Source organism: Canis lupus, chromosome 16 (genome assembly GCF_048164855.1).
Source record: "Canis lupus baileyi chromosome 16, mCanLup2.hap1, whole genome shotgun sequence".
Taxonomy (NCBI): domain Eukaryota; kingdom Metazoa; phylum Chordata; class Mammalia; order Carnivora; family Canidae; genus Canis; species Canis lupus.
The window spans coordinates 57,260,856-57,325,047 of record NC_132853.1 but is presented as its reverse complement, the minus strand read 5'-3'; the positions used below and the strand labels follow the sequence as shown (position 1 = coordinate 57,325,047).

At 51.5% G+C, this 64,192-nt stretch overlaps 4 long non-coding RNA genes and 1 other non-coding gene across 6 annotated transcripts; 2 read left to right on the top strand and 3 right to left on the bottom strand.

Annotated features, from left to right (window-relative positions):
* Positions 1-18,266: 18,266 nt before the first annotated feature.
* On the top strand, positions 18,267-26,503 carry LOC140607215 (uncharacterized). The gene is made up of 4 exons (XR_012009336.1): positions 18,267-18,417; positions 19,852-21,527; positions 21,623-21,658; positions 26,207-26,503. It is a non-coding gene; the product is annotated as an uncharacterized lncRNA (long non-coding RNA).
* LOC140607214 (uncharacterized) lies at positions 24,739-33,063 on the bottom strand. Its single transcript, XR_012009335.1, has 3 exons — positions 32,903-33,063; positions 28,762-29,675; positions 24,739-27,882 (listed from the first exon to the last, which is right to left on the bottom strand). It is a non-coding gene; the product is annotated as an uncharacterized lncRNA (long non-coding RNA).
* LOC140607650 (small Cajal body-specific RNA 16) lies at positions 32,675-32,867 on the bottom strand. The gene has a single exon (XR_012009609.1).
* Positions 33,064-41,980: 8,917 nt separating the features above from the next.
* On the top strand, positions 41,981-46,146 carry LOC140607213 (uncharacterized). The gene is made up of 2 exons (XR_012009334.1): positions 41,981-42,142; positions 44,636-46,146. It is a non-coding gene; the product is annotated as an uncharacterized lncRNA (long non-coding RNA).
* LOC140607212 (uncharacterized) lies at positions 42,531-58,699 on the bottom strand. Of its 2 annotated transcripts, XR_012009333.1 has the most exons (6): positions 58,494-58,699; positions 57,794-57,981; positions 57,564-57,669; positions 56,957-57,102; positions 55,918-56,002; positions 42,531-44,269 (listed from the first exon to the last, which is right to left on the bottom strand). It is a non-coding gene; the product is annotated as an uncharacterized lncRNA (long non-coding RNA). The 2 variants fall into 2 exon arrangements; XR_012009332.1 differs by lacking the exon at positions 57,564-57,669 and having other exon boundaries at positions 58,494-58,687.
* Positions 58,700-64,192: the final 5,493 nt, after the last annotated feature.

Here is a 64,192-nt window from a genome sequence, read left to right as displayed (position 1 = left end):
CTTGGGCCATCTGGCAAAGTTTCCAGCCTAGAAAAGTATGGAAAATGTAGCTTACTCCACAGGCACAATTTCCTAATTGAGCTCTGGCGGCTGTCCAGTGGCCTTGAGCTAATACCATTGCATCATTTCCAACCTGGGAAAACTCGAGGCCAAGAAGCCAGATCTGCAAAAGTTATCATCTGACCTTACACATTTCTAAAATACCTCATTTCCATCTGGAGAGGCAAAGCTCCCCTTTCCCTAATTAGTTCCGCTGCCAAAAAGTCTGCCCTCTTCCAGGGCCTTCTTCTTAATGCTGTTGGCAGAACTCGCTTGCAAAAACACAAAAGCAAACTCACACCTTGGCTCTGAGTCTACATCGACGACAGAAATAAATGTAAGCATCAAGGCCTGCCATCTGAGATCTTCTATAAATCTTGTCCCCAGCTTTCCTTTGTCCAGAATGATTCTATTTCCACCTCCACTCTGTCTGTTCATTTATTCATCCCTTTGTTAACTCGGCAAACATTTATTCAGCTCCTTAATTTATTCAGACACCATATTAAGCACAGCAGTGTGGGAAGATACATGATATAAAAGCAGATTTTCCTCCCAGGTGCTCAGCCTACCGCATAGGGCTGACATGCAAACAGTCAAGATGTAGCTTCTAAGTTCTGCAGCCCCCCCGAAAGCCTTCCCTGTCTCCTGTTCTTTCTTGAGATGCCTATGAACGGGGCACTTCCAAGTAAGGCATGCCGCCTTCAATGGGATTGTAAAAGAATCAGGTCTAGGAAAAAAAAAAAAGAAGAACTGGGTCTGTATCTCATCAAATTGCAAGTTGCTTGGGTCCTAGGACCATATCCACTCATTATCTTCTACCTGTCGTGGCACCTGCCATTTTCCAGAACCCTATTAAATAATGGATGGGTTGAAGTCGTGACCCTTACCCTAGGCCTTTATTCTGAGTGCATTGAACACATCTCTCCATCCCATGGACCGAGTGGGAGCATCCTTGGGGGTGGTGCTCTCCCACCCTGTCCTGTCCTCTGTGTCACCGAGTAGGACAGCAGGCCTGGCATAAGAGAATTGCTTTCCTGTGCCCTGGGAAACACAGCCCTCATCCGATGAGATTTAGGACAACAAAGGATGACCTGAGGCCTTTCAGCTTCCGGCTCAGAGGAATAAAAATAGCCAACCCAATCATACTTCTTTTTGGTTTGTTTGTTTCACAAAATATAGTCCTCGCTTCTCCGACCCTGATGCAGCTGTGTGGCACTTCTCTCCGAGGCTACATCGGGACTTCGCAAGTCAGCAATTGCTCCCAGGCTGCTCCTCTGCGGGTCACACCAGCCGGAGGTGGGGTTGGCCTGGCAGGAGCAATGAGGTGCCAAGAAGGCACAGACCAAAGGTCACACAACAGGGGGACACCGAGTGAGGGATAAGAAGCAGAGCATCCTAAATAGGATCAATGAAGCATTTTCCCCAAAGCTAAGGAAGGAAGAGAAAGGCCTGCTCCACTTTCAGTCCTGTGGGCAGAGAGGGGAAGAGACAGAGGGCCCAGACCTCCCCCTCTCTCTGCCATATATAAAAGACAGGGCCACCTCAGACCCCGAAATATCCCGTCCCTCCAAAGGCTTTTGACCACGGCAGTTGGGGAGGGTGTTTCTGCTCAATTCCACAGCCAGGCATCTTGCTGCTGTGCCTCCAGAATGTTCTGTTACCTCCCGCTGAGACCCACACATCTGCTCATTTCACACCTCGCTGAAAATCCCATCTCTCAGCCCTTCCCACCTTGGCAGTGCCTGATTGAACCATCTCCATAGCCCAGAGCAGCTTTTAAGATCTTTCTCTTCCAAAGGATAAAAAAAAATTTTTTTAATTGGATGTTGATGGGATTTGCTGTCCGAAAACGTTATCTCCTAGGGTTGTAAAAGCTTAGATAAGAAAATGTTTGTAAAAACTTTGTAAATGGGGGATCCCTGGGTGGCGCAGCGGTTTGGCGCCTGCCTTTGGCCCAGGGCGTGATCCTGGAGACCCGGGATCGAATCCCACATCGGGCTCCCGGTGCATGGAGCCTGCTTTTCCCTCTGCCTGTGTCTCTGCCTCTCTCTCTCTCTCTCTGTGACTATCATAAATAAATAAAAAAAAAAAAAAAAAAAAAAAAAACTTTGTAAATGGTTAGGCTCTATGTAAATGCTTCCCGTAGCCAGGCATCTCACAGCTCTGCCTCCGGAATGTTCTGGAACCATAGATTATTATTACCCTGCTCACTCCTTTGGTTGTTACTAGGATCATCCTGTTTATTTAGAGGATGGATGAACTTCCCCGTCTGGAATTTCCCCTGCTGAGCCTCCCAGGCATCCCCAAAAGACCAGTCCTCGCGTGAACAGCTGCTAGCACAGACCTTACCTCTTTTCTTGGTAAACCAAGAAACCAAAATCTTAAAAAATAATAATAATAAAATAAAATAAACCGCTACTGTGTGAACTCGCAATCATCCCTCAAAGGGACCCTGCCTCCCAGCCCTGCCTTGCATGGTGGCCTCTGTCAGCTACTGTGCTCTTGCAGAGGCAGGCCTGTCGCTGCCTCCAGGACACTGGGGGGTGTCTAGCGCTCCCCAGAAACCATGCAGGTGACACAAGTCCAAGAGCCCGTGTACCTTCCTCCAGAGCCCCAGGGACGCAGGGTAGACCTTTGACCTTTACACAGCAGGGACAGGGGACTTACCACCAGGCTCAGGAAGCCCCTGCAGCCTGAGGACAAAGACATCAGTGTCCTTGGTGACGGAGGCTGGCCTCTGGGTCTCGGCTGGCCTCGTCTGAAGGTTAGGCATGTGCACCTTGATCACAGGCAGGCACACAAAGGATCCTCTGGGGACCAGCCTCTTGGCAGCTCGGGAGAGTCTTCCAGGAGTCGCTGTGATGCCGGCAACCTGAGTTTATTCCACACTCAGGGAAGCCAAGGCACAAGGAGGCCAGGTTGTTTGATCCCTACAGAGAATTCGGGAGCCAGCTGACCGTGCCTCTCCCCCCATATGACATCTTTTTTTTTTTTTTTCAAAGATTTTATTTATTTATTCATGAGAAATGCAGAGAGAGAGAGGCAGAGACACAGGCAGAGGGAGAAGCAGGCTCCCTGCGGGGAGTCCGATGCGGAACTTGATCCCAGGACCCCGGGATCACGCCCTGAGCCGAAGGCAGACGCTCAACCACCGAGCCAGCCAGGTGCCCCCTGCATCTTCCTCCTTCTTCTGGTCTACCAGTTTCGAGATTGGTAAGGCCAGGTGTCATGATGAAAAGCGGATCAGCCATAAGCACAGAGGCGTGGGGTCCACCTGGAGGTGCGTGAGCCCCTGATGGATGTAGGGGCCTGTACATCCTCAGACATTCTGCTGAGCAAGCTAACCAAAGAACATCTCCAGCCTTCAAGTATTTCCATTTGGGCCGCAAGTAGCACTTCAAATTGTCTTGACCTATAAATTCTTTAAATAACAAGTGGCGAGATCCCGTATGACTTTTTAATGTTCCATTTATCCTTCCATCTGTTTTTCTGAGATTTACAATCAGGGAGCTCCTGAGTGCCTAGCCCATGACACGGAGGAAAGAAAACTTCACTGCTTTGCACACGAGGGATTATGTTCACGCTCTAGAAGGCTCTGTGAAGTTAAAGGTACCCTTGACTTGGTAAAAATAAGTAAGTTTCTTTCTTTCCTTTTTTTTTTTTTTAGTGATCTCTACCCCAAGAATAAGTAGATTTAAAGAAAAGGAAAAGTAGGGTGCCTGGCTGGCTCAGTCAGAAGAGCATGCGATTCTTGATCTCGGGGTTGTGAGTTTAAGCCCCATATTGGGTGTAGAGATTACTTTTAAAAAAACTTTTTTTTTAACTTAAATAGAAAAATTTTAAAAATAAATCCACTTACGTCCTGGCAGCAATTTGAATCTCAATACAAAGTAATGCTTATTCTCTGTTAGAAGACTTTGAACCGGGATCCCTGGGTGGCGCAGCGGTTTAGCACTTGCCTTTGGCCCAGGGCGCGATCCTGGAGATCCGGGATCGAATCCCACGTCGGGCTCCCGGTGCATGGAGCCTGCTTCTCCCTCTGCCTGTGTCTCTGCCTCTCTCTCTCACTGTGTGCCTATCATAAATAAATAAAAATTAAAAAAAAAAAAAAAGAAGACTTTGAACCTATTCTCTTAACTTCTGCATCTCTGGCTTTAAACATCGGGCAACTATGCAAGTTGAAAGGAAACAATGATTCTCCTGCAGCTGTTTCAGACTCAGTTGGAAAAAAAAAAAAAAAAAAAGAGGCCCTGAGGAAGTCTGTGGACTCCAGAAAACCCAAAGGGCCTCTGAGTGGTTTCTCTTACCCCCGCCCTCAGATCTGCAGCACTGGGATCCGGGGAACTTTCAAGACCACTTAATTCATCTTGGCCCAGCATTTGACATTTAAGAAGGCCGCGTCAAATAATGTCTGCAGAATGCTTAGCACACTTCACGGCTAACAACAAAACTTGATTTTGAGCCTTGACAGCCTGAGTAAGGGACCTTCCTAGCCGAGATGGGATCCCTGGTCAGTGGTCTGGGTCACGTGACCCAAGTGATGGACACACCTACAGAACTTTGGGCCTCATGACGTCCAGGTGGGTCCTGCTCAGTTCCTGATGTCCCCAGAGATAAAACAATATCGTGCAGCAGAAACAGCACAGGGTTTTTGTTGCTGCTTAGGCCATGATTATCATCCGTTAGGAGCAGCAAGGTTTCATGCACAGAGTGGACACAGCAACACGGTTCCCACCAAAGCCCTCAGCGGTGGGGCCAGCCACATGAGGGTAGTTTTAAATTTTTAAACATGTATGTAGGGGGGCCTGGGTGGCTCAGGGCGTGATCCCGGATTCCTGGGATTGAGTCCCACATCAGGCTCCCCGCAGGGAGCCTGCTGCTCCTTCTGCCTGTGTCTCTGCCTCTCTCTGTGTGTCTCTCATGAATAAATAAAATAAACAAAGATAAAATAAAAAGTTATGTAATTTTTTAAAATATTTATTTATTTGAGAGAGAGAAAGAGAGAGAGAGAGAGCACACAAGCAGAGGGAGCAGCAGGCAGCAGGAGAGGGAGAAGCAGCTTCTCTGCTGAGCAGGGAGCCAAATGCGGGGCTTCAACCCAGGACCCTGGGATCATGACCTAAGCTGAAAGCAGACACTTAAGCAATTGAGCCACCCAGGCACCCTGTAATTTTTTATTTTTATTTTTTATTTTTTTAAAGACTTTATTTATTCATGAGAGACAGAGGGAGAGAGGCAGAGGGAGAAGCAGGCTCTACACAGGGAACCTGATGTGGGACTTGATCCCAGGACTCCAGGATCATGTCCTGGGCCAAAGGCAGGCACTAAACCGCTGAGCCACCCAAGCTTCCCTGTAATTTTTTAAATTATAAAATAATATCTGCCATAGTAGACTGTCTACATGGCATCCATGTTCCCATGTCTTCACTCCTAAAGCCTGACTTTTTCAGGCATTTGCCCTTGTCCATATTACAGGGTCCCAGGGGAAGCTGAGTGCTGCCCAAGGCCCAGCAGGTAGATCAGTGAGGCTAAGGCATCCCTCCCCCCAGGGACTGATTCAGAAATGAGCGTTTCACCCAGTTCTGACCAATGAGACCTGCAGGGGAGTCAGCCAGGGGGTCCTGGAGAGGTCCCTGCACTCTGAAAAAGGAGACACCTAAACAGAAGTCCCCTATTTCTGTGTGTGGACACTGTCGTGCCTGGTCTCATTCCTGGGATGGCTGCAGCTGTTGCTGGGTCCACGAAGGGAGCCAGCATTTGCTGGGGAGGATGCTGAGGCCCCAGAGAGGAGAGGAGGAGGAAGCAGAGGGAGGCTTTCGTGACTTGCCCTTGCCGTGTGCAGGGCCCTCCTGCTGGACACCCAGTCCTGAGAATCCATCCGCCTCCTCATGGGGCAATCCAGTTTGATGAAAGGTTTTCTGTTCCCTGTGGCTAAAAGCAACCTGAGCACATGCTCATTTTAGAAACAGGTTTAAATGCAGAAACACATAATGAAGAAAATAAAAATCACCTATCATCCCACCATGCCAATAATAACCACAATTCATGTCTTGGTGCCTTCCCACCACTCTTTGGCAGTGCTCATTTTGCTGTATAATTACATAAGCAATACACTTGCTTCCTGTAGAAAATTCAAATGGTGTAATTGCCTTATGGGGAAAGGAAAAAGCTGCTAGAAACCCTTCCCTCCCCACTGGCCCCGGTGGTCGGCCCTTGGCAGTGTTTTCTGACGCATGCTCTGCTCCCAACTGATCAACACCGGCCCAGCCCGTGAAGCCCATGCACACGTAAACTGTAGTGTGCCTCTGACAGAGAAGGGGAAGCCAAGAGGAGGAAACAGAAGGGGACGGGAGCTTCCACTCCCTTCTGCAAGCAGGCCTGGCCTGGGCACAGTAGCAGAGGGAAGAGATCCTGGGCTTTGAGCAAAAGGATCTGGGTTCAAGTTCCCAAGTCGCAGTCAAAGGCAGTGTGGCCTTGGGCAGGCCCCTTAACCATCCCGAGACTGTGTGCTCCTCTGTCGAACAGGAATAATAATGCCAACAGATCTGTTGCAAGGGTTGGAGATAATGCACATGGTATGGCCATTATTCAAAATATTTGTCAATTTCCTTTATCTCTTTCTCGACTCTTCTATCATATGCTGAACATCCTCCTCCCCGCCCTCTGCTGTCCTTGCTCCGTCTGTGGCAGCCAGGGCTTCTTGGGTGCAGACAGCAGAATCCACTGCAGCTGGTTCAAGCCGAAGGGGTTCCCCAAGGGGCAGGGAGCTCACAGAACTGTTGAGACGGTGGGGGATGCAGGCACTGGGCAGACTTCCAGAAACAACCGACTCCCCTGAGAAGAACCGAAGGACCAGCTCACCCGGCGGCACCTCCCCAGGAGGAGGAAGCTACCAAGTCAGGATGTTGCTGCCTCGGCCTCCGTCTCCAGAACCGGGCTCGCCCTGCCAACAATCCGCGCCAGCAAGGCGATGCCCTGTCCCCCGCCTCCACTAAGTCAGTCTGGATCAGTCTCCCGCAGGAGCACGCAATTAGGTGAATCTAAATCACCCAGCTCAGCCCCGGCAGGTGTTACCTTTCTCCATTGGAAAGGGGATACCTACAATCTGGAAATCCGAGTACAATCAGAGTGTGGAGAGAAGGTTCAAAACCTTTGGGGCAGCCTCAGATTACAGTGGGGAGTAGATCAAGGGTACACGCTTGGAAGTCATGCACCTATGTCCCCGTCCATCGGAGACGGCACTGCGCCACGCTCCAGTTAGGCCCTAGCTGGGCTCGGATGCGAGAGGCAAGGCAAGGAGATCCATCAGGCACGTGTTTGATGGGTCCTTCACACTTCATGCTTTTAAGAACATGTTTGGGACAGGGTTCAGGACCTACTACCCCCAAATACGGCACCTTGGCACATTAAATGTTGCAGACTGGAGGAATTTGAGAAAATAGCGGGAGCAGGAAGTCCACTCCGACCTTCCCTCTGACACAGGTCATAAAATCCTGCCATGAGAGGTGCCCTCCACCCGGAGCAAAGGAGCATCCTTATCTCCGATGACAGGGGGGATGCTGGGAAGAATCCCAACCAACAGGCCTCGCTGAGCTTACCCCAGTTTACCACCGCTTACCTCAGATTCCTTGACCTATCGCATTCGACCATGACTGTCCATTCAGCATCAAACTCTGCACAAAAATGCTCAGGTCTGGGGGGCCCCAGCTGGTTGGGTCAGTGGAGCCTGTGACTCTCAATCTTGGGGTCGTGGGGTTCGGGGGGTAGAGATTACTTAAAAATAAAATCTTAAGAAATGGCCACTCACATCTGTTTCTTCAAGTCTTTGTTTCCTTATGACAGCTCTCACGAAACAGAAGACTTCTATTAAATAGGGACGCCTGGGTGGCTCAGTAGTTGAGCATCTGTCTGCCTTTGGCTCAGGGCGTGATCCCGGGGTCCTGGGATCGAGTCCTGCATCAGACTCCCTGCAGGGAGCCTGCTTCTCCCTCTGCCTGTGTCTCTGCCCGCCCCCTCTCTGTCTCTCATGAATAAATAAATAAAATCTTTTTTTAAAAAATAAGAGACTTCCATTAAATCATCATGTATGTTTTTCTCCTTTCATGTCTTTGCAGTTTAATTTTCAGACCTCACCAGGAACCCTAAGGGAGGCTGGGAAAACTTCCTCCTCCCTTGGCTTGTCCACCCTAATCTCCAGTCGATGAACTCCCGGGCAGTGTAACAAATGAGCCAAAATTGCTTGCAGTGAGATAAAAGGAAATGCTGTCAGTAAGGGGCAAACGTAGCCCGAGGGTCACCGAGGCCTGGGACAGGTCCCCACAGTCGCATTCCTGAAACTGTTCCTGTTTTCCTAAGCTGTTGTCTCTTCTCCGGCACGGGATCAGAACGCGTCTGTACAGGCTCGAGTGTGTCTGATAACCCAGCCCTCGCATAGGAGCGAGGTGGCCCCGCAGGTGTGACCTTAGGCTGGCTTAAGTCACCCAGGGGTCACACACCCAACAGCAGTATCAACTGTTACTGCGGAAGGACCCTTCAGGACAAGCCACACTGGCCTTCTTCTTATGGATGAAGATGTTATTAATCACCTACACTCACAGATGGTATTTTGCACTCACTCAGGATGAATGATTTCATCAAATACTCCTTCATTCTCCAGGTGGATAAAAGAAAGGTTGCTTCTTGTCCTGCCAGAGGGCTGGCATCCCTGGTAACAACCCAGTCCGCCCTCCCACAGGGTGTACAGGCTGTGCCGTGAGCTTTTCCTCCAGCTGATGCAATGATGTGAGCCTCATCGTTTCGACCCTTGAAAGAAGCAGCTGTTCAGGGCACCTGTGTGGCTCAGTCGGTTGAGCATCCGACTCTTGATTTTGGCTCAAGTCATGATCCCGGGGTCCTGGGATCGAGCCCCGCATCAGGCTCCCTACCCGGCAGGGAGTCTACTTCTCCCTCTGCCCTTCCCCCAGTCTTACACACACACACACACACACACACACACACACACACACTGTCTCTCTCTCTCAAAATAAATAAATAAATAAATAATCTAAAAAAAAAAAAAAAAGGAAGAAGCTGTTTGTTCCAGGGTAGAACAGAAGCCTGCAATTCACCCGTGACCCCTAAGGAGAAGTGACCAAGTGATCTAGACTCTACTCTCCTTCCCCTATGGCTGCAGGCAGAGGCTCATTTTCCTGGGTGTTAATCCAGCTGGTGGGACTCTGTTTAGGAAGACAGCACAGCCAGCGCTGCCTGCAGCTTTCGTTGAAGGGGGTGGGATGGTTACTGGAAGGTACTAGTTATTTCTTTCCTGTCCTCAACCCCCTGGGATTACCTTGCCAGTCAAAGCCTGTGCTTCGCTGCGTGCTGTGACAGAGGCAATGCTGATGGCAGGAAGCGGGGACCGCAGCTTCTGGGCCCACTGCCTGCACGCATGCCTGCACACACATCAGAACAATCGGGTGAAAGGGCTTCCGGCGCTGCGCAATTATAACCTTGACTCGGGATAGATGACCTTCTCTGGCTGGGGCCAGGTTTCTCCTAAGGTTAAATGCCATTCCTGGAATAGCAGCTGGAAATGCCCTGTCCTCTGTTACCTTTGGACTTAGTGGCGCCTGGGACTGTCTTACATAACAGAAAAATGACCATTGTCACTTGGAATGTGCAGGGATTAAAGGACAGCCTGACATGGGTGGAGATGAATGAGCCTCATTCACAGTCCTTCTCTTCTTTATCCCTTTTAATTAGGGTGACGGACGTCCCAGTTGGCGTGAGACAGTCTCAGTGTGTGCCTGTTGACTCAAGGTGATTATTCACAACACCCCCCATTACTGAGAAGTGACCTGGTTGGACAGCAAATTTTAAGATCATCGATTTGTAATTGTTGAGGAAAAAGAGGGAGACAAGGCCTCCTGGTAGGGATGGACGCCCTTGAGAGCCTGCCTGGGTAAGAGGTGTTAGGTTGAAGAAAGAAGCAGCTTTTCCAAACCTTTCATGGCTCTGAGCAGCCAAATACCCCCAGCTCCTGAGATCTTGGGGAGACCTACCCAAGCCAGGTAGACCTGTTGGCCTTCTCAGTATGCCCAGATTGGAAAAAGAAAATCACATTATTCCCGCCATCCAGTTGACCTTGTGTCTGACCAAGACGAAATGCTGGTCTTGCTCCCTGGCCTCCAAGCCTCGGGCCTTCTGGTCGTAGATTCTAGAGGACATCAGTGCCAAGCTGAGGCAGCAGCTGCTCCTCTGACCACGCTGGTCCTGTCGAGGCCCATTCCACCATTCTATGCAGACTGTCACCTAGAGAGATGGGAATAAGAGGGAGGGCCCTGGCAGGGGTCTTCCAGGAGTCTCAAAGATCTCACACCTCCAACCTTAAGCATTTGCCTCCAGCTCCACGATAATGAAGGCCCGTCTAACCCCTCAGCCCTAGGATGTTTCTTCCAGCAGGAGATGGCCAAGGCCAACAGGGGGATGGGTTTTCCTGAGCAGTCACTGGGGACAGGCCAACTCTATGGAGAAAATTCTCATCCAGGGCTTGATCTGTGAAGTTACTCTATAATTCAGCAGCTCCGTCTAAAAGCTGTAGAACACATCCATCACCATTAGGCTGTCAAAACATTCATTCAGCCGATGAGAATAGCTTATTAGCACTTTTAAAAATACCAATCTTTTGCAAAGATGGTTGGGTTTCTGCATGTACCCAAAAAGAGTCTTGGTGCACAGATTAGTTCACTAGCATTTACTGCAAAGAAGAGAGAGGGAGGCTGGGAACAGTGGGGTAGGTGGCACTCAACAGACCCAGAGATCGCCAGTTATGGCATGAAGAGGATGCTTACCGTTTAATTTCATAAAGATGGGGTGTTGGCCCGAAATCACAGTCCCAAAACTCCCCCTTCCTGCCGCCTGGCCCCAACCCACACCCACACCGGCCATGAAGAAGGGTGAATTCTACAGCCGAGGACCAGGTATCTTGCCCGGTAGCCCCTTGGAGGACTGGGAGGAGCTTGTGGAAAGTCCATGGAGTTCCACGGTCATTCAAACATGCTGGCACTGATAAAAATGTCTCCTTGAATTCCAAACGAAAGCCCTTAACATAGCAAATTGATGCTTGTGTCAGTTCTCAGACTTGTAAAGCCCAACACAAAAACAGCGACAGAGGGCACCAGGGTGGCTCAGCGGCTGAGCATCTGCCTTCGGCTCAGGTCGTGATCCTGGGGCCCTGGGATCGAGTCCCGCATCGGGCTCCCTGCATGGAGCCAGCTTCTCCCTCTTCCTGTGTCTCTGCCTCTCTCTCTCTGTGTCCCTCATGAATAAATAAATAAAACCTGTTTAAAACAAACAAACAAACAAACAAACAAACAGGGGATCCCTGGATGGTCCAGAGGTTTAGCGCCACCTTTGGCCCGGGGTGTGATCCTGGAGCCCCGGGATCGAGTCCCACTTTGGGCTCCCTGCATGGAGCCTGCTTTTCCCTCTGCCTGTGTCTCTGCCTCTGTGTGTGTGTGTGTCTCTCATGAATAAATAAGTAAAATCTTTAAAAAAAAAAAAAAACAGCGATAGAAATGCCTGATTTCGGTGTCACTGTGCCCCACGAGCCACGTCCATCATGCCGCTGCTGGGGCACATGCACACCTTTCTCCTTGTCACCTGCTCTGGAACTTGGAGCCTCTCCGGCCTGGAAGGGCTGTGGTCCGGGCATCTGCTCTGCGAAATCCCACCCCATCCCTCACGCTTCGGTTCCCCCACAAAACACCCAGATGCAAAGGTCAGAATCAATTCCTCCTTCCTCTGGATTCTGGGTTGGGGTTTCGCTCCTACTGTTAGTCAAGCTCACAGCCCCAAATGGGCTCTTTGGCATCTTTACAGCCACGTCCATTTCTGTACGATTTCTAAAGACCTAAGAGTCAAACTCTTTGCTTTCTTTCTTTTAGTTTTCCCTGCTGCACAAACTGACTTCAAAGCAGGCCTTGGTGGAGAGGAGTTTTACATAGAAGCGTTCCTGCTCTACTCTGCCAAGGACTCTCAGATACTTGGAAAGCATCTCCCACGACCTCTCCCAGTGCTAATTTTGTTCCTTTTCATTTAGGAAACAGTGACTTGTTTTCTGGGTTCTGAAAAGCTAGGAGAACACGCTGCTTTGGTTGCAACAATTTGCAGCGTGGTCAGAGCTCACGGCTCCCTCCCGGGGAGGTGGGCAGCATCACCGAGAGGCTGGGGCCACCGAGTGAAGTCCCGGGGGGCCATTCCCACCCATACACCGTGCACAGAGCCAGGGACAAGGGCCTGGTTCCAAGAAGGGTCTGCAGCAGGCGGGGTCCTTGGTGAAAACCCCCTAGCCCAAACTCAGCTGCCAGGCAGACCCAGAGGACTCGGGGCTTTAGGCAGATGCTACAACCACCTTAACGCTCTGCCTGACGTTCCCCAGGCGAAAAACCCACACTTGCATTTAGCAGTTTATTGGTCACTGGTGGACCTCAGGCCCAGGAAAGAGGTGGAAGGGGACAGTTTCCTGGAATGGATGATTTGAGACAAAACAAGACAGCTCTGAAGTTAGGAACCGAGAAGAGCTTTGATCCCGCGGTTTGTGGCTGTGGGCCTCCAGAAAGTGGGAGCCCACTGGGACTTAATGGTTGAAGTTTGAGCCCGACTCCCGAGATAGGAGGGGTGGCTGGAGGGGACGCAGTGGCTCCCGGGACCTCTACGATAAGGTCTTCTCACAGATATCCAGGTGGGTCACACAGTATTGTAAAAAAAAAAAAAAAGGTCCCAAATTTAAAAATCTTTTAAAAGGGGGGGAGGGGGCAGCCCGGGTGGCTCAGTGGTTTAGCTGCTCCTTCGGCCCAGGGCGTGATCCTAGAGTCTCAGGATCAAGTCCCATGTTGGGCTCCCTGCATGGGGCCTGCTCCCCCCTCTGCCTGTGTCTCTGCCTCTCTCTCCCTCTGTGTGTGTGTCTCTCATGAATAAATAAACAAAATCTTAAAGAAAAAAAAAGGTCCCACTTGGGGTGCCTGAGGGCTTCGCCGATGAGGCATCTGCCTTCAGTTCAGGTCATGATCTTGGGGTCCTGGGATTGAATCCCGAGTCAGCTCCCTGCTTAGCGGGGAGCCTGCTTCTCCCTCTCCCTCTGCCCCTAAACCCTGCTTGGGTCTCTCTCTCTCTCTCTCTTTTTCAAGCACTATCTCTCTCTCTCAAATAAACAAAATCTTTAAAAAAAAATGGAGATCAGCTTGGACTATCCAGGTGAATCAATGTATTCATGAGGATACTGTCTACAAGGTCCTTGACTTCAGCTCAGTGAGACCCGAGTCACACTTCTGACTTTAGGAACTGTGAGAAAATACATTTGTGTTGTTTCAGGCCACGGAGCTTATGATAAGTTGTTACAGCAGCCACAGGAAATGAATACAAGGCCCTTCTAGGTCTTCTTTGCACATACTTTTTTTTAAAAGATTTTATTTATTTATTCACGAGACACACAGAGAGAAAGGCAGAGACACGGGCAGAGGGAGAAGCAGGCTCCATGCAGGGAGCCCGACGTGGGACTCGATCCCAGGACCCCCAGGAACATGCCTTGTGCCAAAGGCAGACGCTCAACCACTGAGCCACCCAGGCGTCCTGTACATAATATTTTTACATAATCTTTTATTGAAGCATACCGTTCAAACAAAGTCACAGATCCTCAGCCAACAGGTGCGTATCACGAAGAGATGCACCCACGTGGCCACAGCCCCAGTGGAAAGCTCCTCCATGACCATGACCTGGAAGCCCCTCACCCTCTTCCCGGTCACACGTGTCCCCGTGGGAACCTCTTCTACACCACCGCCTCGTGTTCCTGTCTGTGACCTTCACAGATGAAATCACACCACCGGTACACAGTATGCTTTCTTCTTTTATGGAGCTATAATTCACACCTAGCAAAGAACACAAATTCTAGGCGTGTTTTCACATTTGCACACACTGATTAACTGCCCTGAGAAGGGAAGGATAAGGACCAGGTCCCCCAAGCTCCCTCCCTCCCCAGAATAACCGGTTTTCTGACCTCCGGCAGCGCAGAATGACTTTTGCTGGATTTGGGACTCTTTGTAGGCGGAATCACACAGTACACTGAAACCTTTTTCCTCACTCATCAAAACACCAGGAGCCCGGGCAGCCCGGGTGGCCCAGCAGTTTAGCGCCGCCTTCAGCCCAGGGCATGATCCTGGAGTCCTGGGATCAAGTCCTGCGTCGAGCTCCCTGCATGGAGCCTGCCTCTCCCTCTGCCTGTGTCTGCCTCTCTCTGTCTCTGTCTCTCTCTCTGTATCTCTCATGAATAAATAAATAAAATCTTTAAAAAATTTAAAAACCTTTTAAAAAAATACCAGGAGCCCCTTTCCACTGTACAGCCCTGCCACAATTGGTGTACTCGACTGCCCCTTTCTGTCTCTGGTTGCTTCCAATTTCTGGTTAATTTGAAGAATGAAGTATCTGCGACGCATCAGGCTTCTGTGACTCGGCCTCCCAGGGGTCAAAATCTAGCCATGCACAAGGCCAGGTCCTCACACTTGGTTATCACACACACCAACACCCACCCACCCCCCGCCCAGGCAAGTCGCTGTTGCAGCCACTTCCAGAACTGTTGGAAAGGAGACTGTCCCCTCAGCTGAAGCAATTGTTTTCTTAGTCCCACAACACAGGCCACTGCCTCTCCCTGCAGCCCGGCAACCGAGGAGGCATTTCCCCTCCGAGCTCAGGCAGCCAGTCCCATGACTCGAGGGGGAAGTCACCGTCCAGGGCTTCGTGTTCTAAGACAGGAACTTTTCTCATGTGTCCCTTGGAAGACAAAGACTGTTCCTGAATGCAAACCAAGTAAACAAGACCGCACCTCTATTCTGGGCCCTGGGACGACGGTGAGAACCTAAGCAGTTCGCCTGCGGTGGGTCCCAACTATTGTGTTTGCACGGAAAGTACGGAATTGGGAAGCGCAGGGGAGCCCGGCGGCGTCCAAGGAAAATGTTTGCACGCTGGCACATCGTGCTGAAGTATGACGCCACTTTCAACAAATGTGCCTCTTAGGAGATGAGCATGTTATGCCTTCGGTGACTGTAGCAGACGATCGTCCGCGACACCTTAGTGAAACCGAGGGCTGGAAGTGAGTAGATGCTGAGCATGTGCTGGTTTTATTCCCCGTAGTACAGGTGCAGCAGTAGACGCTTCCAGCACCAGACTCCGAACGCCGCAGAGAGGAAATGGAGAGAAAGTACAGAACAACCAGTCTCAGCTCACTGTCCTCACTTTTGAGGAAACCATCAAAACTTGGTCAAACAGGGATCCCTGGGTGGCGCAGCGGTTTAGCGCCTGCCTTTGGCCCAGGGCGCGATCCTGGAGACCCGGGATCGAATCCCACATCGGGCTCCCGGTGCATGGAGCCTGCTTCTCCCTCTGCCTGTGTCTCTGCCTCTCTCTCTCACTGTGTGCCTATCATAAAAAATTAAAAAAAAAAAAAGAAAATTAAAAAAAAATTGGTCAAACACCCTTTGCTATCGTGTCACACAATTTTTTTCTTGGGATGACCGCAATTCTAACGGAACTGAGATGAAAATTCATTTGGGATAGGAGATGCCACGCACGCACACGAAAATCTCCAACACTGGGGGCCCCGCTTCACGTCCCGAGGGGAAGAGCAAGGGCCACCTGGCTACCGGGCCACCCTCCCCATCTGTCCCTGAGACACACAGGGGACCCAGCTGCGGGCCTCAGGGTCGTGCTGACACCTCAGCTGGGCAGCTGGGGACTCAGGCCGAGGGTGCCGAGTGGCTGGGCCGTGGCGGGCTGCATCACCACCAGGTCCCTCCACCCGCTTCCCCGCTGGCCTGGAGGGCTGCAGAAGTGGGAGCACGTATGGAAGGGCGTGGGGAGGGGGGGCTGAAAACAATGACATAAGTCCCAACCCCAAATTGCCTCCGTCAGAAGCTGCGGGATGGAAGCCATCAGCACAGGCCCTCTGCCACAGGGTGATCCGGGTTGCTGGCAGAGCTCCCGCACTCCGATAGGGCAAAGCTCCAAAACCACCGGACCATTCGCTCCTGTAGAACCCTTAAACTTCTAGAACCTCGGGGCACCTGGAGGGCTCACTTGGTTCAGCGTCTGACACTTGGCTGTCCCTCAGGTCATGATCTCAGGGTCACAGGCCGGAGCCCTGTGTTGGGCTCTGCACTCAGTGGAGAGCCTGCTTGGGATTCTCTCTCTCTCCCTCTGCCCCTCCCCACTTTCTCACTCTCTCTGAAATAAACGAATCTTAAAAAAAAAAAAGAAAAAAAAAAACTTCTAGAACCTCAGTAAAATAAGTCCGTGTGGTGGTGTTGCCAGAAGGTGAAAAAGAGCCCCTCTCAGGGCCCTCGGTGTTGCGGGGCCCCCAAGCCGCGGAGCCCACTGTGTGTGTCACAGGAGAGCTCCTGGTCTGCTCCACAGGGTCCCCAGGTTCTCACCCCGTTTGTGTGCTCTGACTGCCGGTGTCACCCTCTCTCTCCTCCCACGTCTTCGTTAACAGAGAACGGGACACATAACAGGTATGTTGTATTTATAATACTCGTAATGACTTCTATCTTGTTAGTGTAGGAGCGGATGAATGAGCCTCATGACCGCACGTCGCCGTGGGGGCCAGGCCGGGCCGCGTCCACACCCCTGCTCACGCCAGCTGCGGGGCTCCGGCAGGGACGGCCCCTCTGCCCCCGTCGCCCCATCTCTAAGGTGGAAACAAGAACCACTCGGCCTCAGGAACCTGTTGGGAGGTGTAGTGAATGAGATGAAGGTGAAGCACCAGGCCCGGGACCCGGGTGGTAAGTGATCCTGGGGTGGAGGCTACTTTGGGCCCGACCTGTCCGCCGGAGTCTACGGCGGGGTTGGCTGTGTGAATACGACTCGTCCTCACCGCCCCAGAACCTGAAGGTGCAAGAGCCCCACCGGGAGCGCTGGTTTTCCCCTATATAGCAGGGACTCCTGGGAAATCATAGCCCACGGGGCATAGGTGAGCGCTTGTGGGTGACGCCCCAGCTCCTGCAGGGCCGTGGGCCGTGTAGACGCGAGCCGGCACTTACAGGAAGCTAGCTGCGGGGTGAGGCGAGGGCACGACAGGGGGAAGCTGGCGACTGGGGGCCGGGCGGCTTCTTGCCTGACTCTGGAGCGGACAGGACTAATTTCAACTTCCCCTGACTTGGGAGGAGGAAGTGGAGGATATCCTTGACTCCTCGCAAACTTAGATAAGAAGAAAGCCAGGGACTGGGTCCAGAATAAGAAGGGGGGGGGGTGTTTGTCTGAACTTCCTTTATCTGCCTAAACGCAGAGCCTCCCCAAAGAATTCAAGTGTCATAAATGCCTGAGAAGCCCGACTCCTGCCCGCAGAGAACAGTCCAGACCCAGGCGAGAAGTCAGCCTTGTCACAGAACTATCACACCTGCCACCTATTCTAAAGGGTCACTCACCTTTTCTAAGTCTTGCCTTCCTGCAAGTGTCCTCCCCGCCCCTCCCCTCCTCTCCTTGACATAGTAGATGAGCCCTCAATTGTAAGCTTCCTCGAGGCACCGGTTTCTGTGAACTACGCACCACCGCAGGAATACACATCTGCCTTTCTCGTACTAGTTTGTCGGTTTAATTTGCAGGCCTCCCGGAAAGCACCTAAGAGGGTAGAGGAGTTCACATCTCTTTCTACTGGTAAAGAAAAACACGTGGGACGCCTGGGTGGCTCAGTGGTTGAGCATCTGCCTTTGGCTTGGGCCATGATCCCGGGGTCCTGGGATGGGGTCCCACGTCCAGCTCCCCACATGGAGCCTGCTTCTCCCTCTGCCTGTGTCTCCACCTCTCTCTGTCTCTCATGAATAAAATCTTTTTTAAAAAAAAGAAAAGAAAAAGCTTGCAGGGACACTGATTAAGGATGGCAAGGCAGGCTCCATCCAGGACCGTCACGATGGGCTGAGAGGCGTAGGGACCATTTACAGGGCCGAGCAGAGAGACTGAGCTGGACTCTGAGGGCAGCGGGGACAGGTGGGGATTTGTAGCCACGGGGAGGGGGGGGGAGGAGATGGAAAATCACTAAGAGGAAATGTCAGGGGTAGGGGGGCTTCTGGCTAAATTGAAAGAGCAGGACCCTGGCTGAAGGCAGGCCAGGGTGTCAGTCATCACCCTGGGGCAGGGGGAGGATGAGGAACTTGATCAGATATCAGCGAAGCGGGGAGGGTGTGTTCTGATGAAGCTGACTTAGCAGGGTTCTTGTTAAAACTGGATTTTACAAGGAAGTGCACAGATGGGCCTAGGAGACGGTCCAGGAGCCTGACGTTTGCTCAACCGTCCTGGACAACAAAGCTCTCCACGAAGGGAGGACACAGTGTTATTGAATAAGCATTCAACCACAAGGTGAGGAGCACCCCAGGCAACCCACTAGAAAACCGCGATCTGTGACAGCGCCAGGCGGCCGCAGCAAGGCAATGGGTCCTCAGGGAGGTTTGCAACTGGTCAGGTGACAGCGGAGGAGCCGGGCTGTCCCCTCCCAGGGCACCGAGAACACCGTCCTCCTCATATTTCAAAGAGGAGGCTCTCTGGTCCTAGGGAAGACATTCCCGGAGTTTTGAGATGCGCCAGAGCCTAATTTAGCCTCGAAGCAGAGAAGGGTCTAGAAAGGCTGAGAGCAAAGGGAGAGAGGGCGGGGAGGCTCTTCCCTTGTTTCTGTACTTTTAAACAATGGCTTCGGGCACCCAGTGGCTCAGCGGTTAAGCGTCTGCCTTCGGCTCAGGGCATGTTCCTGGGGTCCTGGGATCGAGTCCCGCATCGGGCTCCCTGCATGGAGCTGCTTCTCCCTCCACATATGTCTCTGCCTCTCTCTCTGTGTCTCTCATGAATAAATAAATAAAATCTTAAAAAAAAATAAAATAAACAATGGCTTATTTTCACAAGGTTTCAGATCCTTTTTTTTCCCATTGAGATATCATTGGCATATAATATTATATGAATGTCAGGTGTCCATGATTCAGTATTTGCATATATTACAAAATGATCACCACACCCGTCACTCCTCCCTGGTTTTCAACAGGGAGGAAAAAACCTCCAACTTTTCATTTGTGTTTTGCCCTTTCACGCAGTACAGGATTCCTGAAGCTGGACTCCGGAACACCAGGAATGTCCTGGAATTCTTTTTTTCCAGCTGCTTTTAATCACCCGTGTTCTCTGAGACCAGGGAACAAGGACCACCGACACGCACTGGGTGTGCGGCCGCCGCTGTTGGCCTGAGATTCCCAGACCTCGCTGGCGTGCCCGGCCTGCTGGAGGTGACAGAGTGACCCGGGAAGGAGAGTCTTTCTACCTCCTGTGGAAAGGAGAGTTCCCAAATGGGACACTTCTGGCGTCGGCTCTGGATTAGACATATCTAATCATATGCTGGCAGGAAGGAGGATGACTCACTGACTATGCACCTAGTTCCTTAGCCTGGAAGAGCGGGGGGCCTTTGAGGCATCACGGCCCGTTTGATCACCGCCAGGGGGAGGTTGTGGACAAGGCCCATCTACATATGTCAAATTTTTTGCAAATTGTGATAGGCTTTGCCAGCTTTTTTTTTTTTTTTTAAGATTTTAATATTTATTTCAGAGAGAGAGCGAGAGAGCACGCACACACATGTGCAGGGTGAGGGGCAGAGGATAAGCAGACTCCCCACTGAGCAGAGAGATCGACATGAGGGCTCGATCCCAGGGCCCTGAGATCATGACCTGAGCCAAAGGCAAACGCTTAACCGACTGAGCCACCCAGGTGCTCAAACTCTGCAAACTTACAAAGGTCAAATCTTGGTTTTTGCTTCAGAACCAGGTGGAAGACCTTGAACAAGTGGCTGAAGCTGAGCATCCGAGGGCCTTTGCGTCTACCTCCTGCCGATACCAAAAGCTAAGTGATGCCCACCAAAAGGCGTGGGGTGCTCGTGAAAGCATTTGGCTGTGTTCACTCCCTGAGCGGCAACTTGAAGCGCTTCCACTGGGAGGAAACGCCAACCCACAGGCCTCTGTCTGCTTTCTGTGTCCTGTGGGTCCAGCCTCTGCTCAGAGGATGTATTGACACGAGTCAAACAGCTATGAAGGGGAGCAAAATGGACCTCCAGATATGCTTCTGTGGCATATTATTTTAAACAGGTTATTTTTAAGAAACTGCAGTCATAGGAGGTGGTCTTACCCTTTAGTAGACATTTCGTTCTGAGGAAATCTCCATGTGTGCGGGCGTCTCCAGAGAGCTCTAGAAACTCATCAGGGGAGAAGGTGTGGACTTAAACCCTCACGACACCCTCACCTCATTCGTGGTGCTTCTCTTGATCACATCCCACCCCAACATCTCCATGTCTTTAACTGGAGGTGGTATTTAAAAGGTGATGGCTTTGGCCATTTGAGGGGAGAAACTCGGTTTTTCTGGCCCTGTATATAGGAGGTATGCATGTTATTAAGCTTGTTTTTCTCCCATTAATCTGTCTTGTGTCAATTTAATTATCAGCCCAGCTAAAGAAGCTCAAAGGGCAGAACGAAACCTCTTCCACCGCTGCAGCCTCACAGGGTGACCTCAGCTAACACCTTCTCTGGCCTACTCGTTCCTGGAGCCATCCCTCCGCCTTCACCCCCACGCCACACCTCCCATGAAGGAGTTTTCCTTTTTGCCAAACTCTTCTGGGGCAGATCCCTCGTCAGAGTATCCTCCCTGGTGGGGTGCTCCCATCCCTACAATCATCCTTCACAAGATGGTCTGTTTCCTAAATCTAGATTTATTATTTGACACCGGGCAGCAAAATGGCAGAGGCCTCAGTGGGGAGACCACTGACTTCGGAGTCAGGCAGCACCAGGTTCAGGTTCCTGGCCCACTGCTAGTTGGCGTCCTGCCGTGTGGCCTTTGCACCTGCTGCTCCTGCCACCTGGAATGCCCTTTCCTCTTCATTCCTGGCCTGCTGCTTCTTGTGATTCGGCTTTCAGTGCAGACACCACCAGTGAGCCTTCCCTCTCCTCCAAGCGACAGCAGGGGCCCCGACAGCACTCAGAGCAGGAACCTTACCCCAAGGCCTCTTCTGTGTTCTATGTGATGGTTCATTTTGGTTTTTGTGGGACGGGTCTTTCCTCAACTAAAAAGCCCGCTCCAGGGCTGTGGTGGTGGTCTGGTTTCTCCTGTACCCCAGTGCCTCACACGGTGCCCAAGTGTGTGACCCACACTTTTTTTTTTTTTTAATTTTTATTTATTTATGATAGTTACACAGAGAGAGAGAGAGAGGCGCAGAGACACAGGCAGAGGGAGAAGCAGGCTCCATGCACCGGGAGCCCGACGTGGGATTCGATCCCGGGTCTCCAGGATCGCGCCCTGGGCCAAAGGCAGGCGCCAAACTGCTGCGCCACCCAGGGATCCCTGACCCACACTTTTGAATGAGAAAGTGGACACTAGCCTGTGACCCCAGGCAGTCACCGGCCCTCAATGAACCCATGCCCCCCACATAAAATGAGAGGTTCAAGGAGGTAACATTTGCAAATTACTTGGCACCTACTGGATGGGTCATACATTTTGCTTACTATTCTCTCAATTATATATTTCCTTTTCTCTCACATTTTAGAGAATGTTCAAGTAAACTTCCAAAGGATCAATGAAGGTAAGGTTAGGACAAAGATTCTTTGTCGGACTCCTGGCCCATCTCCTAGGCCCGTCTGTGCACTTCCTTGTAAAACCCAGTTTTAGCAAGAACCCTGCTAAGTCAGTTTCATCAGAACTTCTCTCCCCCGCCACCCTCCCCACTCTGATGTCTGATCCGGTTCCTCATCCTCCCCCTGCCACAGAGTGATGCCTGACACCCTGGCCTGCCTTCAGCCAGGATCCTGCTAGGTCAGTTTAGCCAGAAACCCCCCTACCTGTGACATTTCCTCTTAGTGACTTTACATCTGCTGCCCTGCTCCTCTTCCCTGTTCCTGCTCCATTTAGAACTAAACCCCATTCTATACCGAGGTCTCTTTTCCTTTATTACAATTGTTCTGAATAAAATCTTTTTTTTTTTTAAGATGTATTTGAGAGAGCATGAACGGGGAGAGGGCAGAGGGAGAGGGAGAAGCAGACTCTCCACTGAGCAGTGAGCCCGATGTGGGGCTCAAGCCCAGAACCCTGAGATCATGACACGAGCTGAGGGCAGATGCTTAACTGACTGAGCCACCCGGGCGCTGCTACAATCTGTTTTTACCACTGTAATCCACCTCTGGTTTTTGACAGCTGGGAGGTTTTTAAATGATCTTTCGTGTGACTTTAGTTTCATTAGGCAAACTGTAAGGAGATGGTTATCATCGCCTCTTGCTGTACCTATCTAGGGAATAGGCCTGACTGAATCCAGTTTATATACTAGAGCGGCCTCGGTGCAAAGACTGTAAGAAATCCTCACCACTACGTGCTGTGCTGGGAAATTCTTCTGAAAGAGGGGAAACTGGCTCATGAACATGTATAGACACTGTGAGTAATCATAATTGGGCATGTGTCAGATAAATTAAACCTACACCCAGATCTACCATCAACGGGAGACGTGCCAAGCAACCCAAACTGCCCTCCTTCACTCCTCAAAGTGTGGTCCCTGAACCAGCAGCACGAGGGAACTGGTGAGAAATGCAGAGTCGCAGGCCCTGCTGCACCATAATCTGCATTTGATGCCCACCCCCCCCCCCCGGGGGTTTGGGCACAATTTGTTTGGGAAAGGTTGAACTAGGCAACACTTCCGTTTATGTTCTTAGAACCAAAATGCAACAAGATGCATTTTTTGAGCAAGTCACATATGATGTCTAGGTCAAAGATAGGGTTTAAAATACTGGTCTAAGGGTGCCTGGCTGGCTCAGTTGGTGGAGTGTGCGACTCTTGATCTTGGGGTGTGTAAGCCCTATGCTGGCTATAGAGATAACCTAAAATAAAATCTAAAAAGAAAAATCAGTCTAAACCCGTCTTGGGAAAGAGCCTTGTTTTGCCTAATTTAAATTCATAGCCTCCTTCTGGGAAGATTGGCATCCCTGACATAATTTCAAAAGAATTTCCTAGGAAACCAGTTACCTACCCACCCAGCTGTCAGACCGTTAGCCAGCATTCTTTTAGCATTTGCCCTGACAATAGTCCAACCTTCATATTTTCCTGTAAAATATAAAATTCCTAACTAGAAATGAACTTCTGAATCAGCCTTCTGGGGCCTCTCCCCTTGCACATGTGATTGTAACAAAACCATCACATTCTACTGAATTGTCTGAAAAGTCTTCTCACACACACCTAAGAAACAAACGGAATGGCTATGTCATGTGGTTGACCTTGTGTAACGTTAGGCCAGGAAGCGATGCGACAGGTGGGAACAAGTTAGAGACCGTAGAAAGTTCAGCCAAAGAAACAACAAGACAGGAATGCCTGGGTGGCTCAGGTCATGATCCCGGGTCTAGGGATCAAGTTCCACATCAGGCTCCCTGCGAGGAGCCTGCTTCTCCCTCTAAGTCTTTGCTTCTCTGTGTCTCTCACAAATAAATAAATAAATACAATCTTAAAAAAAAAAAAAAAAGAAAAAAAAAAAACCAGCAAGACAACTAGGAGAGAACAAGAAGGAAACAAAGAGGGTCTTGCAAGACTAGGTCAGGAGGCGGGGAAGCAGTTATCTGCAGGACAACACCAAATGCTGATCTGAACAGAACTCACACAGGATGATTGTACTGGATGATGGGAAGGGGAAGCAGATGGGGTCCTTGGGTGCTCAGCTCGAATCCACCAGAAAGAAGTTGACAGGCAAGGCCTAAGATGAGGAGTCAGAAGGAGTAGCACATACATGTTACTCGCAAATGGGGAGATGCAACGTGAAATGGTTGCCGAGGGCAGGCCCCTGGCAGGTGGGGTTCACTGCCAGCCTTTTAATCTTCTGAGCTTTAGAACTTGTGCATGGCTGGGGCACCTGGGTGGTGCAGTTGGTTAAGTACCTGGCCCTCAATTTCAGCTCAGGTCAGGTCACGATCTCAGGGTCGTGAGGTCAAGCCCCACGTTGGGCTCCACACTGGGCATGGAGTCTGCTTATCTGCTTAGGATTCTCTCGGTTTCCTTCTCCTTCTGCCCCTCCCCCACCTCTCGAAAAACAAAGAACTTGTGCACTGTCATTCAGGAAAAAACTAAAAATGAAAACAAACCCCAAGCAGTGCTTACAACACATCTGGAGCGACCAGATGAAGTAACACTTTTATTTCACTTAGACTTCTCAAGATCTTCTATCTCCTCCATTAACTTTCAAAGGGGTGCAGCAATTTGGAACAAAGATGGCACAGGGGTGAAGGGGATTTACGGGAGCTGTGCCCGGAACTCACAGTGATGGATGACAACCAGCTAAAAGTTTCAAACGGGGGCAGCCCCGGTGGCTCAGCGGTTTAGCGCCGCCCTCAGCCCGGGATGTGATACTGGAGACCCGGAATCGAGTCCCACGTTGGGCTTCCTGCATGGAGCCTGCTTCTCCCTCTGCCTGTGTGTCTGCCTCTCTCTCTCTCTCTGTGTCTCTCATGAATAAATAAATAAAATCTTTAAAAATAAAAAAAGTTTCAAACACAAAAGTTGGGAGTTTGACTTTAAGAACTGTGTTCCACGGAGACAGCCACAGAGACGGGAGGGATATGGTTTATGGAGCCTCTAGTGGGAGTCAGGATTAACAACCCAAGTCTGGTTTTAACAAAGAACTTGCTGTTCAAAGAGAGTCTAAGTCTTATTTTAATCCCATGCAATAATCTGAAGGTTTTGCTGATGGTGGCCACAGGTCTAAGGCAGGGTTGCGTAACCATGACACAACTGCACAGCTGCCAGGCCCAAGCCACGTGACTTTCCTGTGACTCACTTGGCTCCATGTTTAATTACGTTTGCAAGAAAAGAACTAGTTTTCTGCTGTAGCTGCATAATTGATCTGGATAAAATATCACAACGAATAATCATTTTAAACACATTATGTGCAACCACAGAACATCAAAACAGGCCTCTACCCCCTAAAGGTTATAGGAGAATGTACTTTTTGCAGTTTTCTTGGCAGTAATTTAAATGACACAGATCGACCCTTTGTTGAAAAAGACAAGTACACGGTTCCTACGAGGTGGTGACAGTCTAGGAAACGATGGGTTTCCACAAATTCCACGATGGAGCCCTGTACCTGTGCCCAGGGCCTTGCCAAGCTGAGACAGGACGTTTGGGCCGTCTCTGGCTTCATCTACAAGGTGAACGGCACGAGGGTATCCCAGGAACTTATATCCAAATGTCTCTTCCCAAGTCGGTCCCCCAGGGAACATCACGGTTACAGTTCAACAGAGCCCAGAGAGGCCTCCCGCAGTGGCCAAGGAAGGAACACACTCCCTCCTCTGCACACATCAGGGATCCTCTCAACTGGCAAATTTGTTAGCACAAGAATAGGAAATTTTTCTAATGCCAACTACTCTTTTTTTCAGGGGGGGGGGGTTCCCCTAAAACAAGAGAGAAAAATGTGAGCTACTTAACCCTACTTGGTAGGAAAAGTCAGACTTTCCTACAAGGCCCTGCAAGACCCAAGGCCCAGACCCCTCCAACTGTCTTCGGAAAGCCGCCTTGTCCACTCACCACAGGTGCTCCCTCTGCCTCGGATGGGCTTCCAGACTGTTGCGTGACTTCCTCTTACCTAGGATGAGGATCCTCTCCCTGACTACCCTATCTCAAACTGCAACTCCACCCCCCACTCCATCCTGGCCCTTTGCTCCACAGCACACACCACACTTCACTTTTCTCCCAACTTCTGGTCCCTGGTACACCAGAAGGGAAGCTCTCCGAGGGCAGTGACTGGCTCCCCATCCTGGCCTAACACAGCCTGCCCGCAGTAAGCGCTCAATTCAGCATGTTTATTTTTTTTTTTTAATTTATTTATGATAGTCACAGAGAGAGAGAGAGAGAGAGAGAGGCAGAGACACAGGCAGAGGGAGAAGCAGGCTCCATGCACCGGGAGCCCGACGTGGGACTCGATCCCAGGTCTCCAGGATCGCGCCCTGGGCCAAAAGCAGGCGCCAAACCACTGCGCCACCCAGGGATCCCAATTCAGCATGTTTAATCCATCAGAAAGCAGCCAACCAGGTTCACAAACCAGAGAACATTTAGTGTTAAAGGGATACTTCAAGATTGTAACTCTTTTTTTTTTTCAATTCAATAGTGCTTTTCAAATGGACAACGATGGATCAGCAATCTAAACCACACTGGCTCTGAACAGATCTTGTTCAGTGTTGGGAGTGTACCTCTCAACTGCAAGTATGAGCAACATACTCCGGAGAGACGCTTCTAAACCCTTAACACACCATCTGGGACCTCAAGTACTGCCGTGTGTTGCACAGGAGTCCTTACCAAAGAAAATCTTTCATGCTGACCAGAATACCTTGTCGCCCCTGGGAGTCATCCTGGATGGGAAGTTCCATTAGAACATGCACTTCTGGGCAGCCCCAGTGGCTCAGCAGTTTAGCGCCGCCTTCAGCCCAGGGCCTGATCCTGGAGACCCAGGATCGAGTCCCACATCAGGCTCCCTGCATGGAGCCTGCTTCTCCCTCTGTGTCTCTGCCTCTCTCTCTCTCTCTCCCTCATGAGTAAATAAATAAAATCTTAAAAAAAAAAAAAAAAAGAAAAAAAAGAAAAAGAAAAAGAACATGCACTTCTCCCCCAAGTGCCATGTCCCACGCCTGGGTCTGGTTCAGCTCATCCATCATGAACCCTTCCCAGGAACCACAGGCAACAGGGACCTCCTGCCTGAGTCCTAACGAAGAGCCCAACCCTGCAGATTAGCCTTCTGCATAACTTTCTGGTGAAATAAAGGCTAGGCTAAATTTTAAAAAAAACCTGAAACTGGGGACGCCTGGGTGGCTCAGTCGGTTAAGTGGTTACCCTCAGCTCAGGTCATGATCCTGGGGTCGGGGGATCGAGCCCCACGTCGGGCTCCCTGCTCAGCAGGGAGTCTGCTTCTGCTTCTCCCTCTGCCTCTCTCCTCGCTCGTGCTCTCTAATAAGTAAATAAATAAAATCTTCAAAACAAAACAAAACCGTACTGAGTTATAAAAGAGAACGGGGTGGCTCAGGACTGCGTCCTCTAGTGGACAAAGATAGAAGTTCAAAACCGTGATGTGCTGTTCCTTGTAGTTCAATTTTCATTCCGTTTTCTGCTTACAGGCCTTTTGTGTTCCACAGCAATTTTTAACATTAAAAAAATTACTTCTTACAGACTGTGCATTCCATTATCCACTGCTATTATTAACAGGCCCAGCTCTTTGAAAAGACTGGACTCCTGCCTACCTCAATTCTCTCTTACATAATCCAATCCAGAAATGCTGAAGCCCATCCATGTCACGCTGCAGCCTCTCATAAATATGTGTTCTTTGGGGAAAACAAGTACACCACTGCCACGCCTCGGCCAGCTGGAATGACACCACGAAGGAACTGGGACTGAATGACAGCTGGGGAATATTCTCAAGCCAAACGAAACATCCTCCCGAGTCTCCTCGTGGGTTCCAGGCTTCCCTTCTATCACCGACAGAGCCCAGGGCACTGCATCAGCGTGCAGGATGGATGGAGGCTGTTGTCTTGGGGTGCAGCCACAGAGAAAAGGGGCACCCACATGTGGTAGCACTTCAGCGGACTGAAAGGACAGCAGGCATCTGGAGAGGTGCAAGGCTGCCAGGGAAGACGGTGGGGTCTCAGCCCACACCACTCTGCATCAGAGCATCTCTCTTCTCATCCGTTTGTCTCTCGTTCTCGGCGGGCTCAGGCCAAGCCATGTGGACCCACGGGGGACAGCTAAGCACCCTCCTCTGTCGACACCAACGCCAAACGAGAGAGAAAGAGGCACCTGCACATCACAAATGACTGTCAACATGAAGCACATTCGTTTTGTCATTTTCCGTGCTAGAAACACGGTGTTCCTGCTCAGAGGGGCCCAGGATCTAATGCTTGTGATTCATCTACCAAACCAAAGGCTGAAGCAAACTCACTGAGCCGCAGAGTTGCTCCAGCAGACACACACTGAGGCCAGACAAGGCCCGGCCACCACCACCGTGTGCAAGTGCACATTTACACTCAAGGAAAGCACCACAAAGAACAAAGCGGGGAGTAGGCTCAAAACGGTTTATTTCAGAAACACCAACATGTCCAGTCTCCCCCAGTATACGTATCCTAACACAAGATGTTAATATGGGCAATTACTACCCTTTCTCTAAAGACAAGCATGGATAGCAGGGCAGGTGCCCACTCCAGGAGTTATGTGCTCTTGCGAGCAGCCCAAAGGGGTGAAAACACCAAGAGCCTGTAGCAAACCTGCCCCAGCTCCCACTCTGGAAGCAGGGGTGACCTTCCAGTGGCAGACGGCACTCTGGACCCCACTCTGGAATCTTGCAGCCCCAACTACCACGAGATGCTCTGGATATCCAAGAATGTACAACAGCCAGCCCATGGATCTGAAGGGCTCCTGAGCACTTCACACGATTTCCTCGGGGGTCACCGTCATCATGGTCCCCGTCTTACTAAGAAACAGGGACGTGGCCCGCCTGAGGTCACACAGCAGGCTGGCGCGGAGCTGGGATGTGGGGCTAACCCCACACCGTGGAGAACGTGGTACTCCTGCCCCTCACTGCTGATGCGAGAACTCACGTGTCCCGGGTGGCCCTGCCTCCCCAGCACATCTGCGGTCCCTCTGACTACAAGTCCGTCATAAAGGCCACCAATGGCTCACCTTGCGGGTCTGAAGCTGCATTCTGGGCTCGGTCAGGCACTCGTGAGCCAGACCCTCCTGGGAGTAGAGCTGGACAAGGAAGGGCTGGGCCAGAAGATGTTAAGTCAAGGGATCGACCAAGTACGTCCAAGACCCAGACACAAGCTGCGGGAGGAACCCGAGGGGCAGCACGACTACATCTGAAGTCAGGACAACCGCTCTATGCCACGTAACAACATACATACGTCCTGCCCTAGTTTCTCCTCTTCTCACATCAACACGTGGCCAACACTCAAAGGGCAGGAAGGCCCGGGAGAGTTCTCTGCAGTGGATGGCTCCCGAGGGGCTGGAAACACAGGAGGAAGCCGAGGTGGGCAGCGCCCGGCAGCTTCCAGAGACCAGTGCTGAGGCCAGCAGCCATTCCCTGGGGAGTTCTGTCCCAAGTGAAGTCTGCACAAGGTGACTGCCACCCTGAACTACACTAGCTGCCCCCCATCCCCCTGGGTCACCAGGAGACAACGGTCACCTCCCTCCACGGGCCCCCATTTTGAGGCGGCTTGTGCTCTAGGATGAGCAGGGCCCTGAGTGCTCCTGTGTCCTACAGAGAACCGGGAGGGGCTCTCTACGTCACTCAGTGGGACCGGTGCTGCCAACTATGTAGCTCAGAGGCAGAAGCGACATGGCACACACAGTCATGGGGATGAAAACCATAAAGTGCAGGAAAAGTCTCCTTGGGGACTGAACCCTTTTATTTACATCCACACAAAACAGGGTCTTGAGCAGGTCAGGCTTCAGAAGTTACAGGTTGAGTAAATGAAAGCAAAGAAACCTAGGAAGTTCTAAGCCCCCAACAACGACACTCCAGGTTCCCGGGATCAGGCAGCAAAGACACCAGCACGCGTTCAGCCCGCACACTGATCTCCCAGCGAACTCACCTGCAAAGAAAGTACACTGGTCAGTTCTCATCGTACCTTACCAAATCGGTTAGCGCCACGAACTGCCCTCCCAGATCCAGTAACTCCACCCAGGAGCGCACCTAGAAGGTGCCCTGCAGGGACCCGGCCCCCACCAGCTCCCCCGCCTTCCAGGTCTGCGGACTCCAGTGAGGCCTTGGCCACCCAGCCATCTCTAATCTATATGCCGCCTGGGGCCTCAGACACCTGCCAGCTCGGAAGCCACAATGAACCCAGACCCTGACAAAGCCCCTAAACCCCGCACCAGCCTGTGCATTCCCGTATTTCCTCCCCTGCTTCCAGCCGTACGGTTCCCCAGTTTGGTCCTAACTCACCAGCTGCCCACATCCTCAGGCATTTCCACCCTCTCCTGCCCTTTGCTGTATTCCACCTGCTGGGAACAGCCTTTATGTCCTCATGGGGGCCACATTCCTTTAGGTCCTACAGATGGGGATGATGTTCCCCCCCCCCGCCCCCCGTGGCTGCGCAGCACTCACGATGCCCACATCTCTAGATTCTAAGCCCCTTCCTGGCGACTGCTTTTCCTCCCCGCCCAGCCCCAGCACAGATGTTAACAGTAATGCTCTGACCGCTGCAGGCACTTCTCCATCTGTGTGCTGACTACCAACCAGGCAAGAGGATGGAGCTACTTCACAAGGGGCAGGCTGACCTCCAGCCAACAGCATAAAGGTGCTGCTACGTGTGAGCTCCTCAGAAGATAGGGGGGGTTCTCCAAAAGCAGAATCTCAGGACTCCTGGGTGGCTCAGTGGTTGAGGTCTGCCTTCAGCTCAGGCTGTGATCCGAGGGTCCTGGGATCGGATCCTGCATGAGGCTCCCCACAGGGAGCCTGCTTCTCTCTGCCTATGTCTCTACCTCTATGTCTCTTATGAATAAATAAATAAAATCTTAAAAACAAACAAACAAACAGGGCAGCCCGGGTGGCTCAGCGGTTTAGGGCCACCTTCAGCCCAGGGCCTGATCTTGGAGACCCGGAATCGAGTCCCACGTCGGGCTCCCTGCATGGAGCCTGCTTCTCCCTCTGCCTTTGTCTCTGCCTCTCTCTATCGCATGAACAAATAAATAAAATCTTTAAAAAATAAAATAAAATAAAAAATAAAAACAAAGAGACAAAGCAGAATCTCTGAGCACTTGGGTGGCCCAGGCAGTTAAGCCTGTGCCTTCGGCTCAGGTCATGACCCCAGGGTCCTGGGAGAGAGCCCTGCATCAGGCTCCTTGCTCAGCAGGGAGCCTGCTTCTCCCTCTCCCTCTGCCACTCCCTTTGCTTGTACTCTCTGTCAAATAAATAAATAGCATCTTTTTAAAAAATATTTTATTTATTTATTCATGAGACACAGAGAGAGGCAGACACAGGCGGAGGGAGAAGCAGGCTCCCTGTGGGGACCCTGATGCAGGACTTGATCCCAGGACCCCAGGATCAAGCCCTGAGCCAAAGGCAGACACTCAACCACTGAGCCACCCAAGTGTCCATCCCATAAATAAATAAAAAAAAAAAAAAAAAAAAAGGCAGACTCGTCTCAGCCTCTACCTGGGGGGGAATGAGGTGAAGAAGACGTAAGAGAGTGTCTGTGTGGTGTGATTCCAATAAAGCTGCCCCTGTGCCTGCAGCACAAGCTAGACCTGTGCTGTCTAACACGGTGGCCACTGGCCTCGGAGGAGCACTTACGATTATATTATAATGAAACATCTAGGTCCCCAGTAGCACCGGCCACACTGCCCCGCGTGGCTTGTGGCCGCTCTACGGGACAGTGCAGATAGATAGAGGCCATTTCCAACACTGCAGGAGGTTCCACCGGACAGCACCGCCCTATACATGGTGTTTTCTGGGAATTACAGTTTTGTTTTTTTTTATTATTCGTTTATGATAGTCACACACAGAGAGAAAGAGAGAGTGGCAGAGACACAGGCAGAGGGAGAAGCAGGCTCCATGCACCGGGAGCCCGACGTGGGATTCGATCCCGGGTCTCCAGGATCGCGCCCTGGGCCAAAGGCAGGCTCTAAACCACTGTGCCACCCAGGGATCCCGGAATTACAGATTTTAGCACATTGTTTTCATGTTTTGTTTTTCTTTTCTTTTCTTTTTTTTTTTAAGATTTTATTTATTGGGCAGCCCAGATGGCTCAGCAGTTTAGCGCCGCCTTCGGCCCAGGGTGTGATCCTGGAATCCCGGGATCGAGTCCCATGTCCGGCTTCCTGCATGGAGCCTGCTTCTCCCTCTGCCTGTGTCTGTCTCTCTCTGTTGCTCATGAATGAACAAATAAATAGGATATTTTTTTAAAAAGATTTTATTTATTTATTCAGGAGAGACACAGGCAGAGGGAGAAGCAGGCTCCATGCAGGGAGCCGAAGGCAGGACTCGATCCCGGGACTCCAGGATCACACACCCGGGGCCAAAGGCAGGTGCTAAACCGCTGAGCCACCCAAGGACCCCCCCCTCGCCCCCATTTTTAGGAAAGATCAAAATGCTCAGGTGAGCCACAGGCCCCGCGGGGTCTGGCCCTTCCCACCTCTTCCGCTCGGCTCCACAGCATTCCCCCAGCTTTGCAGGTTACAATGGTTTTCTCCAGGTTCCTCCGCTGCTAGCGCACCTGCTGGGCCCCCGGGCCTTTGCACATGCCGCCGGGAGACCTCCCAGAGAACCCCCCCACACACACTCATCCTTGCAGGGTCCAGCCCGAGGACCCCACCCTGACCCTCCTCCTGATGTAACTGCTAACAGGGCTGTGCTTCCCTCCACGCCTCTGACCTCCGCTTGAACTACGCCCTGTTTAGGGCAACCGTTCACCTCCTCTCCGGGCCGGGGCCGTCAGGAGCTCCCGGGGAACCAGGCCCCGCGCTGCTTTGCCCACCCCCGTGACCCCTGCCGCGCAGCACGGTGCCCCGTGCAAGTGCCAAGTACCGACGGGCGTCTACGGAGCCAGCTCTGCTCCCAGACTCTGCGGAAGCCAGACCTCCGCGCGGGTCCTGTTTGCAGTATCATACATGATCATCAAACTGCTGCTAGAATGTTCACACCTGTTACTGCAAATCCAAACCCCGGGGGGAACTGGGCCCCCCCGGGGGATTTTACTCTAGGTCAGGCTCGGGCTGCCTGGTACAAGGCTGCACCCACACCCGGGCAGGTGCGGCCACACAGGAGCCTTTCCGCAGACCATCGGCCTCAGGCCCTTCGTCCCGGCGCCGGACCTACCTGGAGGGAAGGGCCGCCGCGGCCCGCCTGCGCCCCGCCTGCGCCCCATCGCCGGGGACCGGAGCTAACCCTGGGGACAGAGGCGCCTCCCCCGTCGCGGCCCTGCGGCCCAAGCTGGAGCCAGTCACCCCGCGCCCGACACGCGGAGCCCCGCGCCGCCGCCCGCTCCCCGCTCCCCGCCCCCCGCCCCCCGGCGCGGAAGCCGCTCCGCACACGCACTTCCGGCCGGAAGTGACGACACACCACCGAGGCGGCGGCCGGAGAGAAGCGGGAGGCTCTGAAACCCGGTCCTCCAAGGCCGTCTTAAAGGGGCCGAGGCCTGCAGGGGCCGGTTCGGGGAGGATGGGCGCCCTGGCAGGCGCGGAGGGTCCTAGCGCCAGGGATGCAGAAGGGACGCCTGTTTGCGGGGCTCCTCCCAGCTGTGGCGTATGCCAGAGCTCCATTTCTGCTTGTGACTAACATGCCACCCTAACAGAGGGGGCTTTCAAGGTCGTGTGCAAACCACGAGGACTGTGGGAATCCCATACAGCCGACTTGGAGGCAATGGTGACTTGCTCCAGTTGACATAAAGGCCGAAACTGTCTGCCCCTTCAGCACAGATGGCCTGAGCAGCCAGAACAGGGACTGCATGTGTCCTGAGCTCCCGGGCCCCCGGGCCCTCAGTACCCAAGTGGAGTCCTTGTAAGGCCGAGCTGCTGCTGACCGCCCCCCAAGGTGCTGGGGGCTCCCCTGGAACCATCCCAGGCCAGGGTGAAGCTGCAGCCTCTGGCGTCTGGCCTCCTCTTTCGGGACCCTCAGTACCATCCTGAAAGAGCGTGAGGTCTTGCAGGTACAGGTGACAGAAACCGAACCTGATGCACACTAAAAAGCGGCCTCACTTGTTCGTGTAGGTGATGTTGTCCAGGGGTGGAGCAGCTGCACGGGCTCAAGAGCCCCGTCGCGGGATGCAGACACCATAAGCCTCTCTGGGTGGCTCCCCTCCGTCCTCCCCTCTCCAGCCCCAGGAGGGAGAGCCGGGGTGAGGAGGGGTGCGCAGTGCACAGCTCCCCGCAGAAGCCACCTGCCTGTGTGAGGCCAGAGGGACAGGGCAACCGTGGGTCTGACTCCCAAGGCTGTCCGTGCCCTAATCCCTGGACCTCACAGTGCAGAGGGCACTTTGCAGATGTGATGAAGTTAGGGACCCTGGGGTGGGGAGATTGCCCTGGACTGTCCAGGTGGGCCCCATGGCATCGCGAGGGGCCTTGTGAGACGGAAGCAGGACAGTCAGAGACCCAGCGGAGATGTGACACTGGAAGCTGCTGAACTTGAAGGTGGGGAAGGGGGGCCCACGAGCCAAGGAACACGGTGGCCTCTAGAAGCTGGAAAGAGCAAGGCAAGTCTTCTCCGCTGGAGCCTCCCTGCAGACACCATGGATTGTCATGTTTGACTACAAGGGAGTTTGCAAAGTAAAATCTTTTAACTGACTGCTCCTGTTGCCAGAGGGACAGGGGTTACGGGGAGGTGACTGTGGTCTCTGCCTCGGGTGCTGTGCAGGGTGTTTGGAGGCTCGAGGATGAGAGGGCCGGGTGACAGCTGGTGCTCAGGAAGCGATGTTTGCTGAAATGGCAGATGTGCTTCTCCGTGTCTTTCTTTTCAAAACGTCCCCTCTGATCGCTGAGCACATTTCCACCTGGAGCAGGAGCTCTGCAGATTGGCAGTGATGAACTGATTTGATGTAACAGTCGCGTTGGTGTAACAACCTCTTCCTGGAGAGGCGCAGCTCGCAAGAGTCCCCATGGAGAGGAAGAAACAGTCTCCAGGCTTGGGTGCTGCCTGGTGATCAGCCGAGTGATTCCGGCTCATCGGAATGAGGACTCTTTATCCCTTTCCAGTCTAGTGGCTCAGAGAGGCCCTGGAGGAGCTGGCCGAGCCCTGTCACCACTCTGAGTGGCTCATGGTGTCCTGGCTCAGAGGCCGAGGGACTGGAGCAAGCCTGGGGTTCAGCAGACGACAGTTATCTTCTGTACCCACCTTGAGAGACTTCCCTTTGGGGCCCAGGGAGTCCCGGGTATTGTTCGCCTTTGGACCTGACACCCCCAGCACACACCCCCCATGCCCACCCCGTTCTGAGGAGGTGTGCGTCCTGCCCTGGCTTTGGAGCTCTCCCCAGGCTGCAAACATGTTCTGGAGGCTGTGAGCAGATCTGCTCCATTCTGCCTTCTGTGCCAGTGGGAGCTGGGGCCCCCCATGTGCCCAGATTTATGCCCTTGCCTGCTGAGCACAACCAGGCAGCCCCACAGCCCACCCATCTTGGGGTTACATGCTTTCCTGCAGCAGCTGCTGCATTCGTTTTAAACTATTTATTTAGCCGGGCACTCAAAGGGCTTCTGATGACTGTCACTCTGCGGGGCTGCCGGAGCCAATTTCCTGAGGGTGATAGATTTCTTCTCATTTGCTGCTCTCAAGCTGTGGGGTCCTTCTGGGTGTTGGAGGAAAACATTTTCAAAAGATGCCATCTTCGGGGACTGTTCCCCAGGGTGCAGTGGGAACGGGGTTGTCCTGGGCTGCCCCCACTTGATGCTTTCTGCACAAAAGTAGGGAAGTTTCAGGACCCTGAGAGAGGCACAGTGGAAGCCAGGCTGAGCCTGGGAGAGGAGGGGAGCGGAGGGGAGAGGAGGGAGCCTAAGGGTTAGAGGGAGGGGAGGGGAGTGGAGCTAGCCTCCAGCTCCTGTTTGTATGTCTTCAGAGCTCTGGTTCTCAACTTGGCAGCCCATCAGAATCACCTAAGAGCTTAGAGCCTGACATTAGGGACGCCCCTACCCCGCCTCCCAAATACTGATTTTATGGGTCTGGGGTGTGGCCTGGGAATCAGGATGTTGTGGGATCCAGCCGGGGGTCTCCCTCTTCTCCCTCTCCCTCTGCTCCTCCCTCTCACCCTCATGCTCTCTCTCCATCTCTGGCTCTCTCAAATAAATAGAATATTTTTACAAAATAAAAATAAAAAATAAAAGCTCCCAGGTCATTCTACTGCGCTAGATTGAGGTGCTCTAAGATGGTCTTGCGGGTGTGAGCAAACCTACATAGTCCCCTGCCGAGAGAGGCTGTCCGCTTGAAAATTGGCAAAAGGATATGAGCACACTTTGAATGGGGTGCAAATGCAGCCCCCTCCCCAGGGCTCGCCTGGCTTGGAGGAGCCAAGCTCTGATGATTGCAGCTCTGATGAATGGGGTGGGGGGGGGGTGTTAGAATGTAGAAAACTGAAATAATTTTTGTCCATAACAATGCAGATGGATTTTGTCCCGCAGAGATACAACTGGGGTCTGGGTCCTCAGGTGACCTCAAACATTCTATGTGACTGCCCCTCCCCCAGGACCCTGACCAGCGGGGCATCGATTAGCAAACCCATTCTAGCATTCCTGATTGCCTATATACATGGCTGATTTTCACATTCTCTTTTCTAGTGGTCTTAACATCTAACTGGTTTCCTCATGAATTAACAAGTTGGAAAAATTACTTCTACATACTTGTTTTATATGTGATATTCATTTTATAACAATTGGGGAAAGTATAATTTAGCCCCCCTCAGGGAGAGTGGGGTGCCCCTCCTTCCTTTCCCTCTGCACCTTACACACCACCCCACTGTGGCTCCATCCTGCTGCGCGGTCTGCTCCACCTGCTTGTCTCCCCGACTGCATCAGGACCACGAGGGCCTGTGTTTTACCTGCTGGTTAGAACCTATGATGTTGGGATCCCTGGATGGCTCAGGGAGTGATCCTGGAGTCCCAGGATCGAGTCCCACATCGGGCTCCCTGCATGGAGCCTGCTTCCCTCTCTGCCTGTGTCTCTGCCTCTCTCTCTCTCTATGTCTATCATAAATAAATAAATATTTAAAAATAAATAAATAAATATATAAGATCTTAAAAAAAAAAAAAAAGAACCTTTGATGTTCGTATGCCCTGCACCTGGCACGGTGTCAATTAAAGGTAGGGACTACCTGTACTCAGTATGTTCAGTATGAGGTGGAACACAAGTGGGGCCATCCTTGTCTTCCCTAGGGCCTTTTTTTTAAGATTTTTTTTTTAAGTAATCTAGGGGCACCTGGGTTGCTCTGCTTTCAGCTCAGGTCATGATCATGGGGTCCTGGGGTCGAGTCCCGCATCTGCTTCTCCCTCTGCCTCTGTCTCTGCCTCTTTCTGTGTCTCTGCTAAATAAATAAATTTTTAAAAATCTTTTTTTAAAAAAGTGATCTCTGCACCCAACGTGGGCCTCAAACTCACAAACCCAAGATTAAGAGTGCACGCTCTACTGACAAGCCAGCCAGGTGCTGCTTCCCTGGGACTTTATTGCAACTCTTTCTGAAACGTCACTATTAAGTCTATTAGTAGTGGGCTTTTGATGAATCCTGTTAATCCGGTAGGAGGGTTATTTTTTTTAAGATTTTATTTATGTGAGAGAGAGAGCATGAGCAGGGTGAGGGAGAAGCAAGCTCCCCACTGAGCAGGGAGCCAGCCATGAGCTGGATCCTAGGACCTTGAGATCATGACCTGATCCCAAGTGAGACCCTCAACTGACTGAGCCTCCCAGGTGCCCTGGAAAGTTACTTTTTTTTTTTTTTTTGGAAAGTTACTTTTTAATTCTACTTTGTTAGAGTGTTTTAAAATCAAGAGTGACTATGATTTGTATTGGGTATGTTTTCTAGAACCGTTGGGACAGTCACATAGCTGTTCTCCTTTAACCTGGAGGGCATTAAGAACATTTGTGATATTATTTTTACATGCCTAGAATAAAGCACAATTTTGTTTGATGTTGGCAAAGTTAAACTTGCTGTTATTTAATTTCCATATCTTGCACATATCTTCAGAAGTGAGCTGGGTCTTTACTTTTCCTTCTCCCACAGGCCTTTGTCTGGTTTTGGCTTTAGATTAGATTGGGTGCTGCTGATCCCATTCCCAAACCCTTTTCCTTCTGAAACAAACAAGTATTTAGGAAATACTTGTTCATTTTTTTTTTTTAAAGTAAGCTCTATCCCCAACGAAGGTATTGAACCCTCAAAATCAAGAGTCGCATGCTCCACCGATGGAGCCAGTTGGGTGCCCCTGAAACAAGTATTTTCCTTGGTGTTTGAGGAGTGGGAAGCAGAGAAACATGAATACTGATTCAATTTCTTTAATGTTAATTGTTTTATTCAAGTTTTCCTTCCTTAAGTCAATTTGGGCAATTTACATTTCTTTAGAAAATTCTCCATTTCATCTAAAATTTTAAATGTGTTGACATAAAGTTGTTCATAGCATTCACATATAATTTAAAAAATCCCTAGCATTAGTTATAATTTTAAAAATCTCTACTATGTCTGGAGTTAAGTCCCCCTTTCTATTCCTGATACTGTTTGTCTTTTTCTTGCTTTAGTTGGCTATAGTTTTGGGTTTTTTTGTTTGTTTGTTTGTTTAATTTATTTATGCATGAGAGACACGCAGAGACATAGGCAGAGGGAGATGCAGGCTCCCTGCGGGGATCCCAATGTAGGACTCGATCCCAGGACCCCAGGATCCCGTCCTGAGCTGGAGGCAGATGCTCAACCACTGAGCCACCCAGCTGCCCCCATCTTTTTGTGTTTTTTTTTTAAAGATTTTATTTGTTTGAGAGAGAGAGAGTGAGCACATGAGCGGGGAGAGGGGAAGGACAGAAGGAGAGGGAGAAGCAGACTCCCCAATGAGCAGTACTTGATCCCAGGACCCTGGGATCATGCCCTGGGCCAAAGGCAGACGCTCAACCCACTGAGCCACCCAGGCGTCCCTATGGCTTTCTTTTTAATTAGTTTTTCCAATAAAAACTTGTTTCCCTGAGGCTCTCTATTATTTGTTTTCCACTTCATGACTTTTCTCTTTTACTTTTATTTAGCTTATTCCACTTTTTTGTTGTTGTTGTTTAGCTTTACTCTGCTTTCTTCCCCCAGCATCTTGAATTGCACGGTTGACTCACGTTTTCGGCCTTTCTTATTTGTAATACACACAGTTAGGGGTTTTCAGGGACCTCTAAGTGCCAAGTTAGCTGTATGGCACGTGTTTGGGGATCATACTGGACGCTGCTCCCATGCTGGCACAGAGCTTCGCTGGACCCCGGTTCTTCTCCTGCCGCAGCCAGCTGCTCGGCCATCAGCACTCCGGGGAGGAGAGGGAGCGTCCACCTGGAGAATGCAGAGGCTGCAGACTTCTGCAGCCGCAGCCTTGGAGATCACAGCATCACTTCCACAGCCCTCCGTGTCGAAACACGTCAGGCTCAGGAGGAAGGGAAACAGAGTCTGCCTTTTATGGGAGGAGGACAAAGAGCTCTCAGCCACCTCTCATCCACCATGAAAATACTGCGCATTTATTCTGTTTACATCAGGTGCAGAAACAGACCCAAGGCACCTACAGAATAAATACCTGGGTAGTGGTTGCATCTGGGTATGGGGATAAACTTAATATAGCACCAGGGAATCTTCTAGGCTGCTGGTGAGACTCCATGGGCTGTTTGAGCCTGTTGGTTACATCAGTGTATATGCATTGTCAAAACCCATCAAACAGACGCCTGGGTGGCTCAGTGGTTAAGTGTCTGCCTTTGGCTCAGTATGTGATCCTGGGGTCCTGGGATCGAGTCCTGCATTGGACTCCCTGGATGGAGCCTGCTTCTCCCTCTGCCTGTGTCTGCCTCTCTCTTTGTCTCTCATGAATAAATAAGTAAATAAAATCTTAAAACAAAACCCCATAAAACTGTACACTTAAGAGCTGTGCACTTTACTGTATGTAATTGTACCTCAATAAGTAAATAACCACCAACAATACAACATGCCTGCTCAGCCTTAGGACCCCTCCCCCGCCACAGGCATGGGTGCGTGTGCTTACACGTGCGCGCGCATACACACACACACACACACACTAGCTAGAGCCAGAGACTAAGGCTTGTTTGTTTGGGAAGTAACCCTAGTGAACAGGAGTGAGGGGCTGGAGGAGTGGACAGGGGAGGAGAATGAGTCATCAATTTTGTCACTGCCATTGGCCGCTGCTGGTGATTTCACCAGGACCTTCTCAGGAGCCGTGTGAAATGCATCTCAGAATTGTCTGCGTGGGACACCTGGGTGGCTCCGTGATTGAGTGTCTGCCTTCGGCCCAGGGCGTGATCTTGGAGTCCCAGGATTGAGTCCCACATCAGGCTCCCTGCATGGAGCCTGCTTCTCTCTCTGCCTGTCTCTCTCCCTCTCTCTCTCTATGTCTCTCATGAATAAATAAATAAAATCTTAAAAAAAAAAAAGAATCTTTAAAAAAAAAAAAAAAGAATTGTCTGCCTGGAAGGGCAGAGAGGAAGTGTTTTTCCATTCCCTCCTGTCCCTTGTGGGTTCAAGCTGACTTCTTAGGCGTGAACCTGCTGGTGCTTCTGGGTTGTGGGTGGGAGTGCTGGCCAGCCCCAAGGTGGCCCCAAGGACTCTTGGTCCTGGTATTCACAGCCCTGTGTAGCACCAGTGTGTTCCAGCTCTTGTGGATGTAGCACCGCACGTTGGCCATCAATCTAGGGAATCTACTGCATCCTAGAGGGTATAGCCCAGCTACGCCACAGGATGTCACCCCGATCAGGTGGCTGTGATGAGCCTTTAGTGAGCCATACTACTATTCTTTCAGCTCAAACGTTTCCAGGTGATGGAGTATTTATTTTTTAAAACATTTTTAATTAATATATGTTAGTGATCTCTACACCCAGTGTGGGGCTTGAAGTTATGACCCTGAGATCAAAAGTCACATGGTCCTCCGACTGAGCCAGCCAGGCACCTCGGTGGAATATTTACATGGTAAGACCAATGGCTCTCATGGTCATGTGCACGTTATCACATCGCCTCTGCTTCTGGGAGTTGGGAGTGGAAACTGATTGGGACAGGAGGGCACTTTCTGGGCTGATGGTAGTGCTCTGTTCCGTGATGGAGATTTGGGACACATAGTGTACGGAATCTGTCAAAACTCAACGAATATGCACTTAAGATATGGGCATTGCATTGTGTGTTCATTTTGCCTCAAAAGAAAAAATGTAAAACATACAGCTCAAGTGAATGATAGGCATGCGAATTATTCAGGGGAAATGTACCAGTGACAGCAATTTACTTCTTTTTTGTTTTAATTTTTTTTTTTTTTTTAAGTAATCTCTAGGGCAGCCCGGGTGGCTCAGCGGTTTAGCACCACCGTCTTCAGCCCAGGGCCTGACCCTGGAGACCCGGGATCGAGTCCCACGTCGGGATCCATGCATGGAGCCTGCTTCTCCCTCTGCCTGTGTCTCTGCCTCTCTCTCTCTCTGTGTCTCTCATGAATACATAAAATAAAATCTTAAAAAAAATAAATAATCTCTACACTCAACATGGGGCTCAAACCCACCACCACGAGATCAAGAGTCTCACACTCCACAGACTGAGCCAGCTCTGAAATGCAAAAATGGGGGTGCCTGGGTGGCTCAGTCAGTTAAGCATCTGCCTTAAGGTTCAAATCATGATCCCAGGGTCCTGGGATGGAACTGCATCAGGCTCCCTGCTTAACGGGGAGCCCGCTTCTCTCTCTCCCTCTCCTACTCCCTGTGCCCCTCCCATGCTTGTGCACACTCTCTGTGTCTGTCAAATAAATAAAATCTTAAAAAAAAAAAAAAGAAATGCAAAGATGCACTGATAGTTGGATGGAAGTGTTACAGAATTCAAACTTGTCCTTGTACTTGACCAGCAGTGATCCAATGTCTGAGATACTGGTTTTAAAGCAAAGAAAGTTTTGTTATCGGAGGGGCAGCCTGATGAGAAGGCAGGGGAGCTGCCTTCCCCAAGCTGCATTGCCCTGCTGAGTCTAGGGGCAGCTTATGTACGTGAGAGGTGGGGAAGGGGGTTCTTGAACACTTGAGGGAGGGGGTTCCAGAAACAATGTGGAGGTAAGCATTCTTCTGGACAAGGAGGCACTATCTGGGGCCTGGTGTGATCAAATACACCAAGACAAATGTCACCTTCAGGTCCCCATTGGGTTTCTACAATCAGTAGGTAAACAGGGAGTGGGGATAAAAAGCAAAGTTAATCATTGATCGTGCATGAGGTTAAGAGGTGCAAAAAACATAATTGAGTAAAGAGCAACGCAGAACGTGCGGCTAAGGTAGCAATGCAACGAATACAACTATGGTTCTGTTTATGTTTTCAAAACAGGAGCCAAGCATCTGGCCTCATAGGGAGGAGAGAGGACCGGACAAAGCAGGAGCAGCTGAGCGTTAAAGGTAGAATCTAGACGGCAGAGCCGTGTGTTCGCTGTCAACGTTCTCCGCTTTGCTGTCTACCTGAAACGGTTGGGAACAGAAGGCGGGGGCAAAGGGTGGGAGACAGCTGGGGGGAGAGCCCCCTGCGCGTGGGTCCCAAGGCCTCACTCTCACCCAGTGAGGCTCCGGGTCGTCAAAAACAGAGCAGGACAAGCTGCGGCCTTGACTTGGCTGCCGCGGATCTTGACGGTTTGATCCGTAGGGGAGGCAGGGCTGCAGGGAGCTCATAATTGGTGAGCACAGGCTTTTTATTTTTTTAGCACAGGCTTTTAATCTTGCAAAACAATTTTGCAGCAACCCACATTGTCCAAATCGTGTCCACTTGGAGGTGAAGGGTTTTCACCTACCGTTTTGGGAGGCCGTGTCATAAATGAAAAACACGGGTCCGGACTCGGATCCGATTTTCAACATGGGCTGTGTTACCCATGAGCTGGGCTGCCTCAGGCAAGTCGCTGAACGTTTCTGTGTCAGTCTGTCCCCTCGTGTGTAGTATGGGCTGAGTCACGCCTCGCTCCCACGCAGGGCTGCCCGGAGCCCCATCTGTAAAACCTGCTGTGCGGGCACAGAGACGTTCTCAGGAAGTGGTGGGTTCCCCCCCCCACCTATGTAAGTCCCCTTGCCCCGGAGTGTTTGATTTGATCCGGGCCACGCTTCGGAGGGACAATCTAGGCAGGGATGTGGGCCCGGAAGACCTCTCATCCAGCACCGCGTTTCTGACATGGGCTCCTGCCTGGGTCCTCTCCGTCCACTGCTGCTCAGCGTCCTGATGCCCGTGGAGCTTGACAAGAAAATCACCTCCTTCTCCCGGGTGTTCCGCAACACGTCAGCGGCTCTATTATTTGCTACATTTCTTTTCTCCCCATATCTTTCTTTCAAACACAGCAGCTGCAGGAGTGAGCAGCGTGTGCACGTTTTATTTTTTTATTTTTTTTTGCGGGTGCACGTTTTATTTTATTTTTTTTTAAATGGGGACATGACCCTTTTTTTTTTTTTATTTTTATTTATTTATGATAGTCACAGAGAGAGAGAGAGAGGCAGAGACACAGGCAGAGGGAGAAGCAGGCTCCATGCACCAGGAGCCCGATGTGGGATTCGATCCCGGGTCTCCAGGATCACGCCCTGAGCCAAAGGCAGGCGCCAAACCGCTGCGCCACCCAGGGATCCCAATTCTTCCTCCCTCGGTGGATTGCTTGGCGAGTGTCCGATTGGGTCACGGCCCCGGGGGATCCTGTGTGGGCCGCGGGGGTGCTTGCAGGTGTGGCGGTGGGGGGGGACCTGTGCGCCCCCTTATCGGCCTCCCCGCAGCTCCTCCAGGCCCGGCTGCACCTTTCACAACCAGAGCCTCCAGGGTGGGTCCGCTCCTTCCTGCTTCAGTGAAACACTGGTGGTGGGGGGAAGGGGTGGGGGGGAGAAGGGGGGGAATCTATCGCTCCTTCTTCCTTCTTTTCCCCCCTCTCGTTTGTTAGGGCTTCCAGACACACATGACCTATTTATACTCTGACTCGGAAAGGAGCTGGCTCCGGAGGATGCCTGCCGGGTAATTGAAGTGAATGGCCAGCCGGCTCTTCAGTCCCGACAAGGGCATTCCTGGAGAGTCGAGTGCTCCTGCCAGCTCTGCCCGAGGCTTTCCGGAGGCCCCAGAAGCCATTCTGTTTGGTCCCAGGCTACTTGAGATGGTGGCGAGCTGGATGGTCCCCTCGGGTGCTCAGGAACAGCCTTTGTGGGCAGGGAACGATGGGGAAACCATCCTGCCTTGTCCCCCAAAAAGTTTTCCACTCTCTTCTTTGTTGCACCCGTGACACTTTGCCCAGGATCGAAGTCAGTGAGGCAGGAGGAGCAAACACAGACTCTCAAGTCAGACAGTCCTGAGTTCAAATCCTAAGTCCCCACCTGTGGTCGATGGATGAGATCTTGGCTTCTGACTCTCCACTCACTCCTCGTAAGGGAATTAGACCTTGCAGCCCTTTGGTGTGTGAGCCTGGTGACCCTCCTGCTGGAATGGGCCTGGCAGGTGGCTGCGAAAGAGGGGGGGCGACGGGGACGACAACTGTGTGGCCCCAGGTGGGGCCTTTGGCCGATCATCTGTTTCTGACGTGGGAGACAAAGGTAGAAGGAAATGTAGAGAAAAATTTAATGTCTTTATAATCTGCAACCCATCAACAAGTACTAGAAGGGTATAACATTCCTCCAGGAAGCTCCCAACTGTTTTAATATTAATGCCTCGCTGGAGGGGAAAACAATCTTAGTTTGACAATAGCCAGGCCTCCAGGATCCTGTGAGTCTTTAGCATATGAAAGTCCTTTTGGACTTTATCTTACTGGTCCCCAATCCCACAGTATATAATCAGCAGCACCTGACGATGTGGGGGCAGCACACAGCAGCAGCTCCTTCTCCTCCTGCCTCCACTTTGGCTCCTTTCATAAAATCACTTTTTTTTTTTCCTTTGCACCAAAGACATCTCAAGAATTCTTCCTTGGCCGTTGACTTCGGACTTCGCCAATATTCCAAAACTACATCATTTCTGCTATTCTTTCTCCACCCACCACAAGAAGGACGTGCTCTGGGTCCTGCTGGCCCCAGACAGGCACAGATGGAGGCCTCCCTGAACCCAGCCTGCAGCCCGGAAATAGTCCTAGGAGACCCAGAGAACTGTGAGGGAGAAAAATCAATGTTGGCAGGCTTTGCCTAACTTTATCTTTAAAGGATCGGCTACTAATTATTTTAGGCTGTGAAGGCCAGATGGTCTCTGTTGCAACTCCGTAACTCCGACGGTGTAGGGCAAAGCAGCCACAGACAATTCGTACACAAATGAGGGTGGCTGTGTCTAATAAAATTTTATTTGTAGACATCAGCATTTGAAGGATACATGAATCTCTCATGTCCCAAAATCATCCTCTTTGAGTTTTTTTTGACCATTTCAAAAAAAGTAAAAACCATTCTTAGCTTGTGGGCTTAGAGGAATCGGCTGGATCTGGCTCACAGGCCATGGTTTGCCGACCCACCCCCTGGGCCCCCAGCAAATCGTTGAGCTTTGTAAGATTTCTTTGTTCTACAGAGACGGATTAATAACACCGTTCTGATCATGCAATCTTGAACAAAACACCCTCCCTAAATGTCAATTTTTTCACCATAAGATGGAGGCAAAAGTAGAATATTTCTCTCAGAGTAGATGGAATAATGTATAGGAATTGCTTCATTATAAATGTTTAATCTATTGGGATTTTATTCTATGTTCCAGTGCGGAGGGGCACACAGTGGGGCTCCAGGGGATGACTGTTGGCATTGGCAGGGTCTGTGAGGAGAGGCCATGGAGGGCAGGCTCCTAGCTGGGTTCTTGCCGGGCTCCCGTCTACCCTGTTCTGCTCTCAGGACAGACTGGGGTGTGGAGAAGGCGTCCCCGGGAGAGCCAGGCCCGGGTCTTCTGGAGTATGGTGTGCATGCAAATGTAGGAACTCCCATCCACTTCCAACCCGGAGCATTCCCATTCCCAGGGCAGCACTCTCGCTGGAACATGGGCAAGTAGGGACTGGGATGCAGTAGCCCGAAAGAAAGGACAGGGGGTCCCCCAACCTGTGGCTCCTTGTGAATGACCATGACGCCGAGGACAGGCAGCGATCGTGAACCGCCTGGGTGTGCTCCACCAAGGGCTAGGGGCCCAGAGCATTGGCCGGCCTGGGGTGATGAAGTTTTGTAATATAGGTGAGGTCCTGAGCTGATAACCAACAAAGAATTTTTGAGACATCTTTGGTGCAAAATGGTGGTTTTATGAAAGCCCGGGGACCGGCTGCCCCAGGCCTGTGAGGGGTGGCTGATTATATCCCTGGGAGTCAGGAGATGGTTAGGGAGAGTGAAAGTCTCTAAGGAATCTTGGAAGCAAGGTTCCCAGGACCTTGAGGGGGTGCTGGCTAATGTTGGGAAAAGGTCACTCATTACCGTCTAATAAAACCTGAGTCATGAGACCTTCAGATGCGTACAGGTGGGTCATGTGCTTGGGGGGTGATCGCCGACGCGTACCTTGGGGGTTTAGAGATAAAGGAAATTTCTGAAGGAAATTTATATGTTAAAGTAGATTCACAGGATCCTGGGAGTTGGGCTAGGATTGCCTTTCGCCCTCAGCAAAGTATGAACATCGAGGCAGCTGAGTCCCTAGAGGAAAGTCACTCTGTCTCTTTCAAGGACTTGTCGATGTGCTGCCCTAGGCTTGTGCTTTGTCCTCAGCCAGCCCTGTTCCCCCATCATGGGGGACACGGGGGTCCTTCAGCAGGGCGTTCTCAGCCACGGACACGTCCAGCGTGAGTCTGAACATCACCCTAGAGCAGTGGGAGGGGAATGGGCCTGCCATCTCCACGGAAACCACCTTGCAGTCAGGCCAGAACCGGACCAAGGCTGAGAGAGCCAGGCAGCCAGCACACCTGCCTCAGGCCACAGCTGGGCCGGGGCAGGCCGGGGCAGGCTGGGGCAGGCCATGGGACCTGAAGGCACAGAATCAGACTGAGGTCGTGGTTTGAGGCCAGGAGGGAATTTCTAATAACTGAGAGAGACCAGAAGGCAGTGGGACCTGCCTGAGATGTCAGCAGGCGATGGAAAGTGGAATTTGACAGAGTATGGCTTATGGCATTGATTAGGGAACATGTAAAACCATTTTATGTGTTTATGTTTATGCCTTGGAGCCTGAGACCGCTCGGTAAACCAGTTACACATTTGATTACGATCCTCAGGGTGTCCCTCCACCCCGTCTCCCCACTCCCTGCCAGCGGAGAAATGTTGCAGCTGGTTTCAGCCTCTTGCTGGAGGAGGGAAGGCGAAGGAGGGGAGGGAGAGAGAAGCAGAGGGGTGGCTTTTTGCAAGGACACACCTGGGCCCAGCTCCAGGCTACCATCTCCCCTGAGCTGGTGAGTGTGGTCCCCTGACTGCCAATGGGATTTTACTCCACATTGTGACCTATGCGGGTTATGAAAACGTGCAAACACTGGGGCACCGTGTGGCTCAGCGGTAGAGCGTCTGCCTTCGGCTTGGGACATGATCCTGGGGTCCCAGAATTGAGTCCCGCATTCAGACTCTGGGCATGGAGCCTGCTTCTCTCTCTGCCTCTCTCTTTCTGTCTCTGTGTCTCTCAAGAATAAATAAATAAAACCTTAAAAAAAAAAAAAAAGAAAACATGCAAACACAGCTAAAAAGACAGTTTACACTTCTGAGCCCAAATGAACCAAATGTTAGCTTTCTTTCTGGGTCGCGTCCCTGCTTTCTCCCTTAAAAATTCCCATGCACAATCTGAGACCCAGTTTTAACTACGACTTCCCCACGAAACTACTTCAGACTTAGGAATTGGAGGTGCAGGCCCTAACTAATGGACGTGAGGCCTCCCCAACCTGCCTGAAACGCAAATTAATTACAAAACATAAAAGCGTGTTATTGTATTCCTAAATTTGTTGACCTGGATTTACGCCCCAGGTGCTTGGAAAGCTTTGCAACTTCCAAACTTACAAACACCCATGCAGGAATTTTAGTACTTGAATAGTTTTCTTTTTTTTCCTCACTGACACCTATGATGCAGGTGGAATTAATCTGGGTGTAAGGATGAAGGCAAGAAGTAAGATTTTGAGACAAATCTGTGTCCCCCAGAATCACCTAATGTGGCAGTTCTCGTGTCGCACCCGACAGGTACTGTTTGCAGGGCTGACATGCCCCTGGGAGCCTGTGCAGGTCTAAGCAGACGCAGGACACCCAGGACAGAGGCCAGGACACAGAGACAACAGCGTAAGTGGGAGGGTGACTGAAGGGTGGCATTCTCCAAGGCACACGGCAGAAAGAGAAGAGCAAGTGTGTAGACCCGAACCTGGGGGGCGATGCAAACAGGAAGGAGAGTCCTCAAGACGACAGATGGCGGGAGAGCTAAAGGAAGGTTAGAGTTTCATTGACAGAGTGGCCACATATTGGGGACAGCCTGATTGTTGGAGCTGTTTATGCAGCTGCAGCCAAGAGCAGCATTTTGGGGGCAGCACGTTGCAGAAGCAAGAATGTGGGCTTTGGGGTCTGACATCCTGCCTTGGTCTGGGTCTAGCTGAGTGACCTTGACCTGGTTAATTGCCCTCCTGTGAAAGCCTACATTTCCTCTTTTATGAACTAGAAACAATTCCTGTCCCCGGGGTTGTTTTAAGGATTAGGTGAGATTTCTGTGAGCTCCAGGACACCCTGTGCCAGGGAGAGGCCGATAGGCTAGTTCATTTTTCTTGCCTCCCTTTTCCTTTGTGTGTGTGTGTGTGTGTGTGTGTGTGTGTGTGTGTGTGTGTGTTTTAAGACTTTATTTATTTATTTGATAAAGAGAGGCCCAAGTAGAGGGGGAGCAGCAGGCAGAGGGAGAGGGAGAAGCAGGCTCCCCGATCCCAGAACCCCAGGATCATGACCTGAGCTGGAGGCAGACGCTTTACCCACTGAGCCACCCAGGTGCCCCTACCTTTTCCTTTGAATTCCACAAGAGGGAAGCTGGGGATAGGAACCCAAGGATACATTATTTCTTCAGCTAATGAGGTTAAAAGGCATTGTGGGTGGGTCGCTTTTGGGGTCAGAGATGGTGTGACCAGATTGTTGGGTGTGGGTGTTATCGGGGATTCTCTATCACACCCACCCTGGAGGGGAACGGAGCGCCAATAGCACCTGCACCGCCCTTCCCGGGGTGCCGTGTCTGCAGGCCACGTATGTCTGTCTGCCTGGAGGAAAGAACGATGGGGTCAGAAGCTCTGCCTCCAGGACCAGAGGGGATTTTAGGAGCCACCCCTGCTGGTTGGAGCAAAATAATTTCCATGTGCATCTGCCTCCTGATTGTAAAATAGACACATCCTGACTGGCTCAGCCCGAGGACCACGTGCCTCTTGATCTCGGGGTCCTGAGTTCGAGCCCCATGTTGGGTATAGAGATTACTAAAACTAAATAACAATTAAAAATAAAATAAAATAAAATAAAATAAAATAAAATAAAATAAAATAAAATAAAATAAAATAAAATAAAATATGGGACACCTGGGTGGTGCCATCAGTTGAGCGTCTGACTCTTGATTTTGGCTCAGGTCACGATCTCAGGGTCGTGAGATTGAGCCCTGCATCCGGCTCCACACTCCATGTCTGCTTGAGATTCTCTCTCTCTCCCTCTGCCCTCTGCCCCTCCTCACCCAAATAAATAAGTAAACCTTTAAAATAACATAAAATAAAACAGACACACCCACAAAGTGGATTTGTAAAGGTTTATGAGTGAGCCAGGCTTACTGGGGCACCTCCTCAGCTCTCGGGAGTGTCACTCGCTGTAAAATGTGAAGCTACATTACCAAGAGCAGATATGAATAACCTGTAGGTGCCTAAGAGCCAGGTCTTGAAGTCATCTCGGGGCTACAAGGACGTTAGTTGCCTCTTGTGTCATGTTGCATGGTTCCAGCTAGAGAGATAGAGACAGAGATAGAGGTAAAGAGAGACAAAACAGATGGGGGGGGGGTGAGGGGAGAGAGAGTGCACGCCCGAAGGATGGACTCTCAAGATAAATAAAATAAGGTTCAATTTTTGTCACTCTAGGGTTTTCATTTCTCAAGCTGCCACGGATGTCCGTGGCTGTTTGCACTCAGGCGCAAACACGACAATCCCGCAGGGCCTGGGCCCCACGCCAGCCTGAGTGTGACTGGTCACATGTCACTTCTGAGTGCGGGACCAGGTTCCTGCCAGACAGCATCCTTCAGCTGTGGTTGGAGGGAACAGAGTGTCTACACCCGCACTCCCAGATGGGGATCTCTCTCCTTCCTGCTGGAAATGCCCCAGCAGACAGAAGCCAGTGGGGCCAGGGAGACTAGAAGTCAGACACCGTCTCTCTGCATAAGCGCCCTAACCAAGGGTTCCTAGAGCGAGGACGCTGGGTGGTCGTGGGACATGGGTGCAGGTGGAAGGAGGTTCGACCTGCTGGAGGCAGAGGGAAGAGGCCTCGGAGGGGATCTGTGCTGCCCCGGCTCGGCAGTGGCGGAAGGTGGAGGGCGACACACTTCTCATCCACCGGAGACGCCTTGCTGGTGGGTCACCAGCGAAAATGTTTTGGTCTATTGTCTGTTCAACCCATAGAGCTTGGGTTCCACGAGTGTGGGGAAGATCTGTTTTATTTTATTTTATTTCTTAAGATTTTTATTTATTTATTCATAAGAGACCTACAGAGAGAGGCAGAGACACAGGCAGAGGGAGAAGCAGGCTCCCCGTGGGGAGCCCGATGTGGGACTCGATCCCAGGACCCCGGGGTCACGCCCTGAGCCGAAGGCAGATGCTCAACTGCTGAGCCACCCGGGTGCCCTGGAAGATTTATTTTAAATTATGATATCCTCAGGAATGAGAGCAGGGCACAGAGTGGTGCTGAAGATATTTGGGGAATGAATGAAGAAAGGCATCAGCCCTGAAGACAGTGAATACCCCTGAACGGCGTCACAAGGCACTGTGACCTCACCCCATTTGCTCCACAGGCACCAGAGCTTGAGAATCACATCTCCACGGACTGTGGCCCATGTGGACACCTGTCCTTCATCTGCCCCAACAGCTGGGGGGTCTCTGAGGTCCCCAGGGCTCAGACTGCCCTGAGGCTGTCTCCCCCCTCCATCACCCCGCAAGTGGTTCTGGAAATCTCCTTTATTCTGTTTGCAGGGCAGAGATGCAAAGGGACAGGGGAAGGTTACCTCCAGGCCCTCCTCTGATTTGCTTAACCGGTTTGAGGAAATGGTGCTTCTCGCAGCGTGCTAAGGGGGGCTTGCAGTCGCATGGGTTGGGCAAATGAAAACACAAAAGCAGCCCTTGGCATTGAGAACACCCGCAGCACGTGAGCGGGGAGTGGGGTACATGCAGCGGGGCGCTTGCAGGTGACGCACACCTGGGGCTCCCCACCACTTCCCCAGCCCTCGGCCCCTCGGCTTCTGGAGCAGGAGGCATGGGCACAGGGTGGCAGTCCCCTTGCCCCGCGGCTCTGCCTCCCACCGGCCTCCTGCTCACCGCGTGGACCCCCGGCCCGGGTCTGCGCGTCCACGAGCCACCCGCTGCGGCGGGGGTGGGGTGGGGGTGGGGGAGGGTTATCAGCGCAAAACACTCCGGCTGCTGGCGTGTTTTATGGGACTCCCAAACCGTAGCAAGTGGAGGAATGTTTTTCCCCTGCGCTTCCCTCAGGAGAGAGAGAGAGAGAGAATGAGAGAGAAAGAAAATGAGGTTGGGAGAGATGAAAGGCTTTTTTTTCTTCCAAAAATTGGAACCTCACTTCAGATGAAAATAATGCATCTTGAAGGTCGTGATAAGATAGAGGTGAAAATTGCCCGGGCCTAAGCCGTGCCTCCCGTGCCTCCCGCTTATCTCCTTGTGCCCCGGTCGGGTGGAGACCGTGGTTTCTGCTGATTGAGAAAACCCCGAGGAAGGAACAAAAGCTGTCTTTAAAACATGGTCTCCGAGAACATTAGCCTATTTTTTTAAAGTGTTTCATTTCAAGGCTTCAACATGTTCTTTTTCTATTTCTTTCTTTTTCTTTTTTTTTCTTTTCTTTTCTTTCTTTCTTTCTTTCTTTCTTTCTTTCTTTCTTTCTTTCTTCTTTCTTTCTTTTTTTTTTTTTTTTACAATTCCACGAGGCCATTGCGGGGAACAAAACAAAATGTGGCTGCTGCCAATTAGTGCCGTGTCTTACTTGTCGAACTGCTCCATCTTTTGTTAAGCCATAAATGCGCTTTTTTTCCAAGCCACTTGGCTTCTCGGATGCTGGATATTTAATTTGCTCAGAACATTCCCGCAGATCAGGCGATTTTAAACCAGCATTTCATTAGAGCCTCGTGTGATTGCGCGTGGAGCCGGCCCACAGGGCGGGCGACCGCGTTGGGGTGAGGGCAGTCTGCTGTCTGACTCTGCAGGCCCGGCACCAGCTCCCCAAGGCGGTCCAGGGGGGTCCCCAAGGTCTCAAATGTCCTCCCCTGGTCAGCGCGGCCCGCACCGCCGGCCTTCGGTCTTCCCCAAGGCTCTTGGGCAAAATCTGTCGTCAGCATACAAAATTGGTTGACGGGGGAGCGTGAGTGGCTCGGATGGTTAAGCATCTGCCTTCAGCTCAGCTCATGATCCCAGGATCCTGGGATTGAGACTCCCTCCCCCCATTCTGCTCCGTGGGGGCCCTCCCTCTCCCTCTGCCCTCCCTCCCGCTTGTGCCCACGCGCGCTCTCTCTCTCTCTCTCTCTCCTTCTGTCTCAAATCAATCAATCAATCAATCAATCAATCAAATCTTCAAAGATCAAAAGTGACTGACGACTTGACCCAGAAAAGCCTGACTTTCTAGAACATTCCTTGTTACACTCAGCACAGTTGTGCCTCAGAGGCCCACCTGGACAAATCGGGCAGTGCAGACATCTTCTGAGCCCTGCTGACCATGAGGAGTTTCTGCTCAGCTGAGGGGCTTGAGCTCGGTGGTGTTGACCCTAAAACACACTTGCCGCCCATGTGATGGCAGCTGATGCTGGCCTAGCTACCTGCAGGTGCGGGGAGGCGGGGGGGGGGGGGGGGGGGGGGGGGGGGGGGAGGCGGGGCGAGAGAGGGTGGGGCCCGGGGGCTGGTCTGGGGACATGTCACATGGTAGGAGCATCTCTGTAGCCTTTTAAAGATGGGGGATGCCTGGGGGTGCTCCGGGTTGAGGGTCTGCCTTTGGCTCAGGTTCTGATCCTGGAGACCCGGGATCGAGTCCCATGCCTGCTTCTCCCTCTGCCTGTGTCTCTGTCTCTCTCTCTAAATAAATAAAATCTTAAAAAAAATAAAATAAAGATGGGGGACGATGGAACTGAATGTGGGAGGTGAACAAGCCAGCTGTGAGGGACATTTTGAGGTGGGAACAGACAAGCCCAGTGTGGAGGGTCAAGACCGGGGCGTTCGTCACAAGGGGAGCTTGTTGTTGACCCCAAGGTAAGATGGTATCCCAGTAATGCGCCATCCATCTGAGGGCTGCTGTGGGCTGAATGGCGTCCCCCCAAAAGACACGTTCAAGTCCTCCCCCCCCCCCCCCGGGAATGTGACCTCACTTGGAAATAAGGTCATGGCCAATGTGATCAAATCAAGATGAAGATGTCCTTGCGTGGCGTGGACTAGAGCTCTAAGCCAGCACAACTTGTGGCCTTGTAAGAAGAGGAGACACGTGCACACATGTGCACAGGGGCAAGGCCACCTGGATTGTCGCCGTCTTCCAGAAGCCGGGAGAGACGAGGCAGGGAACAGACTCTCAGGGCCTCCAGAAGGAGCCAAGCCCTCTGACTCCTTGGGTTTGGACATGGGGCCTCCAGAACCGGGCGAGGACAACCGGGGTGCTTTAGGCCACCCCACTGAGGTCGTTTGTTAGGGCAGCTGCAGGAAGCGGATACGCCAGGGCTTCTAGATTCTAGCAACAGCAGAGAGGTGGGTGGTGGCTCCTTTTCCAAGACTCCCCGAGTGAGCAGCAGGGTCAGGATGGGAACCCTGGCCACCCGACTCCTCAGAGGGCCAGCCCAGGGCAGGATGGCTCTGTGCCCCTTGCCGCCTCTGCCAGGACACAAACCCACTCCAACACCTCCAAACCCGTGACACCTTTCTCTCCTGGGCCCCCGGGGCCCACCTCTGCCTTCCACATCCCTCTTGGGCTCTGGCCACACTGCCCTCCACACCCTCTGGCCTCTCTGGTGGGCAGAGGGGTGGGGGAGCCTCCCACAGATGGGATGCCAGGTGCCCACGGTTCGAGGCCTCAGCAGAACGAGCCTCGGCAGCCGCTTGCTCCTCACGCAGGCCCCCCCCCCCGCCCCCGGGGCCACACCAAGACTGTTGCCTTCCAGAAGGCTGGCCCTGGGTTTGCCAGGTGGAGACTCTGAGCCCCATCAAGCTAAACTACAGCATCATTTTAAAGGTGCCTAGACTTCGGCTCTCTGTTCTGGAACACTCCTCCCTGCGGTGAACCTGGGGGCCACTAGATGGCAGTAAAGACCGAGCCTGGACTAGTCTCACCAGAAACGGATGGTTTGGGGGGAGACCCAGAAAACCCACTGCAGCAGAAGGGAGGGCACCTGAGCCACCCGTGTTCATGAAGGGATGGAGGGCCAGGAAGGGGAAGCAAAGGACCAATGCGTGGCGGGGATGAGCTGGGAGCCTGATGATTTGGAAGGAGGTCCTTTGAGGAGTCCACCTGGTTCTTCCATCTTGAAGCAGGTGTCTCTCCAGAGCCCCAGGCATCCTTTGCAGAGAGTATGGAGCCCGGGACTGCTTGCTAGACGGTGCACACCTGTGTGTCAGGCCAAGGAGACCCAGGGAGATTGGGGGTGACGCCGCAACAGGGCAGAGCAGAGGCTGCTGGGGCCCACGGGCCCGGGGAAGAAGCCTGGCACCACTCCCCACCGGTAATGACCCCATAAAGGTAACTTACCCTTTCTTCACCTGTGAACGGGGGTAATGACAGGTAACTTGGGGGTGATCATGGCAGGGTCACACGAGACCATGTAAGGAAAAGATGCACAGTACCTGGTACCCAGCTTAGCTCAGAACATGTGCCATTAGCAGCCTCACCAGCTTCATCATGCGTGTTCTTGTTTCTTTTTAAGTTTTGATTTTTTTTTAGTAATCTCTATGCCCAATGTGGGGCTTGAACTCACAACCTCAGAGATCAAGAGTCACACGCTTGTCTGACTGAGCAGTGAGATGCCCTCATGTTCATTGTTCTTAATGGCTTAGGGTTCTCTTAGAAGATGAGTCAGATGTAAAAAAAAAAGCAAACCAAACCAAACCTGACTCATTTGCTGCATGGTGTGCACACAGGAAGTCCAGCTTTGAACTGCAGCGTGGTCAGCCCGGCCTCTTCCTAGATCTCTTCCAGGATGGCTCCTTCCCATGGATGGTTCAGCATCGCCTGCAGATGTACTCACACTCCCTCCCTGAATGTCAAGGAGGATCCTAGGGCACCAGGAAGGGGCCTCCACCTGCTTTAAACTGTGATGGCTGAAAGTGATACTGGAGTTGTATCTGAAGTTTGACCCCAAGGTCAAAGCCAAGAGGACCAGTCATCCAAACCAGACATTGACCTAAGGGCCAGGCTGAGAGTGGGAGTCATGTGTGGAGCCACATGGGAAAAGAATGAGGCCGGGCAGAGGTCTGGGAGGCCACGGGGCTTGGAGATCAGAGGGCCGACAGGCTGGGGAGAAACCCTGAAAACGTGGGGAGTGGCAGCCTTTTAGGTCATCCTGCAGTTGGTTTGTATGGCTGGCTGATGAGGCCAAGCAGTGCCACGCAGGCTCGAGGAGGGAGTATTGTTGGGTTCTCCACGTCCGGAGGGCTCGGGGGTTAGGTCAGAGGCCCATGTGTCCCTTCTAGGAGCAGCTCCAACACAGAGTGTTCTCTCTCTCTCTTTCTTTCTTTTTTATTTTATTTATTTACTTGAGAGAGAGAGAGAGCAGAGGGAGAGGGAGAAGCAGACTCCCCACTGAGCAGGGAGCCTGACATGGGGGCTCCATCCCAAGACCCTGAGATCATGACCTGAGCCGAAAGCAGATGCTTCACCGGCTGAGCCACCCAGGCACCCCCAGAGTGTTCTCTTTCGATAAATGTCTAAGAGAGAAAAGTAACCAGCAAGTAAAAGCGTGACCCTCCTGGTCCCTTTGAACATGGTGCCCTCAGTCACTTCACACACATTAGACAGGGTCCTTCCAGTTAGTTAGCTCATCGGATCTTTGGGAACCTTAGAGGAGAATGACTTACCGGTTGCCAGCATGCCAGGCCATTTTCGATTTCCCTGGGCCGAAATCATGACCGCCTAGTAAGATATTTCACGGGCTCTTTGGACCTGGTGTTGACAGTGACAAAGAAGCAAGAGGTAAGGTTAGTGAAGACACTTTAGTTCCTAAAAATAAATCCAACAATAATAGCTACCATCAGTCAGATGTATACGATGAACCAAGCATTTTGTGTATGTTAGCTAATTTAATTTGCAAAGACCTGCTCAGAGAGGAAGCAAAACAATAACTCATCCTGCAGATGGAGAAACTGAGGTCCAGAGGGTTGGTGGTGAGGCTTCAGGTTGCAAAGATTACTTAAGGCACAGTTCCACTTTCCCCAAATACCTCTGGTAGAACCTTAGAGATCACATGAGGACGGCTCCATGGATAAGGCAGTTTGGGCAACGCTGGGTTAAGTGAGGTGCAGCGGGGGTCTTTGTGGAAGGATTTCCCGAGGCTTCTGCTGAAGCCCAAGTGGGTCACCGAGAAAGGAGGGTATGGAGGGACAACAGTTTCAAATGCTGTTTGACCACACAACCTTCCTGGGAACCACTGGTAGGATTTGGGTTCCAAAGCACACACTTTGGGAAATGCTGCTCCCTTGGACTCTGGAAGAGTGACCCTCACTGGGGTTAGCAGAGGAGTGGCTCCCCGGAGACGTCCTCCCTATCCTGGAACCTGTGGAAATGCTAGTTTTGTGGTGTGCAGGAAGAGATTGGCCTTGGCCAAGGAGAGATCTGCCCTTTGCCCTCAGCTCCTGGGAAGTTACCTCGGGGCCCTTGAAAGGTCCTGTCTGATAAGAGAGCCTTTGTTTCCCTGGGGATCTTGGGCCAGTCAGATAGTCTTTGAAAACAATGAGTTTTAGGGTTGGAGCCTTGGGCCACACGTCGGAGCTTGACCTCTGGAGGGGCTGCAGACAGAGGTCAGCCCTTTGGCCAGGCATTTCTATTTACATGGTGAAACCCAGTGAAAACTCCGGACCCTAAGGCTCAGGTCGGTGTCCCTGGCTGGCAATACTCCACCTGTGTTGTCACACATTGTTGCTGGGAGAATGAAGGGCTGTCCACATGGCCCTCCTGGAAGGACACCTGGAAGCTCACGCCTGGCCTCTCCTGGGCCCGGCTCCACCAGCCTCTTACCGCTGCTGACTTTAATCTATGTCCTCTCACTGCAAAACAAAACAAAACAAAACAAAACACCCCACATGATCATGAGTATAACAGATTTATTTTCTAAGTTCTATGAGTCTTTCTAGTGAATTATCAACCAGAAATTGGTCTTGGGGATTCCTGAACTTTGCACATGGCAAAAGGGACTTTGCAGGAATAATCAAAGTTAGAAATCTTAACGCAGGGAGATTAGGTTGGATTATTGGTAGGGGGCCTGGGGATCTAATCACATGAGCCCTTCCTAGTAGAGAACTTTTTTCCAGCTGACATCCGAAGAGGAAGCAGAGAGATTTCATGGATGACAGGGACTCAACCTGCCATGGTGGGGCGCGGGGGGCAGGGGGGTCATGAGAGAAGGAGTGTCAGCGTCCCCAGGAGCCAAGACTGGCCCCAGCTGACAGCCAGCCAGGAAGGGGGATCCTTAGTTCTACAACTTCACAGAATTGAACTTGGCAATTACTTGAATGACCTTGGCCATCACCCGAATGACCTTGGAAATGGTTCTTCCCAGAACTCCCTGATCAGAGGCCAGCCTGGCTGACGCCTTGGTTTTGCCCTTGTAAAACCTGGAGCAGAGAGAAACCGGTAGAGCCTGGACATCTGACCCGTGACCTGATAAATTTCTGTTGTTTTAAGCTGCTAAATTTGGGGCAATTTGCTACAGTAGAAAGAGGAAATTAATACACTCACCCAACATGGACTCTTCCCGTTCCTGTTTTCTGGACCAAATTGCAGGACCTCTGGCCCTCCTGCAGTAGTATTCCATCTGTAGTGTCTCCAGGGTCTGTCTCGTTCTGCCCTGGTTCCCAGGGCGAGGCCTGGAGCCAAAGCTCAGAGGTCCTTTTGAAGTTGTCTGTATAAAATAGGGTCTTTGAAGCCTGGAGGGAGAGGGAGGGAGGCAGGGAAGATGTGCTTGGCCCAACAAAAGCTATTTTAGATTCCAACACAAAGATTCCAAATCTAGAAACCTTCTCCAGCACACAGACTGCATGGAAAATTAAAATTGCTTAAATATAATTATCTGGCTTTATGCTGAGTTAAAGAAGCCTGACACAAAAGAGTTCATTCTGTGTGATTTCATTTCTGTGAGGTTCTAGAAGAGGCACAACTGATCTTTGGTGGTAGAAATCAGAACAGTGGTTGCCTTGGGGGTGGGGGTGGTTGGAGGAGGGGGGGATTGATTGGCACAGGGCACGAGGGAACTTTCTGGAAGACAGAGATGTTCGGTATTTTGGTAAGACTGTAGGATATGTATTTGTTAAAAGTTATCCAGTTGTATACTTAAGATACATACATCTCAATGTATGTAAATTCTCCTTGGATTAGAAATTAGGAAAAAAAATTAAAAGGATGGCTTAAGAAAAAAATTGAGTCTTGTGAACGAGCTTACGTCATTTAGAGGAGAGGTGTTAACGGCCTCGCAGATAAAGAAAACACATCTCTCTGCAGCATCCAAATAACACACTTCAACCGGCAGGACTGGCTCTGGGGTCCAAGGGCGATTGACAGATGGTCTGTTTCTGCGGCTCCGTCCCCGGTGGGTCCCGACTGGATGGGAAGTTCATCAATGTCATGGGCTGAGAGAGGATGGGAAATTCTGCTGTGTGGTTTAGGGCTGCCCAAAGCAGGGGCTGGAGCACAGGAGGTTCTGAGGCGCCTGTCGCGGGGGGGGGGGGGGGGGGGGGAGCCACCCCCACCCCACCCCAGCTGCCATTGGTGTGCAGGAGAGACTGGGAGGGTGTTTGGTGTTCAGAGGAGTCTGCTGGTGGTAAGGAAGCACTTCCTCCAGCACTGGGGTTTTTATAGTGGTAGGTGATCCCTGCTGACCTTTAAGGTTGGGTTTGAGCTGGCTGTGCCTGCTTACCTGCAGGGGGGGTAGGAGTAGTGTCCTTGGGAGGGGCGGGTGGGGGCTGAGAGCTCGGGTGGCCCTGCCTGCAGCTCCTTGGAGCACCAGTTCTAACCGCATGAAGGGGAAGGGGTATACCCGACCTCCCTTGCCAGGCCCTGGGAGGGTCTTGACAGGGTTGGTGTTAGGATGCCAGGATGATCTGGGTCAAGGCAGGCAGCAGGGTGTGCGCCTAAGGGAAGCCCAGCTCCCAGGGCAGACCTGGGCAAACAGGACCATTCCTGTCATCGGTCCTAAGGAGGGGATGGATGGATGTAACACAGATGGGGATGCAAAGTGGAGGGGTGCGGAAAACGGGCCAGAAGGAGGTGGGGAGGCGGAGTCTGGACCTGAGGCCACAGAGCCTCTCAGAGGGGCCAGCAGCAACTGCAGGTGCGTGGGGCCTGGGAAGGGTGCTTGAAGCTTTCCAAATGCATCTCCCACTGAGAGCAACTGGTTTCAACATAGACTCGAGGAAACCCAGGGCTGGCATTCCGCTTTCCTTTTTTAACCTCTAGATCGAGGGGTGCATTGGTAGGTTTTAATTACTGACTCTCTGGACTGAAGTAAAAAAAAAAAAAAGCCATGATTTATAGTATTTACCAATTTCTGTGCTGTAACTACCTCCACTGTGATGGATTTCAGCCTATCAGCATGAATAATCAGAGTTACCACCCTACGGATACAATAGAATCCTCAGGAGCACAGAGAGCCCTAAAATGTAGTAATTAAGGTGATGAGCTTGAGTTTTCCTGACCTTCTTATAGAATCCATGTCACTTGCACGGTTTATTTATCTATTTTAAAAATAATGGTTGCGTTCAACAATTGCTTTACCAAAGTCCTGAAAATTTCACAAGCTCGTGAGCAAGTATGAGTTGGCTCCGGGACCGCACCGTTAGACCAAATCTGAGAAAAAAGCCAGAGCAGCTCCAAGCTGGGAGCCTGGGCAGTAGCCAAGCCATTGAGAAGTTTGATCTGAAAAACGTTTTTTTTTGTTCTTTGTTTTCTTTTTTCTTTTGTAGCAACGCTCTCTGCTGAGATCACACAGGCCCTGGGAGTGGCAGGAATGGGATAGGCCCTGAGCAGGCATCGGTCCAGGAAAGGGGCACTTACCCCCACCCCCACCCCCCATGGTGCCCTGCCACTCATTCTTTGTGGATGATTTAACACCTCATGTCTTTGTGCCCTGACTTAGAGTTTCAGTTCAGCTCCACGCCCTCTAGGTGGGTCTCAGCGTCCAAACTTAGCTGAAGGTTTTAAGCTCCTGGGATATCCGGATAGCGAGTCTCGGCCTCAGCTGGACATTGAGATCACCTGGGGGGCTTCTAAAAAACTCTGGGGATCCCTGGGTGGCTCAGCGGTTTGACACCTGCCTTCGGCTCCGGGTGTGATCCTGGGATCCCTGGATTGAGTCCCACATCGGGCTCCCTGCATGGGGCCTGCTTCTCCCTCTGCCTGTGTCTCTGCCTCTCTCTCTGTGTGTCTCTCATGAATAAATAAATAAAATCTTAAAAAAAAAAATCTGAGGCCTGGGTTATACGCCACTCCTGCATTCAAAATTATTGGCTTTCAGTTGCATCCAACAGTGGGTGATTTTTTAAAAACTCACTGGGTAGTTCTTTTTTTTTTTTTTTTTTTCCACTGGGTGGTTCTTTTTTTTTTTAATTTTTATTTTTATTTATTTATGATAGTCACACACAGAGAGAGAGAGAGGCAGAGACACAGGCAGAGGGAGAAGCAGGCTCCATGCACCGGGAGCCCGACGTGGGATTCGATCCCAGGTCTCCAGGATCGCGCCCTGGGCCAAAGGCAGGCGCCAAACCGCTGCACCACCCAGGGATCCCTCACTGGGTGGTTCTAATGTGCAGCAGAGCTTGAGATATGATTTACATTAGTCAATTCATTCAAACGTTCATTCATCCAATGCTGATCTCCTGTATGCCAAGTCCCCGATATGACCTAGGCCATTGGGGAAATAGATGAAGAAGCCATCGTCCCAGCCCTGAGGAATTCATAGGAAAAGTCCTGTGGGGAAAACAGGTCACCGAGTAGAACAGTCCTGGTGTCTGCTCCCCAACACTCATGTGTCTGTAGTAGATTTGCAAAAATTGACCACAAAGTTCCTTCCATGCATGCATGAGTGTCCCTTTGCAATGTGACCTTGCCGACCCTTTCATCCAGAGATGAGTCTACTGTATATCGCCTTGAGTCTATCTAGCCTTGTGATTTGCTTTGACCAACAGAATGTTCCAGAAGCAGCATGTGATGGAGTTTAAGCAAACCACATAGTTCGCGGGAGCTGTCTTCCACATGACTGCCCTCAATTCGGACCCCAGCCACAAGTTCAGGGGGTGGCTATGACTTTGGGGGTCCCCACAAGCAACCTCCAGTTGGACACCTCACTTAGAATGACTCACAGAGCTCAAGAAGATGTTATGCCTGGGGTTATAGTTTTATAATAGCAAAAGGTTACAAAGTAGAACCAGCCAAGGGACAAAGTGAATGGCGGGTAGGAGTCCAAACCTGCAGCTTCTGGTCAACCTCCCCATGGAGTTCTGGATGGTGTAGCCTCCTCCTGGCTACAGCACACAAGAGTATTGCCAACGAGGGAAGCTTGCTGAGCCTTGGTGTCCAGAGTCCCACTGGAGCTTGACCTCACCCCATCACATGCTGACCTACAGTTATCGGCTCCTCTGGGGCTTGCAAGTGATATGGCATGTCTCAAAGCCCATCATGAATCACATTGTTGGGGTTCCCAGGGGTCAAAGCCCCATCAGGCAAGATACTGCAGAGGCCTAGAGATCACCTCCCAGGAGCCAAGGGCAGAGGCCAGACCTCCCTCCGGGTGAGGTTATTCTGAGCCTAGACCTCAAGAGGCTTTGTAATTTCCACATGTGCCCTCTTGGAATGTTCCTGCCACCAGGCTGGGCTCCCTGAGGGGGAGAGGCCACATGGAGGGAGATGCCACCTCACAGCCAGCACCTGCTGCCAGACTGGAGGAGCGAGGCCATCAGACTGTCCGGGCTCTGTAGAGCCACCAGATGACCACAGCCACGAAAGTGACCCTAGGCTAGGTTGCCAAAGAAAGTATAGGATGCCTGGGTCAATTTGAATTTTATACAATGAATAATTTTTGAGCATAAATAATTGCCCAAGACATACTTATACGGACAAAAATTATTTGTTGTGTCTTGGCAATTAAAATTTAACATGCCATCATGCATTTTTATTTGCTAAATCTGGCTGTCCTATCAGAGGTGAGACCGTAGAGGACCCAGCCATTGCAGCCCAGCCTGAACTCTTAGCCTATGGAGTCACGAGCAAATAAAATGGTTATTGTTTAGGATGCTAAGTTTTGGGGGTGGTTTGTTCCACAGAAATAGATAATGAGGGACCATCCCAAACGGTTGGCCTCAACCAGGGATTCTCAAAATTTACCATGGCGTTAGAATCTCCTGGAAAGTCTATTAAAATGCCATTTGAAAAAACTGATAACATTTCAGGTCTCACCTAGATAAAAAAAATATATAAGATTTTATTTGTTTATCTGACAAGGAGAGAGCGAGCGAGCACAAAAGGGCGAGCAGCAGGCAGAGGCAGACGCAGAGGGAGAAACAGACTCCTGATGGATCAGGGAGCCGGATGCAGGGCTCGATCAGAGGACCCTGGGATCACGGCCTGAGCTGAAGGCAGATGCTTAACCAACTGAGTCACCCAGGCGCTCTAAAATGTCTTTTTTTTATATAGAATCATATGCTTCTCATTTTATACAATCTTAGGAATTCGTGTTGAGGGAATTTTTATTTCCCTAGGAAATTAGAAGTTCATCTCGTGTTGAACAGTGGTTTAAACCTCGGTAATTATACTAATTACAGCTAATAAAATTTAGCTTAAAACATGCAGGCTGCTGAGGCTCACCCCCACAGCTTCTGATTCAGGGGTTCCAGGATGGGGTCCAAGAATCTGCGTTTCTAACCAGTGCTCCCTCAGCACTGAGGCTGATGGTCCGGGTACCACACTGGGACCACCGACCGCTGGTCAGTTTGATGCAGGATCACACTGGCTCAGGGACGAGCATGTGAGCATGTGACTCCACCCTGACCAGTGAGCGCCGAGCAAGTCTGCGGAAGCGCTTCTAAGAAGGGTTTTCATGACTCTTTTCTTCCTTTGGATGCTGTTGTCTGGATTTGATGCCCGGAGCGACCTCAGCCACCCAGTAGCTGTGGGGGGAGCCATCCTGGCTCCAGGGCTAGCACCCTGGGGGATGGGGGGCAGAGCCCAGAGAGGAGGCCGAGACCTTGTGACACTGGTTGATCAGCTGACACCAGCCTGCTCCCTGCCCTTCCCCCACTGCTCTCTGGAGATAGCAAGGTCCCTCATTAATAAAGCCAACCGGATTCAGGGCCTCTGTTCCTGCAGCTAAAAGCACCCAGGCCGACCCGCCTGTGAGCAGTTGCCCAGTGTGGAGAAGGACGATCCCTCTACCCAGTGCCTAGCACAGCTCGCTTGGGCACTTGCTCAGGATTCCACCCCCCTGCACAGAGCTGGAGATGATGTGGGATCAGATGTTGGCATGTGGGGGGCGGGGGGAAAATGCTAATCTTTCTCCTTGTGCCCAAGTTTCAAGGTCAGAAGGGGCAAGGGCCTTGCCTTGTTAGGAGTGCTGGGTGCACCTGCAGTGTGCAGCAATCGGAGCAACCAAAGGTTTAATTCTGTTCAATAATGGATGCCCCGGGCCTGGCAAGACATTTGAGGAGAGGGGTGGATGCCCGGGGTGGGGGTGGGAGCTCTCCACGCTCTTCTAAGCTCCCACAGAGTAGGTTGGGGGAAGTGGGGCTGCCTCCTAACCAATTTCATGTGGGGAGACTGCTTTCATGTGGGGAGACTGCTTTACAGTCTTGGAGGAGAATTAAAAAGGATTTGCACTCCTGGGTCTGGCTTAAGGAGACAAACAAACCCTGGGTTATTGGATTAGCATCGCTGGGGCCGCGGCCCATCCAACTTCCAACTTCTCTTTGGGCGCTCGCGAGCAGGACAGTAGAGTCTCAAAAGCACTTGGCCACTGTCTAAACCCTGCCTTGGGGCTGCTGGGCTTTTTGTTTCTTTTGGACATGCTCTAAAAATAAAAAGCGAGGTCCAAAGTCCTTGGCAAAGGCCATTCAGATGCCACATCCTTGCTGAAGCCTGACAAGTGCAGGTCCC